The sequence below is a fragment of the Choloepus didactylus genome, chromosome 6 (genome assembly GCF_015220235.1).
Source record: "Choloepus didactylus isolate mChoDid1 chromosome 6, mChoDid1.pri, whole genome shotgun sequence".
Taxonomy (NCBI): domain Eukaryota; kingdom Metazoa; phylum Chordata; class Mammalia; order Pilosa; family Megalonychidae; genus Choloepus; species Choloepus didactylus.
In genome coordinates, this window is record NC_051312.1 from 142,059,863 (window position 1) to 142,131,951 (window position 72,089).

Consider the following 72,089-nt stretch of genomic DNA (forward strand, 5'->3'; position numbering starts at 1 on the left):
CTCAGAGAACTGGATATTCATATGGAAAAATATAAAATAGAACCCCTGTATCACACCTTATACATGAATTAACTCAAAGTTGATCAAAGACCTAAATATAAGAACCAGGGATATAAAATTCCTAAAAGAAAATATTTGGGAAAATCATCAAGATCTTGTGTTAGGCAATTGTTTCTTAGACTTTACATCCATAGAACAAACAACAAAAGAAAAAGTAGATAAAAAGGACCTCCTCAATTTTAAAAACTTCTGTGCATCAAAGGACTCTGTCACAAAAGTGAAAAGACAACCTACTCAACAGGATAAAATATTTGGAAACCAAATACCCGATAAGGTTTAACATCCAGAATATTTAAAGAAACCCTACAATTCAAAAATAAAAAGACAACCACTCAATTAAAAATGGGCAAAAGACTTAGACATTTCTCCAAAGAGAATACACAAATAGCTAAAAAGCACTTGAAAAGATGGTAAACAACATTAGCTATTAGGGAAATGCAAATCAAAACTACAAGATATCATTTCACACCCATTACAATAACTACTCTTTAAAGAAACAACTGAAATTAAAATTGTTGGCAAGAATTGCAGAAATAGGAACACTAATTCACTGCTGGTGGGAATGGAAAATGGTGAATTTGTTGTGGAAGACAGTTTGGCAGTTCCTCAGAAAGCAAAATAAAGAATTACTGTATCACCAGGAAATCTCACTACTAGGTATGTACCCAAAGAACTGAAAGCAGGGATTCAAAGAGGTATTTCCACATTGATGCTTACAGCAGCATCATTCACAGTTGCCTAAAGATTGAAGGAACCCAACTGTCCATCAACCCTTGAATGGATAACAAAATGTGGTATATACATACAATGGAATATTATTCATCACAAAAAGGAATGAAATGCTGTTACATGTGACAACATGGAAGAACCTTGAAGACATCATGCTGAAGGAAATAAGCAAGACACAAAAGGACAAACATTGTATGATCCAACTTACATAAGCTAATTATAATACGTAAGCTCATACAGTTAGAATATGGAATACAGGATACCAAGGGCTGAACTGGTGGTAGAAAAGGAGGATTTAATGCATAATTTGAACAGCATTTCTATCTAGGTTGATTGTAAAGTTTTGGAAATGGATGGTGGTGATGACAGCACATTACTGCAAATGTGATTAGGAGTACTGAATTACATATGTGGATGTGGTAAAAAGGGGACATTTTAGGTCCTATATACATCACAAATAAAAATTAAAAGGGAAAACATAGGACTGCATAATACAGTGATCCCTATTATAAATGATGGAATAGAGTTAACAGTACAAGTATAAAAATGTTCTTTCACAAATTATAATAAATGTATCCCACTAATACAAGGAGTTAATAATGGGATGGTATAGATGGGGAAAAACACACCTAATGTAAACTATGAGCTGTAGTTAATTGTAAAATTTTTTTTATTTTTTAGATTCAGTTTTATTGAGATATATTCACATACCATATAATCATCCATGGTGTACAATCAACTGTTCACAATACCATCATATAGTTGTACATTCATCACCCCAGTATATTTTTGAACATTTTTCTTACACCAGAAAAAATAACAATAAAAAAAATAAAAAAGAACACCCAAATCATTCACCCCAACCCACCCTATTTTTCATTTTGTTTTTGTCCCCATTTTTCTACTCATCTGTCCATACACTGGATAAAGGGAGTGTGAGCTGCAAGGTTTTCACAATCACACAGTCACACCATGTAAGCTACATAGTTACACAATTGTCTTCAAGAATCAAGTATACTGGGTTGCAGTTTGACGGTTTCATGTATTTCCTTCTAGCTATTCCAATACATGAAAACCTAAAGAGGGTAATATATATAGTGCATAAGAATGCCCTCCAAAGTGACCTCTCAACTCCATTTGAAATCTCTCAGCCTCTGAAACTTTATTTTGTTTAATTTCTCTTCCTCCTTTTAATCAAAAAGCTTTCTGCATCCCATGATGCCAGGTCCTGGCTATTCCCTGGGAGCCATGTCCCACATTGCCAGGGAAATTCATACCTCTGAGAATCAGGTCCCACATGGGGGGAGAGCAATGAGTTTACCAGCAGAGTGGGCTTAGATAAAGATGGCCACATCTGAGCAACAAAGAGGTTCTCTGGTGAAGACTCTTAGCCACAATTATAAGTAGGCTCAGCCTCTCCTTTGCAACAACAAGCTTCACAGGGCACACCCCAAGCCCTAGGGCTCATCTTACCAAAATGTTATTCTTCAACATTTTCAAGAAAATCAGTAACAACCCAGGTGGGGAAGTTCAACATTTCCGCATTCTTCCCCAATTCCCCAGGGGCCCTGGAAATATATCCTCATTCTCTGCCCAAATTAGTTTGGGATGTATCAGGATTTCACACTAACCTATACTAACCTAAAAGATCTCACTTCATGTTCAAAGTTCCATGTAATTATGGTGTTCAAAAAAACTGACCATACAAGTTAAAGTATTTAGTGTGTGGCAGCAAATATAGTTCCTGCATCAAATAAATATCTCTTCCCTTGTTCTCACAAGAAGTTGAAGTTTTAAAACAGTCAATATCATCCCTACCCTTTGGTTTGATTTGCCTTAGTCCTAATGAGATCTGCTTCATTCATATCTATAATTGAGGTCTGAACTCTTTTTCAATTTTTTAAACAGTTGCTCTATGAGGTAATACTGACATTCATAGCTGCCAAGCTCTAGCTTTGAATTTCAGGTGTCACACAGATACCCAAAATTCCAGAGACTGACCAGGTCATCACAAAGAGCTCAGCATCTCAGAATTTAGAGACAACCATTACAACTCAGAACAGCTGTGACTTCTGTAAGAGCTTACAATCTAGACCATTACAATAAGCATTCTCCTGATAAGCTGTGCTCTAAAATTCAATTCTCTGAGTTTACACATTATAGTTAGTCCACATTAGTGAGGCATTATAATGTTTGTCCTTTCATTTCTGGTGTACTTCACTCAAAATGCTGTCCTTAAGATCCATTCACCTATTTGTGTGTCTCACAGCTTCAGTCCTTCTTGCAGCTGCTCAATATTCTATTGTATGCATACAGCACAGTTCACCATTCTTTTCATCAGCTGATGTACCATTAGACCATCCCCATCCATTGCAAATCATGAATACTGCCTCCATAAACACCAGTGTGCAAATGTCCATTTGTGTCCCTGCTCTCAGATCTTCCATGTATATGCTCCATAATGAGGTTGCAGGACCTTATGGCACACACATACTTAGCTTCCTGTGGAACTACCACACTGTCCTCCAGATAGGCTACTCCATTCTACCTCCCCACCAAAAGTTAATAGGTACATCCCTCTTTCCATGTTTTCTCCAGCACTTGTGTCCCTCTATATTTCTCCCTGAAATTTTATAGAGATATAGTCACATACCATACAATCATCCACAGTGTACAATCAGCTGTTCACAGTATCATCATATAGTCATGCATGAATCCCCATAATCAGTACTTGAACATATTCATCACTTAAAAAAATTTTTAAAGAATAAAAAGATAAAAAATTAAAATACCATAAAGTACAATATAATAAGAAGATCAGAGAACACCACCACTACCAAGAATCCCATACCCCTCCTTTATATATCCCTCTTACAGACATTTAGCTTTGGTATATTGCCTTTGTTACATTTAATGGAAGCATATTACAATGTTACTGTTAACCATAGACTCCAGTTTGCTTTGATTATATTTTTCCCCAATACCATCCCTTTTGCAATGCCTTGCAAGGTTGACATTCATTTGTTCTCCCACATGTAACATTTTTATATTTGTAGTCACCATCATTGACTGCTCTAGGTTTCACTAAATTGTATAGTCCCCATCTTTATTGTCTGTCTTTCCTTCTGGTGTCATATTGTCCCTAGCCCTCCTCTTTCAGCTTTACTCACAGACATCTTTGTTCAGTGTACATACAATATTGTGCTACCATCACACAGTATTATGCTATACATTTCTCAATCTATACAATCAATCCTGTTGAACATTCTAAATTCCTTCTGCATCAAATGCCTGATCTCTACCTTCTTTCTATCTGCTGATAACCTGTGTTCTCAGTTTTTGACTCTTAATAATAGCAAAATTTTAATATTCTTCCATCATTTGTAACAAAGGTACCACACTAACACAAAGTGTCAACAAAAGGAGGATATATAAGAATGTTGTTATTTTTTACATAACTTTTTGTAAATCTACAACTTTATTTAGGTACATGTTTCATAGCCACAGTCAGAGAACCAACTTATTGGGAACAAACCTGGCATTTGGAAAATAAAATCTTAAATGATAAAATAATGTAGTTTTGTTGAGTAGAAATTTCAAATGTTTCCCTGGATTCAGGTGAAGCCTGACCCAGCATTTCAGATGATGTGACCAAAGCCTGATCTCTTGTGATCCTTTTCTGTCCCTGCCTCTTCAGCGCAGGGTTCATTCTAACTAGGTCACCCATTTGTGGTGACAAGATGGCTACTGACAGGACCCCTGGCCGTCATCTTCTCTCAGGAGAGGGTGAACAAGTAGAAAGCGCCATCACTAAAAGCCTCAGATTTGGTGGCCCGATTGCCAATGTCAGAAAGGAGCACTTCACTAAGACTCAAGAAGCACCAGTGTAACTGCCCTCCAAAATTGGTGGGTAACTAGGTAATTCCATCAGGCAGAACATGAGAAATGAGAAGTCACTGGGTGGGTCACTTTAGAAATAGGGAAATTTCAGCTTAGAAGAGAAGGAAAAGAGGAGTATGTCAGTAAATACACAAGCTGAGAAGACTCGTGGATTAATTCTAGGCAAATATGATGGAACCAGCTCAGCCCTGAGAGACAGAGAAACAATAGGACATGATGAAATAATTTGGGAAGAAATGAATCTTTCTAAGGGCTTACAAAGCTCTATGAACCCATCAGGGCCTGGGGAAAAATGTTCAATTTAGGAAAGTTGATTAATTTGTTATGTATATTTTTCTTTGTTTCTCCTTATTTCTCAAAAGTTTCCTTTTGAAAAATGCAGCATGAAAAAGCTGTGTTATAGTGAAAGTAATAATAATAAAAGTAGGGTGGTTGAGAGAATAAAATGTTTTAATAGTGTATTCTGGGTGTCTAGGTTTATAACGATTCAGGTGTAGGAATGAGATGGTGGTAAATCCATGAGACATGAGAAAATTTAGGAGGAAACAATGTAGCCTACCTATACAGCTATCTCATCTCATCTAGGTATTTTCTCCACAAAATATTTTGTATACATTATGATTTAAATGATTCTTATAAAATTAAAATAAGTCTATCACACATTTAATGGAAGTAAACTTGAAAAAACTCACATAAATACAACATTAAGCATCTCATGTTTTCAATTTTAAAAGTCTGTTACTCAAAAATTTCTCCAACTATGAATTCATTCACCAAGGTTGAAGTATATAGTGAGTGCATCCAGCCTACTTACCTAATTTGGGTAAATAAACTAAATAAACTATTTTAACAATTTACCTATCTGGAACTGTTGGGCCAGGTGATTGGGATCTAAAGATCTCCTTAACAAAATCACTTAAATTATGGAATAAGGTATTAATATCTGGCAATATTTTATTTATGACCTAAGTGGAGATTACACTGATTTTTTTGCGTTATGAATTAAACTACAAAAGAGTGTCTTATGAACCTGTCAAGATGTATTTTATGTTAGATGGTAAAATTTTTAAAAATTAGTATTTTCATTATATACCGGGTTACAGTGAATTATTCAAAACTCAATATTATCAACCTCATTACATGAAACAGAATTGTGAATATTTTAGTTTTTCTTAGAGAATATTTCCACATAAAGTTTCATCATAATTCTTAATGAAAATTTGTGCTCACTTCTGATACATTATTTTTTCACATTTTGTGTATTTAAACAATGAGCATAATGTAATAGAATAATATTAAGAGTTCTTAATATCGCAACCACAACATTTTTACACTCACAACTAAAATAAACAGTGAATGCAAAAGTAATATAGTTCAAAATCATTGTGAAAACCACCCCAAAATTTACAATAATTGAAATCCTATTTCAGTAATGTAAAAACAGGTTTTTTTGTTGTTTTTCACAAATTTAATGTTCAACCAATTTGAATCAAAACTCATTTTTAAATTTCAAATATTTCAAAATAAAAACATCAAAATTGCAGAAGTCTTGTGCAATATTAGAGAAGTCACGCTGCAAATACCTTAGATGCCACTGAAAGGACACAACAGCCGGAAAGGGGGAGAAGTGCCTGATATGGGGAAAAATTGGGGCTGTTGCCTGGAGCAGGGACCCTCAGGATCCCCAGCCTGGCCCCCATCACTAACACTGCAGCCCCTATGCTCCGGGGACCCTTTGACACGTGGGTGCTGCCCCCTCTGCATGTACCTGCTATAGCTGGCCTTTAGGTGCTAAACCTACTCTTGGGTTTGGTTGCTGAATGGGGCACTGAGTGTGTTGTTGTTGACTCATTGCCCTTCCTGCCTTCCCAAGACACTGTGTGCTGTTATATCAGACAGACTCTACATTTTATGGAATAAATATTTCAACAGGATAAGAAAGATGTATATAACAATATCCATGAGTTTAAGAAATTCATCAATTTACAGATAAAATACATCAAAACATTCAATAGCTGTGAGTATGTATACCTATAGTTTTTTTTAATTCATTTTTATTGAGATATATTCACATACCATGCAGTCATACAACGCATACATTCAATTTTTCACAGTGCCATTATATAGTTGTGCATTCATCACCAAAATTAATTTTTGAACATTTTCATTACCATACACACAAAACTAATAAGAATAAAAATTAAAGTGAAAAATAACAATTAAAGTAAAAAAGAACACTGGGTGCCTCCCCCCCTTTATCTACTCATCCATCCATACACTGGACAAAGGGGAGAGTGTGGTCCATATGGCTTTCCCAATCACATTGTCACCCTTCATAAGCTAAATTTTTATACAATCATCTTCAAGATTCTTGGGTTCTGGGTTGTAGTTTGATAGTTTCAGGTATTTACTGCTAGCTATTCCAATTCATTAGAACCTAAAAAGGGTTGTCTATATTGTGCCTAAGAGTGCCCACCAGAGTGACCTCTTGGCTCCTTTTGGAATCTCCCAGCCACTGAAACTTTATCATTTTCTTTCACATCCCCTTTTTGGTCAAGAAGATGTTCTCCATCCCATGATGTCAGGTCTAGATTCCTCCCCAGGAGTCATATTCCACATTGCCAGGGAGATTCACTCCCTTAAGTGTCAGATCCCACGTAGGGGGGAGGGCAGTGATTTCACCTGCCAAGTTGGCTTAGCTAGAGAGAGATGGCCACATCTGAGCAAAAAAGAGGCATTCGGGAGGAGGCTCTTAGGCACGATTATAGGCAGGCCTTGCCTCTCCTTTGCAGTCAAAAAGCTAGTTTAAAATTTATACAGTTTTATTTATGAATATTATAAAATGTGGTTTTAATTTAAAAAATTAAAGTGGTTAGATTTTGGAGGACAATAAAAGAATATAAGTTCAGCCTGTGAAATAAACATATTGACTTCCCAGAACTGAGCAAGGCTGTTGCCTATTCAAAATCCACCAGTGAATGCTCGTGAATATGATATATTCCTCAGGTCACAAGTGGGCTACATATGCGACCAAACAGAACATTTTTGGTTAAGTCAAGAATGTAAGCATTGGTGATCTATGCCTTATTTTACGTCTTTATTGAAGAGTGAAAAAATTAAAACTATGTGCTTTAGAGCAAGATAAAAATCAATTTTAGGCTATATAACCAGGCAATTTAATAAGCATAGCTAAAAGAAGGACACACATAGATAGCATGCATTCAGATTCTGCTTCAGGAGACAGAGTTTTAAAAAGAATTATGATAGTGAGAAAAATATTAAAATACATGTAATTATTTGATCCTTTGCCCTCCTAGTAATAATTTTAATTGGTTTAACTAATAGTTTTAAAAGACGTTATTATATTTTAAAGATATTTTTAAACACCAAAATAAACAATACCTATAGGATTTAACTATGATCCTTGACAGATATATCCTGTGAGGGGTATTGTTCCCTAATCACTGTAAAGTAGTGGTGGACAGTTTTTGTGTGTGTATCACACACACATACACACAAAGTAGATTTGGGGGAGGCCCATTTCCTACTGCTATTCATTATCATGAATAACTCTATTTTTGGTTTCAACAAAATATAAAATAGAATAATACTGAATAGGCTTTTTAAGTTCACATGCTACTATGAAAAATGTGGCATTCCTCAGCAGAAAGGCTTCTCCACAAGCTCCTCAACCTCACCATCACAGGAAATGATCAATATTATAAACTGGATTGTGATTAAATTTTACTTTATTGCTAGGGCTTTATTATCCCCTCTGACATCTAAACTCTCTGGGACATGTGCATATCTCGAGTTTGACAATCCCCCCCTCTCTGCTACAGTCACTTTGGCTGAGGCATTGTTCCCATGATGACACCACCTTCAGGCTCATTCTGAAACAAATCTCCAGAATTTCTCTCCCTTCCTTCACAATCTCCTTTTCTTCCCCTTCATTCTGTCACTGGGTTTTGCAACAGTAGCTGTGTGAACTCAGTCAAAACATATAATCATTTCCTCAACTAGAGAACAGGATGGGGAGACACCATTCAGGGATATTTGTAAAGAATATGATGCATATTATGGATCAGAATTAAGTTTTCTTCTAAGAAACAAAATGGATAAATAAAATATACATACTGAAAGAATGGTTACACTTAAAAGTGAGACATTAGACTGAATAATCTTCAAAAAATAATTTAGAAGGAAAGAAGAGATGCAAAAAAATAAGGAGATTAGGAGCAGCAGGAAGAGAAGAAAAAGCTGCAGCAATGGAGGCAGGGACTAAGGCAGCACCACTGTTTCTGCTCTGTTTGTTATTCTCTTCTCTTTAGGGTGTGCTTCAGAGCAAGTTTGATGTCCTTGCTCCTCAGGCTGTAGATGAGGAGGTTCAGCATGGACACCACATTAGTGTAAAACACTCAGAAAAACTTCTGTCCCAAAGACTCAGTTGATGATGCCTTGACATGAGTGAGCAGACCAGATCCATAGAAAAGGCCAACAGTAATTAAATGGGAGCCACAGATGTTGAAGGATTTGGACCAGCCCTTAGCAGATGGTGTGTGAAGGATATTGAAGAGAATCAAAGCATTAGAGATACAGATATTGAGACTAGATACTATGATAACTATGCCCACACCAATTGAAGACCCAAGCTCTTGGGCATAGGTGCTGCTGCAGGAGAGCTGGAGCAGGGGGAAAATGTCACATGCATAGTGGGTGATGATGTTGGAATCACAAAATGTCAGCCTGATCATGCACCCTGTGTGAGCCATCACACCAGCAAACCCCATCGTGTACAAAGCAGACATCAGCAGAGAACACACCTGAGGGGACATGGTGACAGTGTACAGCAGGGGCTTACAGATGGCCACATAGTGATCATAAGGCAAGCTGTCAGCACATAGCACTCAGAGCTGACAAAGAAGGAGAAGAAAAATAGCTGAGCCATGCATCCTGCAAAGGAGAGGATGTTTTTCTCTGAATTAAAGCCCATGAGTATTTTAGGGGTAAAGACAAATGAATAGCAGAAATCAATGAAGGACAGGTTGAAGATGAAAAAGTATATGGGGGTGGGAAGGTGGGAACTGAGGCAAATAAGATTAATTAGCATAAATTCCCCACCATGGTGACCACATAGTTCACCAAGAATAGAAAAAACATGAGTAACTGGAGCTCAGGTTGGTCTGGTAATCCCATTAGAATAAACTCAGTCACAAAAGAGTAATTTTCCACAGCCATTCACTTCCCAGACATGAGATGTAGGAGCAGGGGTGAAGACAACATCAGTTATGAATGCTCTGGCTTTGTCTGCAAAAGGAATTTTGGATCTGCTGGTTTACTAGGTGAAGGCTGCCTGAAGATACACAGCAAGGCATCCAGGTGCCTGACTACCAGAGGAGATTCCCCAGGCCTGAGAGCCCAGTGTGTCCTTCTTTCTTATCTCTCCCCTGCTCAGCTTGTGGGTCACTGTGCAGAAGAGAGTGCTGGGAGACCTCCTGAGGTCTCAGCATTTCCTCCCTCTGACATGGGCTTCTCCCAGGCTCACATCAAGTGCTGCCCCAAAACACCTGAGTTATGTAGATATGAATTTGTAAGGAAATTAGAAAATCAGGGATGATTCCTTTGCCTGGAGATCTCTGTGATGCTGGGCCTTGAGGACCTTTATTCCCACTGAACTGCAGTGGTCAGAGTCTCTAATGATGAAAGAAACATCAGCCATCAGCACCGTCCTCAATCTTCAACATGCTAGGAGAGTTATTCTGGGTAATAAGCTGTGATTTCTACTTGAGAATTTGCCCAGAAGGTCATCTTCACTTGCAAAGAACCTCAAAACAGTCAGCTGGCTTCAGGTCCTATAGTTCTAGGGATGTTGATCAGAAGTGCAGAGAATTATCCTCTCCCACATGATTTTCCCCCAAGTCTGATTACCCTCTTGAGGGTAGACATTACTGAGCCTGTTTTACATCCTGTATCGTGGACCAACTATTGGATTCTCTGTGACTCAATGTTCTACTCAGCTTCTATTTCACATGAAGAATTCCTAATCCCCAGTGCAAAGGATTATTGGCTCCTTTTGTTTCCCCTTAGTATCAACTGGATCATAAAAACAGCTCCTAAAGAAGAATTTCCAGAGACTTTCTGACTCACCATTTCTAGTACTTTCTTACAGGCCTCTGGGAGTTCTTTGCTTTGACACTATATATGCTTACGGATTTCAGTAAAGTGATGTAATGAAGCTGTTAAAAGTGTGCCATCAAGACAGAATTTACTGCACAGTCTCCCCTTCCTGTGAGATTTTAGACAAGTTATGAGATGACTCTATAAAAACCTACATTTATAAAAACAGGCTAAAAAGGAGCTATGTCATAGGGTTGCAGTGCAGATTAAATAAGTTAATTCACTTAACATATTTGGACCATGCCTGGCACATGAAAAAAGCCTGAAAATTCCTAGCATTTCTTACCTTTCTCCTATTCTACATTCATATATATACTGAGATCCTGAACTGGGACACTAATGGCTTTTAAACTGACAATTCTTTATTCTTGTGAGCTTTCTATATAGGTAGGATGGGTAGCATCCCTGGCTTCTACCCATTGCACAATTCTGAAAATCAAAATACCTCTACCTTAGTGCCACACATTTCATAAAGACTCCTGGGAGTCAAAATTGACAAAATTTGATAAGTTCTGGCTGATATATATAGCCTGGACCATTAACCTGCCCCTTGGAAGTTTATTCCATGTCTTTCAGATGCCTCTAATTCAAATTGCCACAAACTGAATTGAGAACTTTCTTATGATTCCCAGTGCGACTTCATCTACAACCATCATTGTGACTTAAATTGTGGCCCCTTCATCAGACAAGGTTCAGTCAGAAAAAACAAACAGCATACTATGAATTTCATACAGAAGATATTTAATACACTGTTAGTTATACAGATATTGCAAGCTGGAAAGAACAAAAACTCCATGGTAAGGATAAAAAGACAAATAACTGCAGAAAATAGCTACCACCCTAGAGACGGTGAAAGAGGCATCATAACCAGATTCCTGAATACCAGAGAAGATATTCTATAGGACATGTGCTTGCATTAATGCAGGCCTTAGAGCTGGCCCAAGATGCTTCTGGATGGTGTAGTAGTAAATACAACCCATTAATACACGCATAGGCTCACTCATATAATACCATAACTGCAAAGTAGAATCCTGGACACATACTTATGTTTTGGTAGAATTCATTTCTCTGGAAGAATTCTTGCCTATGTAATGGGATTCATGCCAAGCAGTTGGATGGACCCTGGAGGATTAATGCCAAATCAGGCCCTCAGGGTTGGTCTCAGTTGCTGGCATGTTGAACATTCAGAGGCAGCAGTAGCTGTATCACCCTAGGGAAGTGAGACGCCATGCTGCTGGACCTATAGGTGACTTCCATCTCTGCCATCATGAAAGTTGTTCATGTGCAAATCCTATCATTTCCGCAGGACTGATAATGAAGACCAGCTTTTGACAACTGGCTAAATCATTTTATCCATTTGGGTTTTAATGCGTCTTCTTTGTTGATTACTTCCTAGTGGGTGTTAACAGGTGATGCAAAAATGTTTAAGCTTCATACACAGTACAATATGTCCATCCTCATGTATATATCTGATACAACCTTGTCTTTGATATTTTATTCCTTTGCATCCAGACTACTGACCAGCCAGCCACTATATATATATATATACTGAGCCACTCTATATATACTCTATATATACTGAGATCCTGAACTGGGACACTAAAGGCTTTTAAACATGACAATTCTTTATTCTTGTGAGCTTTCTATATAGTGTAGGATGGGTAGCATCCCTGACTTCTACCCATTGCACAATCCTGGAAATCAAAATGCCTCTACCTTAGTGCTTTTAAACATGACAATTCTTTATTACTTATTAGAATTTTCTCAAGGATTGCAATAACTGAACTATGTTGTTATTGCTTATGGGATGTCTCCAAATAAATTTTAATGCTTTGAATTCTTCTACAGTCTTTATTTCTAAACACCTACTAGAAATTTCTAACCAAATATCTTTAATGATCCTTAAGTGTAAAATTTCAGTAACTGAAGTCCCCAATTTCTTCTCACCATAATAGTTAAGAATAAAGGCTCTGGAGTTATAAGGCATGTGTTTGATTCCTACCTCCATAATTACTAACTCTAACACCATGGGCAAGTTACTTAAGCTGTCTCTGCCTTAGAGAGTTTGTAAGATAGGGGTGGGAATACTAGCATCTCTTTCATTATATGATTGTGATGTGTAATTGAGCTAATGTAAGTCAAATGTTTAGAACAATGCACAGCTAATAGTAAATAGAGAATAAAAATAACCTGTCATGACATAGATTCTTCTAGATTCTATTAGATACTCGATCATAACACCCATCACACATTATTCTTTATCTTTTAATTGCTGTGTTCCTCTATAAACTATAAGCTCTGTAAAGACAAAGACCACTTCTGTCTTATTTGCTACTTTGCTACTGTTGCTAAATCCAGTAAATAGGTACACAGAAGCAATTCAATGATATTTGTGAAAATTAAGTTTTTCGTTGCTGAAAACTTTCAGAATATTTTTCATATGTCTCACATACTAAGCAACATAATCTAACTCCACAATGGACTCCATCCATTCCCACAGGCACCACCCAAATTCAGGAACATTGTAGGTTTTAGCTAACCTGTATTATTGAACTGTAGTGTCTTCTAACCATTATCTGAGAATTTCCTACATATTTACTCTAGTTCAGCATTTCATACTGCTACTAGAATAATTTTGGAAAACAGAGCTCTATCTTTCCCTAGCTGTAGAACTTTAAATTTTTTCATTACCCTCTGGTACTGGATGCTGGTAACAAAGTTTAAATCCCCAAACCTGTGATTTCATCTAGGTTAAACTTAAAGGAGAAATCGAGTCAGAATTGTATTTGATGAAAAGCTATGAAAGAAAGATTCTGATTGATTTACATATTTTGAGCATATTAAGTTTATGCAAGATCTTAATTCTTTCAAAAATATAAAAACAAGAATGTTGGAAAATGTTTTCATTTCAGAAAAAAACATGGGTATAATGAACAACAAACACCAGCAACTTGAAATAGGTTATATTTCACATTTGTTTAAATCTGCACATACTGTTCTTCTCATGAGAGATTTCCTCATAAATATTTATCAAAACAGAACGAGAAATTCACAAATTTATCTCATAAAATTATGTATTTTTAAAAATTTTGTATTCAAGAATTTCTCCCAACCCATGCTATCACTTTTAACATTTCTATTTTCTAGTTACCAAATGCTCAATTTAAAACCCTATTAATAGGAGCTTATTTTTCTCCCTTGAAAATAAATCTGGAGGTAGAGCATCAAGCGTTGGTCCAGCGACTCAGCTCTCTCATGAAGACAAGTCCATTGTCCTCTACCTGTGGGCCTTAGTCCTCAGGCTTTCACCTCACGGTCACAAAATGTCAGTTGTAGCTTCAAGAATCATATTTTCACACAACTATATCCAAAGAAGAGAGCAAGAGAATAAGAAAAAAGAGTTCCCCTCACACTTCTTCCCTTTTACAGGATGAAGTTAGTTTCCTATGAAGCCGATGCATGACTTCCTCTTGTTTCTCTAGTCAGAATAAGGGCAGCTGCCAACACTTGCTGCAAGGAAAACTGGCAAAATGAGTCTCTCCCATGTTTGGCCTCTGTCATGGAAAGAGGATCCCAACATAAGGCCACAAAGGGAGGCACCAGCATGGTCTACCACAATAAAGAAGTTTCTGAAATATGTTTGTAAGAGGAAATTTTACTTACTTTAGGTGGATAATACATTTCATATTTTTATACAGTAAAATTGATCTTCTAAGCTTTAAATTAACTAACCTGACTCAGCATAATCAACTTATCATGGAAATATATATGCATGTGAATGTGAAAAATAAATATACTCACATACATGCATATATTTACACAAACACTAGTTACATATCTGAAGAGCAAGACATCATGGTATTCTTATATAAAGAGGGTTTCCCTGTCAGTCAAAAAGCATCAGTATCACTTAATCCTTTCAAACTGCTCAAAATAAGGAATGCCTCCAAACACAAAACAATGACTTGTGCTATCACAATTAGGCTGACCCTTTTTATAGGGGTGAAGGGATTTGAAGGGGAAAGCCCAAACAGAAACAGATAGCAGGGATCATTTGGGCACTTAGGTTCTGAAGCCTAAGAGTAAAGTTTAAGAATTTTGTAATTTCAATTTTAGAGATTATTTTTTGAAGCTTCTTCTTTGCTATCTCTTACTTAGGGTCTTCTCAATATGTCATATATGATGTTGAAACTGCCAGAATCACTAAATTAGGTAAGAAAAGGGAAATCCATGATGCAGCCTGTAGATTAAGAATCTAAAGTTAAGAGAAATTAATGATATGAAGTGAATTTTTAAATCCCCCTGCTAACTTCACAACTGCTTCTGCTATGAAAAAAGAGACACTAGACTCTCTTCCCTGGCATCCTTACACCAATGCTGGCTCCCCATCTTAACATGATTCTGACTGCAGACAATAAAGCTTGAAATCAGAATTAGGATGTATTAACAGCTGGCTAGCCTGAATGTAATTCTCTATTAGAAATACAGCAAAAATGTAGTAACAGAAAGGGGCTCTGTCAGCCCTTTAGGTGACCATCCATTCAATTTCCATCCCCTGTCCAAATCCATGTTAGCCTTGTTTGAATGTATATCTTCCCTTTGCTATACTAGCTATAGTCTGAAATTTTTGAAAAGATGAAAAGCATCAAAATGCTGTTTGATGGTAATGTTGCCTGACCTTACTATTATATTGTATTGTATGATATTTTTATTTTTATCTTTTTTATTGTTCTTTTACAAGAAACCCTTTTCTCATAGTAATTGATATGTTCAATTGCTGACTGCAGTGATAAATGCACAACTATATGATGACACTGTGAACAACTGTACACTGTGGATAATTGTATGGCATGTGAATATATCTCTATAAAATTGTAGGAAAAATATACATAAGGATAAAAGTGCTGAAGAAAACATGGAGAGACACACAAGACAGTAATGCTGTTCATCTAAACTGGGGTGGGAAACTTGCTTTCTAAAGGAATTTGCTTAATTAAGTGTGTAAATGGTGTTCAGTTAATGGGAAATTAATCTATCAAATTTATGAGTGAATTCAATGTTAATCAATGAACAAGTAAATGTGATCTTGCTTTTACATAAAAATTGCTAAGTTCATTAATAAAATATCAAGATACAAAAAAGATGCATAAGACCATATCCATGACTTTTAAGAAATACACCAATTTACACATACAAAACATCAAAACATTCATTAGTTCTAAATAATCTTATATATTCTAAAGTTTTTGTGTCTAGTGTTCTTATTATATTAACTTCAAAAAACAAGGTTTGGATTTAAACAATTTTAGTTATAAATATTATAAAATGTGGTTTTAATTTAAAAAATTAAAGTGATTAGATTTTTTAGGTCAATAGAAGAATATAAGTTCAAACTTTGAAATAAACTTGTTGACTTCCTAGAACCAAGCCAGGCTGTTGCTTACACAAAATCCACCAGTGAGTGCTCCAGAATGATACAGTCCTCAGATCCACAAGTGGGCATTCTACGCATTTCACACAACACTTTCAGTTAAGGACCAAGAATTTAGACATTGGTGACCTATGCCGTATTTTATGTCTTTTTTGAAATGTGAAATTTTGAAATATGTGCTTTAGAGAAAAATTCAAACCAATTTTAAGCTATTTAACCAGGCAATTTAATGGGCATAAACCAAAGAAGGCAGGACGTACATACTAAGCATTCCGATTCTGCTGGAGGAATCAGAGTTTTTAAAAAAATTATGACAGTAAGAAAAATATTATAATACATGTAAATATCTCATGGTTTGCTCCCAGATTAACACTTTTAATCAGATTTAAGTAGTTTTTAACAGGCATTATTACATTTTAAGGTGATTTTAAACATCAAAGTTTTCAAAGTTTTCAAAACTCCTGGTAACTGGTGAATATAGAAATTACACATATAGTACTTAACTACATTCCCTGAAATACATATCTTCTGAGGGGCATTGTTCCCTAATCACAATGAAACTAGTGGTGGGCAGTTTATTTTCTGTGTATCACACAAAACAAGAAGATATTTGGATCCCTATATTACACCATTTTTAATTATCCTTAACTAATATTTCATTTCAACAGACTATAAAATAATGGTATAATCTATACTGGGGCTTTTTAAAGCCCACATACTCCAAAATCCTCAGTCTCCCAATCACAGGAAATGATCACTACTATAAATGAGATTGTGATTAAATTTTACTTTGTGGTTAACCCTGTTGGACCCCCTTTGAAATCAAACTTCTCTGGGACATGTGCCTATCTCGAGTATGACAATCCCCTCTCTGCTACAGTCACTTTGCTGAGAGCATCATTCCCATGACGACCCCACCTTAAGGGCCATTCTGAAACAACTCTCCAGAATTTCTCTCCTTCCCTTCACAATCTCCTTTTATTCCTTTAATTCCTTTAATAGGTTCTGCAACATAAGCTGTGTGACCTTGATCAAGACATATAAGCATTTCCTCAACGAGACAACAGGATGAGGAGACTTCAGGGGTGTTTATAAAGAATGTGACACACATTAGGGATCACAACTAACTTTTTTTCCAAGAAACAAAATGGATAAATAAAATATCCATATTTAAAGTATAAACAGTTACACTGAAAAGGAGAAAAGATGTTAGACTGAAAATTCAACAAAGATGTTACAAGGAAAAAAGAGGAGAAAAAGACACAGCAATGGAGGCAGGGACTAAGGCAGCACCACTGGTTCTGCTCTATTTGTTATTCTCTTCAGGGTGTTCTTCAGAGCAAGTTTGACATCCTTGTTCCTCAGGCTGTAGATGAGGGGGTTCAGCATGGGCACCACATGGGTATAAAGCACTGAGAAGAACTTCTCCTGTCCCAAAGACCCAGCAGATGATGGCTTCACATATGTGAGGAGCCCAGATCCATAGAAAAGGCCAACAGTTATTAAGTGGGAGCCACAGGTGCTGAAGGCTTTGGACCAGCCCTTAGCTGATGACATGTGAAGGATACTGAAAAGAATCAGGGCATAAGAGATACAAATAATAAGACTAGATACTATGACAACTATGTCTACAATAATGGAAGCCAAGAGCTCATTGGCATAGGTGCTGCTGCAGGAGAGCTGAAGTAGGGGGAAACCTTCACACATGTAGTGGTTGATGACATTGGAATCACAAAATGTCAGCCTGATCATGCACCCTGTGTAAGCCATAGCACTAGTAAACCCCATCACATATGAAGCAGACATCAACAGAGAACACACCTGAGGGGTCATGGTGATGGTGTACAGCAGGGGCTTACAGATGGCCATGCAGCGGTCATAGGCCATGGCTGTCAGCACATAGCACTCAGAGTTGACAAAGAAGCAGAAGAAAAATAACTGAGCCATGCATCCTGCAAAGGAGATAATGTTCCTCTCCAAATTAAAGCTCATGAGCATTTTAGGGGTAAAGACGAATGAATAGCAGAGATCAATGAAGGAGAGATTGAAGAGGAAAAAGTACATAGGGATGTGAAGGTGGGAATTCAGGAAAATAAGGTTAATTAAAATTAAATTCCCCACCACGGTGACCACAAAGTTAATCAGTAACAGAAAAAACAGAGGCAGCTGGAGCTCAGGTTGGTCTGTTAATCCCATTAGGATAAACTCAGTCACTGAAGAGACATTTTCCACAGCCATCCCCATCCTGGGCAGGAGCTGTAGGAGCAGGGGTTATGGTGACATTAGAGAAGTACACTCAGGCTTTGACTGCAGATGGAGTTCTGGATCTGCTGGTTTACAAGATGAAGGTTGCCTGAAGACACACAGCAAGGCATCCAGGAGCATGAACCCCTGAGGAGATTCCCCAGACATGAGAGTCCAGGTTGTCCTTCCCTCTTCTCTCTCCCCTGCTCAGCTTGTGGGTCCCTGTGCTGAGGAAGGTGCTGGGGGGCCACCTAAAGCCTCAGCATTTCCTCCCTCTGACTCGAGCATCTCCCAGGCTCACAGCAAGTGTGCCCCCAAAATCCTAGAGTTCTACAGCTGTGGAATTGCAACTAAATCAGTAAGTCAGGGATGATTCCTTTGCCTGGCAATCTGACTGATGCTGAGCCTTGAGGGTCCTTCATCCTTACTGTACTGGGGGTGGGTGGAAATTCTGTAATGATGGAGGCACTAGCTGTCAGCATCGTCCTCAGTCTTCAACAGGCTAGAAGAGGTATTCTTGGGAAAAAGCCATGATTTCTACTTGAGAATTTGCCCAGAAGGTCCTCTTCACTTGAAAAGAAGAAAACAAGATCCACATGAGCCTCACAATCAGCTGGCTTCAATGGGCATGAACTTCAGCTTCACATCCTATCTCCTAGAGAAATTTATTAGAAGTGGAGAGAATTATCCTCTCCCACATGATTTTCCACCAAGTTTGATGAGTCTCTTGAGGACAGAAATTACTGAGCCTTTGCTTACATCCTGTATCTTAGACTACTATTGGAGTCTCTGGGACTCAGTGTTCTACTCAGCTTCTGTTTCACATGAAGAATTCCTAATCCCCAGTGAAAAGGATCATTGGCCCCTATGGCTTCCCCATCATCTGCATCATAAGCACAGCTCTTAAAGAAGAAGTTTCAGGGGCATACTGACTCTCCATTTCTAGTACTTTCCTACAAGTCACAGGGTTGCATGAACAAAATGTTAGATTATTACTTTATCACTATATACACTAATGGATATCAACTCAATAAAATAATGTAATGAAGTTGTTAAAAAATGGGGCCTCAAGGCAGAGCTTAATGCACACTTCTCCACTTCCTGTGAGATTTTAGACAAGTTATGAAAATCCTCTGAATCCTTTATCCTCATCTATAAAATCAGGCCCAAAAATGGGGCTATTTCATAGGGCTATGGTAGGGATTAAATAGTGATTAAATGAGTAAAACAGCCTGATAACTGCTAGCACCCCTACCTCTATCCACTTCCACATTCATATACAGAAAGAGATTCCAAACTGGGACACTAAAGGCTTTTGAACATGAAAATTCTTTGTTCCAGTGAGCTGCCTATATTATATTATGTGTAACATCCCTGGCCTCTACCCATTAGATACATACGAATACCACCAATTGAACCACCACATACAATTCTGAAAATCAAATTTTCTGGACCTTAGGCACAGACAATTTTAATGTCTGCTGGGAATCAAAATTGCTAAAGTTTGAGTTGTTCTGTTCTATATGTATAGCCTGGACCTCTGTCCTGCCTCTTGGACAACTCTATTTTATTGCTTTTTATTCTTTTTTTCCTATCATTTTTAATATTCAAGGGTACATTTTTGTCCCTTTATGATACCCTTTTCTTGTGATTTTCTTCCCTTTGCATTGTCTGTTTCCTTCAAATTGTGTTTATATGATCAGGTTTGTTTATTTTTTGTTACAGGTTCTCTTAAAGTCTCTCACCAGAGTAGCCCACACATTAACATATTTAGGATTAGAGTTCAAAAAGCTGACTGACCTCTCCATATGGGTGCTTGTGAATTGTGAGACTCACAAAGATCATGATTTCTATGTGGTAATGCCATCAGGACTTATAGTCTAGTTTGGTGACCCATAGAATTGTCTTCCCACCTGCCTGAAGAATATAAGCCTGGCTCTTGGATACACTGAGCTGAGGAAGAAGGCTGAGAGTGTCAACATTTCTTATGTACAACTTCACGTAATTTCCACCAATTGAACCAATATGCACATAATCACCTAATTTATACTCTTTGGGGTTTATTTTCTCTCTATAAAATAGCTATGAACTTTCCTTAACTGCAGGCAGTGGTAGAGGAGATATGAAAGACTGTTAAGCATTCCTATCTTGTCCACCCCCCCCCCCAACTTCACCACAACTTCCAAATCTGAGCAGGTGAATGATTATATGGCATAAAGTAGGTGTTATCTTGATTTTTCTCCAATTATTTCCTAATGCCACTTGCATGAGTATGCTAAAAGGCATGCTCCTCATTTATTTACCCAGCTTACAAAATTATGTTTGTTGTGAATCTTTGTCCTTGTGAGTCAGTGCAAGTTTTAATTCCTTTTCTGTGATGTTAGTGAGTTTAGGAAGGAATAGAAGCAAGGTGTTTATGTAAAGTTTGTCATCTTTAGCCTGAGAACTCTGGCTGCACTTTTAAGGAGACACTGAAGCACACTAAGACTGTAGACTAGAGATTATAGATCTCAGGTTCACAGATTTCTATTCTATTCAGAGTAGATTGTACATGAAGCCTAAAACACTAACATCAGTCTATTTAATTCAGAATATTTACATTCCACAGATCATGGGACCCTTTAAACAGTTAACTGAAGTGGCAGGTTCCTGACTCTTTGGTGAGTTCACACTCCATTCTCTAAAGTGCATGTATCTTGCAATTGCCTGCAACATATGAGCCATGACTTGCTTGTCCTATGTAATCAGCAAAATGGTATCAATACAGTAGATCAATGTTAATTTGAAGGATACCCGGGTGACCTGGATTTCTTCTGCCTATGTAATGACAGAGAACAGGTGTGTTACTGTTGCTTTATGTAAAGCTGTAAATTCCTGTGATAAATCCCACTTGATCAGGGTGTATAATTCTTTTAATGTGCTGTTGGATTCAGTTGTTATTATATGCAGAGGATTTTTGCATCTATATTCATGAGAGAAATTGGTCTGCCATTTTCTTTTCTTGTAGTATCTTTATCTGGATTTTATATTAAAGGGATGATGGCCTCAGAGAATGAGTTAGGGATGTTCTTTCATCTTGAATTTTTTGGCAGATTTTGAGCAGAATTAATAACAATTCTTCTTGGAATCTTTGAGAGAATTCACCATCTGGTCCTGGGCTTTTGTTTGTTGGGTGGTTGTGGTGACTGATTCAATCTCTTTCATTATAATTGTTCTGTTGAGATCTATTTCTTCTAGAGTCAGTGTAGGTTGTCCGTGTGTTTCTAGGAATTTGTCCATTTCATCTAAATTGTCTAATGTGTCAGAATACAGTTGTTCATAGTATCCTCTTACATTGCTTTTTATTTCCAAAGTGTCAGTAATATCCCACCTCATATTTCTGATTTTATTTGTGTCTTCTTTCTTTACTGTGTCAGTACCTAGCTAAACATTTGTCAATTTTATTCATCTTTACCAAGATAAATATTTACTGACTTTCCATTTAATTTCTTCATTGACTCATTGATTTTTTTAAAAGTGCATGATTTAACTACTATATATTTGTTGATTTTGCAGTTCTCTGCCTGGTATTGATTTACAACCTTATTCAATTTTGGTCAGAAAGGATGTTTTGTGTAATTTCAATCTTTCTAAATTTATTGAGAATTGTTTTGTGATACAACATGTGGTACATCCTAGAGAACAAATCATCTATCCTGGATTGCAATGTTCTCTATATGTCAGTAGGTAAGGCTAGAACATTTAACATGTTATTAAAATTATCAGAGAATTTTAAATGTTCTATCTATTGCTGAGAGTGGTATACTGAAGTCTCCAACTATTATTGTAGAGGTGTCTATTTCTCCCTTCAGTTTTGCCAGTGTTTGCCTCATGTATTTTAGGGTACTATGATCAATTGTACAAATATTTATGATTATAATGTCTTCTTGATGTTTTGTCCATTTTATTAACATTTAGTGTCCTTCTTTATTTCCTGTAACAACTTTTGACTTAAAATCTACTTTGTCCAGTATTAGAATAGCTATACCAGCTCTCTGTGGTTAGTATTTGCCTGGATTATCTTTTGCCATCCTTTCACTTTCAACCTCTTTATATATTTGGGTCTAAGGTGACTCCCTTGTAAACACAGAATTGGATTCTGCTTTTATATCCATTTTGCCAATCTTTTGATTTGGGAGTTTAATTCAAAACATTCAGTGTTATTACTGTAAAGTCAGTAATTACTTCAGCCATTTTGTCCTCTAGTTTTTATGTCATGTCCTTTTTGTCTCTCTTTTCCTTTATTGCAGACTCCTTTTCTGTATATTTGATCTTTTGTGATGTTACTGACTGGAAACTGTCTCATTTCTGTTTCTGTATATATTTTAAATACTTTCCTTGTGGTTACCCTGACATTTTTATTATACCCCTATATCTGTAACCTACTAATTTGAAAAGATGCCAACTGGGGTTCAATAGCTTACAAGTTTTATGCTCCAATATCCCTCCTTTTCCCCTCCTTATGTTGTTTTTGCCCCACATTACACAGAAAACTACAAAACTTTGGGAAAAGAAACCAAAGAAGATCAAAATAAATGGAAGGACATTCCTTGTGAAGGAATTGGAAGACTTAATATTATTAAGATGTCAATTCTACCCTAAATGATTTACAGATTCAATACAATCCCAATCAAATTCCAACAGCCTACTTTGGATAAATGGAAAAGCCAATCACCAAATTTATTTGGAAAGGTAAGAGGCCTCAAATAGCCACAACTAGATTGAAAGGTAGAATGAACTTGGGGGAATCACACTTCCTGACATTAAAATTATTACAGTGCTACAGTGGTTAAAACAGCATGGTACTGTCACAAGGACAGATCAAATGATCAATGGAATAGAATTGAGAGTTCAGAAATACACTCAAATCTATGGCCAATTAATTTTTTTTTATTAAATTCAGTTTTATTGAAATACATTCACACACCATACAATCATCCATGATATACAATCCACTGTCCACAGTATGATAACATAGTTATGCGTTCATCACCACAATCTATCTCTGAACATTTTCCTTACATCAGAAAGAACCAGAAAAAGAATAAAAAATAAAAGTGAAAAAAAAACACCCAAATCATCCCCCCATCCCACCCCATTTGTCCTTTAGTTTTTATCCCCATTCCTCTACTCATCCATATACTAGATAAAGGGGGTGTGATCCACAAGGTCTTCACAATCACACTGTCACCCCTTGTATGGCCAATTAATTTTTAATAAGACTTCCAAGTCTATTCAATTTGGAAAGAACAGTCTTTTAAAAAAAATGTGCTAGGAGAACTGGATAGCAATGTGCAAAAAAAATGAAAGAGGACTTCTATCTCACACCGTATATAAGAATTAACTCCAAATGGATCAAAGACCTAAACAGAAGAACCAGGACTATAAAAGTCCTAGAAGAATACATAGGGAAGCATCTTTAGGATTTTCTGTTACACAATGTTTCCTTAGATGTATACTGAAACTACAACCAACAAAAGAAAAGATAGATAAATGGGACCTCCTCAAAATTGAAAACTTTTGAGAACCTAAAGACTTTATAATGAAAGTGAAAAGACAACCTACTCAATGGGAGACAATATTTGGAAACCACATATCTGGTAAGGTTTACTATCCAGAATATATAAAGAAATCCTACAACTCAACAATAAAAACACAAATGACCCAATTTTTAAAATGTGCAAAACACCTGAACAGTCATTTCTCCGAAGAAGATGAACAAATGGTCAAAAAGCACATGAAAAGTTGCTCAGAAATATTAGCTATTAGGGAAATGCAAATCAAAACCATAATGAGATACCATTTCACACCCACTAGAATGGCTATTACTTTAAAAAAAAACAAAACAGAAACTTACAAATGTTGGAGAGGATGTGAAGAAACATGAACATTCATTCATTGCTGGTGGCAATGTGAAATGGTGCAGCTGCTGTCTAAGTATAGAATTACCATATGACCTGCAAATCTCACCACTAGGTAAATATCCCAAAGAATTGAAAGCAAAGACTCGAACCAATATTTGCACATTGACTTCCATAGCAGCATTATTCACAACTGCCAAAAGATAGAAGCAATCCATGTACCCATCAACACATGAAATAGTAAAAATGTGGTGTGTGTGTGTGTGTGTGTGTGTGTATATATATATATATATATATATACAGTAGAAAATTATTCACCATTAAAAAGGAATGAAGTTCTGATTCGTGCAACAATGTGGATGAACTCTGAAGACATCATGTTGAGTGAAGTAATCCAGACACAAAAGGAAAAATATGTACAATATCAATGACATGAGATATTTAGAATATACAAACTCACAGAGTAAGACTCTGGAATACGGGTTACTGACGGCTGGGTTGGGGGTAGGAAATGGGGACTTAATGCTTAAGTTGTACAGAATTTCTACTTGGGTTGATTGTAAAAGTTTGGAAATGGATGATGGTGATGGTAGCAGAACACTGTGAATGTATCAACAGCACTGAATTATATATGTGAATGTGGTTAAAGGGGAAAATTTTAGGTCATATGTAAGTTACTAAAATAAAAATTAAAAGAAACAACAGAGGACTATACAACACATTGAACCATATTGTAAATGATGGCTATAGTTAATAGCATAATTATAAAAATATTCTTTCATGAATTTTAATAAATGTACTACTCTAATTAAATATAAATAAATAAATAAATAAATAAATAAACAGACAGGCATAAGGTCTAGGAAAAACAAAAACAAAAACCTGGAAATTACTACTGTTATCCATTCCACTTGAATAAAAACACTTTCCAGTTTCTCTAATTGATCAAAATAGAAAAGACTTTTCCATCTCAAAGTTTTAAATCCTCTATGGAACTACTTTAGGTAAAATAGAAAATGCAATTGAGTTTACAGATTTAAAATATAAGAATATAATAAAATAATATATATCAAAATTTACTGAGTACCTTTAAATGTTTACAAGGAAAAATCAAATCAACAAAGACTGAGAAAAAATGAAGTATTGAAACATATTAATTAAATGATATAGTAAAAAACAACTAGAAAAAACAACAAAAAAAAAAAAAACAAAAGAAAGCATAAAAGTCAGAAACACAATCAGGAATGGAGAAACAGTAGATGAATTCAATAAAGTAATATTTAATATACAAAGTGTTAAACCACTTGAGAACTTGAAGAAAAAACAGAGTACAAATGTATAATTACAAATGAGAGGAAAAAATAAACTGAGAAAAAATAAAATAGACTTCTTTGAAGAACTCTGCATATAAATTTGAAAACAGAGATGAAAAATTACTTAGGAAAATAAGAATCAATACATTCTTACAGAAATTTTTATTAGAAATAGAATCTTAAACGAATTTTCAAGGGAATTCTACAAAGTCTTCATATTCTAGTTAGTCCCAACTCTATAAATTGTTTTATTGCTTGCAAATCAAGTAAAACTTTCTAATTCCTTTTAAAAGCAAGGGTAAACTGTTGAACTGTAGTGCAGTAGCCTTGATTCTTGACGTTTGTACATCGATATAGCTTTTATCATGTGACTGTGAATGGTGGAAACCTTATGACTGACATTCCCTGGATCCATTGTATGGACAGATAAGTAATAAAATAAACATGCAAAATAAATATAAATAATAGGGAGGATGGAGGGGTATGGGATATTTTGGGTGCTCTTTTTAATTTTTATTTATTTTTCTTTTGAGAAATGAAAATGTTCTAAAATTGAATATGGTGATGAATGCACAACTACAGGGAGATACTGTAAGCCACTGATTTTAGACATTGGATGGATTATATGGTATGTGAACATAATCTCAATAAAGTTGCATTTATAAAAAAAGCAAGAGGAAAAACTCAAAAATAGTCTGGAACAACTGATGGGGAGACATCCATGACAGGACAACATCATACACCAGTCAGGAATGGGTGAAATGGCTGAGATCACAGCACAGCACTGTAAGTAAAGCTCCCCAATCTGCAGAGCTGTCACCCCTTCCCCACTGGCATGGCAGGCTGAGTTGCAAAACTTCGCTGTGGAAAAAATAAGCCCTCAATGCCAGCAGCAAGGGAATGTAGCTCAACCAAGCTCCAATTATGGTTTCAATCAACAAATCTGAACAACTGAATACAGCTATGAGCACAGATAAACCAGGAGAAAGCAGCAAAGGAACCCAGAAGTTTATCCTGGAAGAGAAGGAGGTGGGGCTGATGGAAAAAAAATATGTAAAAAATAAAACAGAGGCTTTTGGAGTCTGTTGAGCTCAGAATACTGGAAGAGGACTGTGTCCTAAGAAAAGAGTAATACAGAACTGGGTACCAACAATAGTTCTTGCCTGGTGAACTGGAGGGCTGAGGCTGGCTCTGAAAAGGGGACTTCTTGCTTTTTTCCTTTTTTTTCCTCTCACATTCTAAGTAGACTTAGCCTCAGGAATTTTCAATTGTCAGCAATGACCCAGGCAAGGGTGGAGTTAAGATAGAGAGTCAAAGGAAAATCTCATGTGTAGGAGAAACTTTGCTGATTTTAGGACACAATTTTTTTCACATGTTAATATCTCCAAAGTTGGCATGCATCTTACAACTGATAGCATCTTACAATTATAATGGTCAGCATTTTTTTACATAAAATAATGATACTGTTTCAATCGATGGTATCTTTGATAAAATCAGTGATTTGGAAAAAAGAAGAAAGGGAAACAGGTAGGGGATGTGTGCAGGTTTGCAGTTTAAATATGATATATTTTATGTTTTTTTAATTTACAATTATACATATTAGAAGTCAAGGGCCACAACTACTTAATGAGATAACAATTTTAAAAACAACAGTGCTAAATGCAATGGACAAAGGACATTAATGGAAAAACTGGTGAAATCCAAATACAATCTGAAGTTCAGTAAATAGTGCTGTACCAATTGTAATTCCTCAGTTTTGGTAATTATATTATGGTTATGCAAGATATTAACATTAGGGGAAAATGGATAAAGAGTATTCAGAAACTCTCTGTACTATCCTTATAATATTTCTGTATATCTAATATTATTTCAAAACAGAAAGTTTAATTAAAAAAAAAAGCGTAGCACTGATACCTAAACTTCATAACAAAGTACAAAAACATAACTATGGATCACTATCACTTATGAATATTAGTGAATAACTATTAGCACTATATTAAACAGAACTCAAATAATAGTAAGAAATTAATACAACATGACAGCATAGGATTCATTCAAGGAATGCAAGGTTGATGCCACATTAGGAAATCTATTAAAATACTATGTCAAAAATAGATCTAAGGAAAAATCATGACTATGTTCACAGGTGCTGAAAAGCTTTCAGCAAAATTCAAACCCATTCTTGATTAAAAAAACATTTAAGAATAGAAATTGATGTACGTAATGCACACTTTCTTGATATGTGAAATAAACATTCATACTGAACCCAGTATCTTCCTTTATGGGATGATATTTGGTATATTTCTGTTAATTCAGGAAGAAGGCAAGATTGAACATTAACTCCACTAGTATTTTTTTGTGTGTGTCAGATATATAAGCCAATGCCATAAAGAATAGCAATTAGATGCTATCAATAGGAATGGAAAATGGAGTGCCCATTTTGGAAAACATGTTAGCAGTGCCATAAAAACTCAAATATAGAATTTCCATATGACTCAGATATTTCACTCCTAGGGACAGACTCAAGAACATCAAAAACACATGTTCACTCAAAAACTGGAAAGCAAACTTTAAAATCACCATTACTAATATGAGCAAAATAGTGGAAACAATGAATTGGCCATCAACTAATGAATGAATAATCAAAATGTTGTATGACAATACAAACATATTATGTGTTCAGCCATCTAAAGAGATGAAGTGCAATAAAACACATGAATTTGAAAATATTATGGTCAGTAAAAGAAACAACATGCAAAAGGCCACAAAATGTATGATTCCATTCATATGAATGGAATATGAAATATGAAATTTAGAAAATAAGCACTGGCATTTAAGGGGACATTCTCCTGCTAAGTGGAGGGAGGAAAGCTGGGAGTGGTGACGTATAATTTGATTCATGCTTCGAATGGCACATTCCAACTGTCACATGAGGGTAGCTACCCTAATGTTTCTTTGTCCAATCATTGGAGTAATATTCTTCTTATTATTGGACAAAAAACAAGTAAGCTCAAACCGACAATGAAAACATATAAAAATATACTTCCATAAAGTTATTTTCAACAAGCCAAAATAGGAGGAGAGGAAATTGTACAAATGGTGACAAAAAAAAAGAACACTTACTCTTACAAACTGGAAATAAATAACAGAAGGAAAACTCAAATTTCCTTCATCTTGATAAGGAAGCAAGGTAAGATAGTAGCCAAGTATATTGCAAATAATCACAATGAATCTCCTTGTCCTGAAATTCCCTGCAAAGGAGATCCCATTGCTAATTAAAACTTTCTCCTATTCAGGGTTTTTCTCAGGGCAAGTTTAACATCTTTTTTCCTAAAGCTGTAGATTAAAGGATTCAACATGGGAACAATATTAGTGTAAAAGACAGAAGAAGTCTTTCCCATATTCATAGACCCTGAAGAAGATGGCTGGAGAGACACAAATGCACTTGATCCAAAGAAGAGAGAAACAGCCATATGTGGGACCCACAGGTGTGGAAGGCTTTCAAGCTAACCCTCAGTAGAATTAATGTGGAGGATGCTGGAGAAAATGAAACCATAAGAGAGAAAGATGGTGAGACTGAGCACAACAAGGTTGATGCCACACACAATGAAGACCACCAGTTCATTGACATAAGTGCTCATGCAGGAGAGCTGGAGCATAGGGATGACATGACAGAAATAATTGTTGATGGTGTTGGCATCACAGAAGGTCAATCTCAGCATGCATCCAGTGTGGGCCATAGCAACAGAAAATGCCATCAAGTATGAACAAAAAATAAGGGTGCAGCACACTTGAGGGGACATGGCCATGTTATACAAGAGTGGTTTACAGATGGCCACATAGCAATCATAGGCCATTGATATCAGCACATAGCCCTCTGAGACAGCAAAAAAGCAGAAAAAGTAGACCTGTACCATGCACCCCTGGTAGGAGATAATATTCTTTTTGATAAGAAGTTGATCAGCATTTTGCATGTAAACACAGAATAATAACAGAGGTTTATGAAGGACAAGTTAAATAGAAAAAAGTACATAGGGGTGTGAAGGTGGGAATTCAGCCCAATTAGAGTTACCAAGCCCATGTTTTCCTGCACAGTGATAATATACATTGCTAGAAAGAGGAAGAAGAGAGGGAGTTGGAGATCTGCATGGTCTGTTAATCCATCAGAATGAATTGTGTCACAAAAGAGCCATTTCCAGGAGCCATTCTGCTCTGTGGCATCTGAGTGGACAAAAGAAAAGGCTTACATGAGAGGCAACCCAGCCCTTCTCATAAAATCTCCTCCCACATGAGTGGGCTCTACAGTGGGGATGTCTGAGACTAGCCCAGCAAGAACCCAAAGAATCTGATATTTCACCTAATAAAAAGTGACACAGATTCCCTGGTATTACAGTCCTTAAGTCTAAATATGGTGCAGAACACCTACAACTCACCTCACAGATTGAAGGCTAGTGCTGCCATATAAAAATATGACTACTGGAGAAACCAAGGGAAAAGAAAGAAGAAAGATGGGGCAGGACAGAATCCTTCTTCCTCATCTCAATATCCCTTCATTCACATGAAACTGCCCCTCAGCAGTAAAACTGGAGGAAAGGCCCTGGTTACCTGGAGCTGGCCTCTCGTGAACAAGTTTTGTGAAAGATGAACATGGTTTCAAGATCAAAACTAAGGGACAAGGGTCTAGGAGTAGAAGTCCAGTAGCTGCCATGGGTTACAGAGTACAAGCCACTTATAAAGAAGTGAGAGTTGCCTCCCTGGAGAGGGAACCCACATACTGAGATATGGGAACCCCAAGGGCCTGTGACACTGAACATTCCTTGCTCACCCCTCAAAGAGATTCTTCTACCTGATTCACTTGTGTATCAGGACCATAAAATATGGTGTTAAAGCAGCATTTCTTAATCACTGGATTTCCATCTCAAAATAAGGAAGACATGTAAAAATGGAATTCAAACTCACACTCCTTAGGCCAGAAAACCTCTGAGCTTCTTGATACCTGTTTTTTACCCCCATGTTTATCAAAGAACAATTTCAAACTTTGATATTTTTGGATCCTTTGATTCTAAGAGGATGCAGAGCAACCTTAATTTCCAATATACCCTGGAAATCATTTGGAGCTACAGATATCTTCTGATTTCATCTATGAAACCCATCAACCACCAGAGAAAACTGAACATTCTTAAGCTAAAATGTAGAGAATTTAATGTTGGTTACATAATATAATGCACTTGGTTAAAAACAGGTTTGAAGTTTGCTCTGTCTCTTCTCCAGGGAACAGATTCTGTGTAATAGAGAAATAAGGGCTTATATTTACACCCTAGAGGATGGAAACTCTTTAATTCCTTAGGGATGCAGTATGTTCCTTCAGTTTTCACTTCAGGCTAGGGATCATACATCTTTCAGTGCACAGCTGATGTGGAAATCCCATATCCCTACCACCTTCATCTTTGAAGGGAAATCTGCCTGTTGTCTTGTTTTATTTCATCTTGCATTCTATATACAAAGGGGTATTTCCACATGGGTTCTGCCTACAGGCTTTTCTATTCTTGATTAGAAATTTCTCAAGGTCTCCAGTAACTCACTTTAATTGTCTCTTCTGGGATGTCCCCAAATAAATTTTAATGCTTTTAATTTTTTGCTCTCATTATTCCTAAATAGTTTCTAGAAATTTCAACCTGAATATTCATAATGGTTCTTAAATGTAACATTACAGCAAATGAAGCCATCAGTTTCTCCTCATCATAATACTTAAGAATCTGGGCTCTGCAGTTGAGGGCATCTGTTTGACTCCTACATCTGTAATTCCCAACTATGACACCTTGGGCAAGGTACTTAAACTCTCTCTGCCTCAGAGAATTTTTCAGATAGAGACATGAATAACTGCATGTCCCTCATTGGGTTGTTGTGAATGTAAACTGAGATAACATAAATCAAGTGCTTAGAATAGTGCCCAAAATGTGGTAAATAGGCAATAAATGTCAGCTATTATGATTTACATGTCCAAGCTTCCAGTATATACTGTCTTAACATTGTAGTGTGAGAAGCATCACACTATACTTATATAGAGAGGGTTTGCTTGCTATTCAGAAAACATCTGTATGCTCTCCTACAAAGCATACACTCTGTAGGGACCAAGACAATTTCTGTCTTGTTTACTACTTTGATCCTGGTGCTAAGGTCAGCTCTGAGTACACAGTAGGTACTCAATAAAGATTTGTGAAAATTAACTTGTTCTCTGGCTGAAAACCTTCACAATATTTTCCACATTCCTCACATGCTAAGCAGTGGAGTCTCTTACCACAATGATCTCCATCCATTCCCACAGGCACCACTTGAATTCAAGAACCTTTGGGGACTCAGCTGACCTGTATTACTGAACTTTAGTGGCTTCTAAACTTTATTCTAGAATTTCCCAGATACTCACTCGAAGTCAGCCATCCACCCTGCCAATAGAAGAATCTCTGAAAACACAGCTTATCTCTCCCTTGCTTCAGAACTTTCAGTGTTTCTTCCTTGATGACTGGGTGTTAGAACTTACAATAAAGTATAAGCTCCTAAAGCTAATATTCCACCTTGATTAACCTTAAGGAGAAACTGAGTCACAAAAGTATTTGATTAGAATGCATAAAATGATATGCACATTGGTTTAATGATTTTGAACACATTGGTATTGGGCAAAATCTGAACTTTTTCAGCTAGTAGTATAAAGAGGATGCTGGAAAATTTTTACATTAAAGAGGAAAAAGAATAGGTATAATGAAAAATGAACATAATCAGGTGGAAAAGATTATATTAAAATTTAAGTTTCAGTCAATATAAATCATCTTTCTCAATAATAAATTATAGTTTTTCTCATCAATGTTTATCAAAAAAGGAGCAAAAATTTCCCCAGTATATTGATGTGTTAAGATAATACATGTATTTTATATTTAGTGTCATTGCAATGCACTTCTGACCCATGTTATAATACAGAAAGCTTCTTCTTCAAGTTACAGAATGCTCAATTAAGAGCCTAATTAAAATAAGGGTTTATTTTTCTCACCTAACCATAAACATGGAGATAGAATGTCAAGGTGTAGGATTAACAACATAATGCTCTCATCAGTCTGTTGGCCTTATTCCTCAGGCTTGTCACCTCATGGTCATAAAATGATTGCCATAGCTCCAAGAATCATATCTTCACACAGCTATATCCAAAGAAAGGAGCAAGAGAATAGGAGAAAAGAATTCCCCTCACATGCCTCTCCCTGTATATGATGAAGTAAATTTTCTCCAGAAGCCAATACATGACTTACCTTTATGTTTCTGCCATCAGAATTATGTCAGGAGGCCAATATTAGCTGCAAGTAAAACTTGAAAAATCACTATCTCCCACATTTAGCCTCTATCCTGAAAAGAGGATTCTGACATAAGGGAGCCTAGGAAGCATCAGCACTGTCTGCTGCATTAAAGAGCTAGAGAAAAATGCATTTGTATAGGAAACTGTGTTTACTCACCATAGGCATATACTTGATTTTTATAAAGTGAATTAGCTCTTTTAAGCTTTAAATTAACTAACCTGCTTCAGAATAATCAACTAATCATATAAATATATATGTGTGTACATTTAAATTAAATATGCACATATAAATGTAAATATGCACCTACCACCTATATATAGTGTGGAGGGGGCATCACTCTATACTTACATAGAGAGGGTTTCCTTGCTATTCAGAAAACATCAGACTCTCTTAATTTTAAACGGCTCAAAACAAGTAATGCCTCCAAACACAAAACAATGAGTTGCGTTACCACAATTATGGTGACTTTTTGGGTGGGGTTGGAGGAATGGCTACCCAAACAGAATGAGATGTAATAGACCATTTGGGTACTGAATTTATGGCATAAGAATAAAGATTAAGCATTCTGAAATTTCAATTTTATGTGTGATTTGGAAACATCTTCTTTGCTATCTATCACTTGTTTAGAATCTTCTCAATATATAAGACAGGCAAACTGCTAGACTCACAAAATCAGAAAAGTAAAACAGAAATTCATGAGGATAAGGATATTAAGTTAGGAGAAATGAATGATATGAATTCAAGCTATAATCATCCTGATATCTCCACAACTGCATGGGAGGGTTAAAAAAAGATGCTAGACTTCCTTCACCGGTATCCTTGCATCAAGAGATTCTGACTGTAGACAGTAAAGCTTCAAATCAGAGTTAGGGTGTATTAAGAGCTGTCTAGGCTGACTGTGATTCTTTCTCAGAACTGGAAAGAAGATGAAGAAACACAAAGGGGATCTGTCAATCTGTGATTTATGTGACCAGCCCATTCAATTTCCATTCCCTGTGCAAAACCAACTTAATCTTGTTTGAATGCATATCTTTCCTTACCTCAAAACTTGCTAACTTTTGAATCTGATGAATAGATCAAAAACCTGGAAATGTGCAAGTAAAGACGAATAACATTTCTGGACATTTGGACTCAGAAATGTGTCCTACTACATCCCAGAATCTGGCTGTATATCTGAGGTGCAAAAGCTGGAGTTTACACTACTGTGGATACTGGCTGTCTTATCAAACATGCACATATTGGAGAAGTTTTCTGCCCCAAAGCACTTCCTAGATAATACATTCTCTACATGGTCTACAACATAAATCATGAAATAGCAGAGAAAGAACTCTTGATCCTCAGGCAAGCATCTTCTTATAAAGTGCAATTGCTCTAAAAATAAGAATTTCCTTCAGCATCAAGACACCGACAGACTGAAATGTAAATCAGTGTGAAATTCCCCTATAAATAAAGGAATATAATTACATGGTCTAATTAGGTCCCTATCACATCAAAATATGCATCCTCTCATTTATAAATTAATGTTTCAGAGATAATGTTTCAGAGAGACTAGAAAGCTTCCTTGATGGGGCTTTTGACTTATACAAGATTTTAACTAATTAAAAGAAAAAAAAAGCTACAGGGAATATGCTAAATCAAAGGCTCTCAAAAAATTATTTAAAGATCACCTTAAGATCCTGAAATAAAGGTGTGTGTCTCTGTGTGTGTATAAGTGTCTCTCTCTGTGTGTAGGTAGATACAATTGGGTCTGATTAAAAAATAGTGTAATTTTTAAGCTATAGAAAATATTATACATTGTAAAATGATGGGAGAAAACTTGGCACTCATTTTGCCTTGTTTTCACTTTCCCCTTCTCCTTTCACTGTGAGAAGGATTTGAATTTTTTAGAGGCTTTGTTGTGAGTTAGTGAAGGTTCAAAGAGAAGAAAATAAAAAAGGTGTCTCTCTTTCTACCCCACCTTCACTCTTGTTCTGAATGAGTACAAATGATAAAAATAGTAGCCTGAAAGCATTCCATGACCACCTCCACTATCATTTTTAAATACAAACAAGTGGGAGGAGGAACCTAAGATGGTGACTAGGTGAGACAGAGAAAAAAACACCTCTGTGGGAAACACTAGATACAAAACCAGAAAGGACCCAGAACACCACTTCCAAAGTAGCACCAGCTGGACAAGTTCTGCTAAGGCCACAGGGAATGTGCATTTGGTGAAACCAGGGGACTGCATTCTGAAACGAGTGAGTGAGTAGGCTGAAGACCTCGGCCACGCTGTGTTGGGGGGAAATGGTGGATTGGACTTTTTAAAAAAAATAAAAGCAGCCTGAGAACAGCTGCAGATAAGACGGGCATGGTCTGGACTGTCTCGGTGTCTGGGGTGGAGGATACACCTTCCCACACCCACTGCTGATTGTCTCGGGTCCAGGGAAACAAAGGGGAGACACACAACTTGCAGCTGTCTCCCCAGTGGGCAGGGCTATTACTGACCAGGCTGAACACAGTGCGGAGCTGGGCCAAGAGGCCCAGCCTCGCAGCCATCGCCCTAGCAGGCAGGGCTGCTCCTGCCCAGGGCCAAGCACGTGGCACAGAGCCCAGCCGAGAAACCCAGCCTCACAGCCGTTGCCCCAGTGGGCAGGGCTGCTCCTGCCCGGGGCCAAGCACATGGCGCAGAGCCAAGCTGGGAGGCCCAGCCTCCCAGCCATCTCCCCAGTGGGTGGGGCTGCTCCTGCCCTGCTGAACACACAGCACAGACCCGAGACAAGAAACCCAGCCTGATGGGGAGTCTTTCCCACAGCATCACTCACATGACACAATATCAGCCATGGACAGTGGCCTTGAATACACCCACAGCTGATTGTCCCAGAGCTGGGAGAGCGGAGCTGTGTGGAAAGGGAGAAGTTAACGTGTCCCATTCAACCATCTTTAAAGCAGGCTGGGAACACCCCTACACAGCCCGGCAGCCCAGGGCTTCCCTAGAGGCCGGCACTCACTTGTGACGTGGCACGGCCCGTCCCCCCCCTCAACAGAGGTCCTGGAAAAGCACAGCAGGGAGGGGGGAACCACTCAGAAATCCCAGGGAACCTACACCAATACCAAGGACTTTTGTGTCAGCGGCAGAGAACAGCCTTAAATCTCCAGAAACACCTGGGAGATTTGATTGTTAGACCTGCCCTTCCTCCCTAACCACTCAGGCACACACCCCTCATTGAGGGCAGACAGCACTGACAACACACCCAAATTAAGTGCACCAATTAGACCCCAAAAGAATCAGATCCCCACGTACCACAAAGTTGGGGAGAACTGACTTGAGGGGAATAAGTGACTCACGGATGCCATCTGCTGGTTAGTTATAGAAAGTGTATGTCACCAAGCTGCAATTCTAACAAATTAAAGATTCACATATGCCATCTGCTGGCTAGTAAGAGAAAGTGTATGTCACCAAACTGTGTCTCTGAAAAATTAGATCGATATCCTTGTTTTTTGATACAACTTGAAAGAACCCTATCAAACAAAACAAATGCCAAGAGCCCAAAAACAATAGAAAATCTTAAGGCATATGACAAAACCAGATGATATGGAGAATCCAGCTCCAAACACACAAATCAAGATTTCGGAAGAAACGTCGTACCTCGCAAAATTAATTAAAGAACTACAATCAAAGAATGAAAACATGGCAAAGGATTTAAAGGACATCAAGAGGACCATGGCCTAGGATATAAGTGCCATAAAGAAGACCCTAGAAGAGCATAAAGAAGACATTGCAAGAGTAAATAAAAAAATAGAAGATCTTATGGAAATAAAAGAAACTGTTGGCCAAATTAAAAAGACTCTGGATATTCACAATACAAGACTAGAAGAAGCTGAACAACATCTCAATGTCCTAGAAATCCACAGAATAGAAAATGAAAGAACAAAAGAAAGAATGGAGAAAAAAAAATTGAAAAAAATGCAATGGATCTCAGGGATACGATAGATAAAATAAAATGTCCAAACTTAAGACTCATTGGTGTCCCAGAAGGGGAAGAGAAGGGTAAAGGTCTAGAAAGAGTACTCAAAGAAATTGTTGGGGAAAACATCCCAAACCTTCAACACAATATAAACACATAAAGCATAAATGCCCAGTGAACTCCAAATAGAATAAATCCAAATAAACCCACCCCAAGACATATTCTGATCAGACTCTCAAATACTGAAGAGAAGGAGCAAGTTCTGAAAGCAGCAAGAGAAAAGCAATTCACCACATACAAAGGAAACAATATAAGACTAAGTAGTGACTACTCAGTGCCCACTATGGAGGCAAGAAGGCAGTGGCACGACATATTTAAAATTCTGAGAGAGAAAAATTTCCAGCCAAGAATACTTTATCCAGCAAAACTCTCCTTCAAATTTGAGGGCGAGCTTAATTTTTTCACAGACAAACAAATGCTGAGAGACTTTGCCAATAAAAGAACTGCCCTACTTCAGATTCTAAAGGAAGCCCTACCAACAGAGAGACAAAAAAAGGAGAAAGAGATATAGAGAATTTTAACAGACATATATAGTACCTTACATACCAAATCACCAAGACACTCATTTTTCTCTAGTGATCACAGATCTTTCTCCAGAAGGGACCGTAAGCTGGGACATAAAACAAGCCTCAAGGAATTAAAAAAAACAATTGAATATACTCAAAGAACATTCTCCAAACACAATGGAATACAAATAGAAGTCAATAATTTTTGAACTATAACTCCACTATTTACTTCCTACATGATAAAAAATACACAAACTCTAAGGACAAATCAGTGGTTTTGAACTCAATGTAAAATATGTAATTTTAGACAACTATATAAAGGTGGGGGAATGAAGGAGTATAGGAACATAGTTTATGTGCCCAATTGAAGTGAAGGTGGTATCAAAGAAAAACAAGATTGATATGGGTTTAAGAGGTTAATTTTAAGCCCCACAGTAAACACAAAGAAATTATCAGAGAATATAACCATAGAGATGAAAAGTAGAGTTTGGGTTAAGAGAAATGGGGGAAGGGGCAATGGAGAGTTAAGAAAGGAGTGTAGGGTTGCTGTTTGAAGTGAAGGGAAATTTCTAGTAATGGATGGTGGGAAAGAGCATAACATCATTCTAAATGTGATTAATCCCACTAATGGTAAGGCTAGGGAGGGGGAGGAATGGGAAGATTTAGGCTGTATATGTTTCCACAATGGAAAAAAGAAAAAAAAAAAGACAGTCTAACTAGAAGACAATTGAATGCTAAGGATGAACTTGGATGGGATTGGAGGGTGGAGGACAGGTGGCTCGAAGGGACACAGTTGAGACATAAGGAAAAGGAAATATAGAATGTAAGCTTTGTATCATTGTTGAATCTCTTAACTTCTTAGCTGTGCTTAATGGAATTACATAAAAGAATGTTCTTATTCATGGGAAGTACATATGTGAATTATAGTGCATGTTCAAGGATGTGTGCAGCTAACTCTCATATGTTCAGAAGACAGAGAAATATATGATGGATGATAGATAGGGAGGGAGGGAGGGAAAGAAATAGCGATGTGACAGCATGTTAAAGTTGGTGGATTGAGCTATCGGGGGAGGGGGTCAGGGTATGATGGAATTCTGTGTATGGGGCTAGTATTGTTTTTGCAACTATTCATGTAACTTTGAATTTATTTCAAAATAAATAAATAAATAAATAAATAAATACAAACAAGTGGGAATGAAAAAACCTATGGAAATGAGGGAAGGGTAGTTTACAACTCATATAATCAACATGAGAAAGAAGATCAATGTAATAAAATTGAGAATCCATAAGTAAACTGTCACATTTATTGTCCCCTGATTTGCAACAAGGATGCCAAGAGAATTCTATGGGGAAGGAATAGTCTTTTCTACAGTGGTGTAGGGATAACTGACACCATAAAGTCATTGACTCAGAATGAATAATAGGCGTAAACATGTACAATGATAGAAGAAAATATTGAAGTATTTTTTATAACCTTATGGTAGGAAATGCTTTCTTAGATATGACACCAAAATATACGCAACAACAAAAGAAAAACAGATAAATTTTACTACATCCAATTTAAGAATGGTGTGCTTCAAAAGGAGCAAAAAAAGAGTGAAAAAGCAAAGCATAAATAGGGACAATATTAGGAAATTGCCTATCTAATTAGGGTCTAGTATTCAAAAAATAGAAAGAACTCTTACAACTCAATAATAAAAAGACAAACAACCCAATTTAGAAACGGGCAAAGGATCTGAATACTTTCTCCAGAGAATATAGACAAACAGCCAATAAGCAAATGAAAAGTTTCTTGATATCATTAGTAATCACAGAAATGCAAATCAAAATCACAATAACATTTAACCTCAAACCCACTAAACAGGCCACAAGAAAAAAAAAACACATAATAATGAGTGTTTTCAGGATGTGGAAATTTGGAGCCCACATACACTGTTGGTTGAAACACCAACATCGCACTTCCATTATGACCCAGCAATTCTACTCCTAGGTATATACTAGAAAAATGAAAACAAGCATCCATGCAATATACTGCACAAGAATGTCCATTATAACTTTATTCATAAAACCAGAAATATGAAGAACACAATAGTCTATGAGCTGATGTATTAATGGAACATGGTATATCCATACAATGGATTATTGTTCAATAAAAAGGAGCAAATTACTGACATATGCTACAACATGAATGAACCTTAAAACATTACTCCAACTTAAAAAAAGAAAACACAATATACCTTGTATTGTATTATCCTATTAATATGAACTATCCACAGTAGGCAAATCTATAGAATCCAAAAGTAGATTGGTTGCTGTCTAGGGCAGGGTGGATGGAGGGATTGGGGAATGATGAAGAGGACTGTTTCCAAGGCAATGAAAATGTTCTAAAACTGAACATCTCAGAACATTCAATTCTAAATATTCAGAATGTTGCACAATTTGTGCAATCTTGTGAATAAACTAAAAACTATTTAACTGAAGATATTACATAAGTGAATTGTATGGTATGTGAATGATATCCCAATAAAGCTGTTAACAGCTATTTTAAAACAATACATATGTTATTTACAATAACACCAAAAACATGAAATATTTAGGTAGAAATCTAATAAAATCTCATAATCTTTACACTACAGACTATAAAACACTAATGAAAGAAATCAAAGACATATAGTATAACTTTCTAATTCTTTTTATGAAGCAAGTACAGCATTGATACCTCCGACTGATTAAAATAGTACAAATATAAAACTATAGCTCACTACTACTTATGAAAACTGACGCAAAACCACAAAATACTATATTTACAAAAAAATCATAGTAAGAAAATAATACAAGATGACTAAGAGAGATTTATTTGACAAATGTAAGGCTGTTTCAATATTAGGAAGTCCATTAATAGCATATATCATAATATCATAATGGATTTAAGGAAGAAATATTACCATCTCAGACTTAGTTTGCAAGGGCTGATACAACAAATATCACAAACTGGTTAATTTAACCAATAGGAACTTATTCTCTCACAGTTTTGGGAGCTGGAAGGCCAAAATCAACGTATGGCCACACCACTCTTTTTGAAAGTCTGTAGTATTCTGATCCTGGCTTGATCTCGGCCTTGTCACATGGCAATACAGATCTCCTTTGCTGGCTTCCAATTCTGGCTTCACCTTACTGACTGCATCTCAAATTTCCTCTGCTTTAAGGACTTCAGCCACATTGAGTTAATGCCCACCCTTATTAAGTTTGGCCTCACCTTAACTAATAACATCTTCCCAGGTGTCTATTTCCAAATGGTTCACACCCCCACAGACAGCAATTAGGAGGTTAACATGTCTTTTGTGGGGCACATGATTCAATCTCCAACAATCTCCATAGATTTTGAAAAGGTTTCTGACAAAATTCAAACCCATTCTTGATTTTAAAAAATCAAGAAAACAAAAACTGATGGATACATACTTAAAATGATAAAATATATAAACAATGATCCTAAAGCAAATATCTCAATTAATGGGACACCATTAGAGGCATTTCTGTTAAGAACAGGAAGAAGACAAGGATGTCCACTAACTACATTACTACTCACTCTGCAAGAAGTCTTATTTACCCAATGCAATTTTAGCAAGCAACAATTAGACATTGCTGATGGGGATGTAGAATGATGCAGCCTCTTTGAAAAACAGGTTGGCAATTCCTCAAAAAGTTAAATATAGAGTTGCAATATGACCCAGCAACTTCACTCCTAGGTATATACTCAAGAGAACTGAAAACATGTGCTCACTCAAAAACTTGTACACAACTGTTCACAGCAGCATTACTAACAATAGCAAAAAAAAAGTGGTAACAACCCAAAGGTCCATCGACTGATGAATGGATAAACAAAATGCAGTATATCCAAACAATGAAATACTATTCAGCCATAAAAATGAATGAAGTACTGATACAGGCTAGAACATGGATGAACCTTGAAAGCACTACGCTCGCTGAAAGAAGCCAGACACAAAAGACGAAATATTGTATAATTCCATTTATATGATATTGTTGAGTAGACACTAGTGGTTGTCAGGAGCTGGGGGGAGTGGAAAAGGGGAAAGACTCTAATGGGCCCTGGGTTACTTACTAGAGTGAAGAGAATTTACTGTAATTATATAGTGTTGATGATTGCACAACCTTGTGAATATAGTAAAAATCACTGAATTGTACAGCCAAATAGGGTGAATCCTGCTGCCAACGCCACTAACAATATTGACAAGAATGAGAATGTTTCTATAGCATTTGACTCTTGTGTGTTTAGGTGAGCAGGTAGTAGTGTTAACTATCCCAGGAGACTTATGGAATGCACCCTGCTTGTTCAGGTAAGGGATAGACCAGGAAACAGAAAGGGTATAAAACAATAATGAAAAAAGTCAATGCAGAGGTTCCTTTTATAAATATGCTATTAATTATTTAGTAAATTTGTGAGAAGTACAGTTGACTCAACAGCAAAGAATGAGATAAGATTAGGTATAAGGGAAATAAGACAAAACTATTAATCCACACTTAATAAAACAATCTGTACAATCAAAATGAACAAAACTTCTTCATGTAAAATATCAATAAAAAGTTGAGGTCCTTGCATTTTCTTACATTTTCACTGTTCTGAATCAGAATATGTTTCTCCTCTAGATTTTGATCAGGGCTTTCCTCAGAGCAACTTTGACATCCTTGTTCCTCAAGCTGTAGATCAGGGGATTGAGCATGGGCCCCACATTAGTATAGAAAACAGAAGAAACCTTCCCCTGTTCCATAGATCCAGGTGAAGAAGACTTCAGATACATGAAAGCTCCTGACCCAAAAAAAATAGAAATGGCCGTGATGTGAGAGCTACAGGTGCTGAAGGCTTTTGATCTTCCTTGAGTGGATCTGATGTGAAGAATGCTAGTCAGGATGAAAACATAAGAAATTAGGATGGTAAGACTGGGTACAGTGATGTTAATCCCCACCACAATGAGAACTACCACCTCGTTGACATAGGTGCTGGTGCAAGAGAGTTGGAGGAGAGGGAGAATGTCACAGAAGTAATGGTTGATGATGTTAGCCCTGCAGAAGGTCAGTCTGAGCATGCACCCTGTGTGGGCAGAAGCTCCAGCAAATCCCATCGTATATGCAGCAAGCACCAGCCCAGAACAGACCTGAGAGGACATGGTGACCTTATACAGCAATGGGTTACAGATGGCCACATAGCGATCATAGGCCATCGAGGTCAACATATAGCACTCAGAGATGACAAAGAAGAGAAAACAACAGCTGGGTCATGCACCCCACATAGGAGATGATATTCTGCTTTGACACAAAGTTCATCAGCATTTTGGGGGTGAAAACAGAAGAGTAAAAGAGATCAATAAAGGAAAGATTGAAGAGGAAATAATACATGGGGGTGTGAAGGTGGGAATTCAGCCCAATTAGAGTTATCAAGCCAAGACTGCCCACCACGGTGACAATGTAGATCATTAGAAACAGGTAAAAGAGGGGTTGCTGGAGTTCTGGACGATCTGTTAATCCAGCAAGAACAAATTCAGTCACTAAGGAGTCATTTCTGGCTAGCATTCTCATCATCAGAAATCTGTGAGGACAGAAGAAAATTACATTAATGGAGAACCCTGCCCTTACGCGCTCCCACTATAAGAACAGGACTCAGACTGTCAGAACTCAAATCCTACTTTGCTTCAAGGAATCTGAATGCACTGTGACACACACCCTCAACATTTCAGTCACTGTGTCTTTTATCCTCATGAGCTGTATTGCAAAGAACAATTTCTCCTGCTTTTACTAGAAGATGGGGTGATGGGGAGTTGAGGTATGAGTCTACCTGCCAATGAACTCAGGTAGTGGGGATGTCTCCCCCATCTCTCCCTCTCATTCATCTGACCCTTTACTCCCTAGGCCTTACTCACGTCTCCATTGCTGTACTTGACACCTCAGTTCCCCTGTGACAATGCTCTATGAGGAGAGTATTTCACTAGAACAGGACCCTACCGACATTCTGATTCCTGAAAGGGAGTCCTCATGGTCTAACTACAACATACATGATTACAAGAACATTGGTTGTCGACAACTGACACCAAGTATTGAGGTGACCTTTGATAGGAGAGCCCAAAGTTTATAAGCAACCATAAACCCCAGTATTTCTATACATTCTCCTCCTGTTCCATCTCAGTTGCACAGAGAATTAAGGAAGGAAAGTGTGCTTTCCTAGGGTTTTGCAGTGCTCGAGAGCAAGAAAGGGAAATGTAATTAGTCTGAGTGCTGGTTATATTACTGGTTAAGTTTGTGAAAATTTATCAAGTGGCATGCTTATGATAGATAAACTCACACACACACACACACATATATATATACACACACACACACATACATATATATGGCATGTCAAAAGTTTTTTTTAAGACAGAAACACATCTCCTCTCCCTCCTGTGATGTTTCTATGTTCTGAATGAGTCACTTATATTTCTACAGCTCTAAGATTGAGTATGAAGCCAACACAGAGAGGGTAAAATGCAGGCAGTAAAGTCAGAGCTCCCTATCTCTGAGTTTCTTGGCATTCGATATACTTTGTCATCTTTCAAGAACATAGAGAGTAGGAGGGAAAATGAAATCTTAATTAGCTCACCCTCTTTCCACTTAGAGACCTCAGTGCTGACTCCTTACGTGTATTTCACCTCCAGTGTCCTGGAGGAGGAACAGGCTTTGGAGATATTAAAGCTGAACAAATATGGTCACAGAATCTTCTCCCTTTAATGGTAAGAGGGTTTAACAACAGATCTCACAATGAGAATGTTCCAGAAGTAATCCTGAGGCATAGATCAAATTTCTAGCCATAAATTTGCCAAGAGGGTATGTGTAGGGAACCATACAGCCTTTGCCCCAGAGCCACCAAGCCACAGAGCATATGGCCTTTACCTCGGGCTTATAATTCTTTTAGGATTGATTAGAAATCAAAGCATAGGTGTCCCCTAGGACCTTCCCATCATGATGAGACCTGCAGAGAAAAAATTGTGTCTGTGTTTGCACCCTAATTCCTGATGGTAAATCTGAACTTCCCATCAGGGACTATATATAATCCCAAAAGAATAGAACAAAGGAGTCTCTATGCCCCACATGAAGATGCAAATATAATTAATGTGAAGAAAATTTTAATAACAGAAACAGTAAGCCTTAATGTAAACTTTGGACTATAATTAACAGTTTAATTATAATAATACTGTTTCATAAATTGCAACAAAAGTACTACACTAATGCAAAGTGTTCATAAACAGAAAAACTGCATGTAAGTGGATGTATATATCTGCATGACTTTTCTATAAACCCATAACTTCTATAACAAAAAATATATTTTTAAAAAGGCAAAGACTGTCAGAATAAATAATAAAAGGCAAAGATCCAATTATATGCTTCTCTAAATGATATGCTTTAAGTTCAAAGACAAATGAAAGTAAATTAATGGAAAATGATACACCATGCAAACATTAAGCAACAGAAGGCTGGAGTGGGGTTATATTAGTATTGTATAAAATAAACTACAAGACAAAGGGTATTATCAGATATTAAGAAGAACATTTACTAATGATAAAAATACCAGAAATGAAAACAAAATCTCTGGTTAATATCATACTTTAATGTTGAAAGGCTGAATTCTTTCATCCTATAATCTGGAAGAAAACAAAGACGTCTGCTCTTACCACTGTTATCAACAATATACTGGAAATACCAGTCAGTAAAATATGGCAAGGAAAGGAAATAAAGGAATTTAGATCAGAAACAAATAAATAAAACTTTTCCTCCTTGTAGATGTTACAATTGACTACATAGGAAACCCCAAGAAATTCACAAAAACAATTTAAAACTTCCCAGGACCAATAAGCAAGTTCAACAAAGTCACGATATGCAAAATCAATACACAAAAATCAATTATATATTAATTTTACTGCAGGAGTTTGCAGATTATAGAATTTAATTTAAAGTTTGAGTAACTTTCATTTCTTGATTGCAAAATACAGTTCAATAAAAAGCCTATATACATAAAAATGTTAATTTTATTGCAGGAGTTTGAAGATTACAGAATTTAATTTAGAATTTGAAGAAAAAATTGAATTATATTCTCTTGATTACAAAATATAGTTCTATAAAAAACATACATGTAAAAATCAATTATATTTCTACATACTAGAAAAAAAACAGGTGGAAACTGAAGTTAAAAACACCATAGATTACATTGACAAAGTTCCTAAGTATAAATCTATTTTTAAAAACCATGTATGATAGCAGCATCATGAAAATTATAACACCCAGGTGAAAGAAATTAAGATCAAAATAAATGATGATACATACTATGATGGAGGTTGGAAGATTCTATACCTTAATATAGTAAATATATCTGGTTTTTCCGAAACTGATCTATGATTTAATATAATTCCTACCAAAATCAAAGGCATATTTTCTGTAGGTATTGACAAGATTATTCTAAAATAGATATGGAAAGACAAAGGAATGATAATAGGCAAAACAAATTTGAAAAAGAACAGTAAAGTGGAATTAGTCTACCCAATTTCAACACTTCTATATAGCTACAATAATCAAGACTATTTGATATTGGCAAGCAGATAAACACAGATCATTGGAACAGAATAGAGAACCCAGACAGAGGCCCCAGATATCCCCAACTCATTTTTGACCAATGTTCTAAAGAAATTCAATGGAACAAAGATAGCCTTCTCAACAAATGGAGCTGGAGGAATAAGACATCCGTAGGCATAAAATAAAAATTTCTCCATAAATCTCATACTGTACACAAAAATTAACTCAAAAAGGATCACAGACTTAATCGTAAAATGTAAAATATTAATCTTTTAGAAAAAAACAGAAAAAACTCACAACCTAGTACTAGGTATTCTTAGACTTAATACAAAAAGAATGATTTATAAAAATAAAACTGATAAATTGGACTTTTTTAAAATTAAAAACATCTGCTCTTCAAAAGACACAATTAAGAAACAAAAGGTCAAGGCACAAATAGAAAATAAATTTCAAATTATAAATCTGATGAAGAACTTGTATGGAGTAAATATAAAGAACTCTTAAAACTTGAGATGATAAATAACCCAATTAGGAAACAGGCAAAATATTTAAATTAGACATTTCACCAAATGTCTAATATGGTTAATAAAAGACACTCAATATCATTATTAGTCAGGGATATATAAATTAAAACAAAATTAGATACCCACTAGAATGAACATAACTTAAAAACAGACAATATCAAGTATTGAGAAAGTTATGGAGAAATTCAAACCCTCAATATATTGCTGATGCGAATCTAAACCATAGACCTTCTTTGGAAAACATATTGGCAGTTCCTTAAAAAGTTAAAACTTCCCACTTAACCCAGCAATTCCAAACCTATTAATCTATCCAAGAGAAATGAAACCATATAGCCACACAAAGATACGTTTATAGCATAATTACTCATAATAGCCAAACCTGGACACATTCCAAAACGTGCAGCAATGGACGAACGGATAAACAAAATGTGAGTACCCATTTAATGGCATAATGTTAGGCAATAAAAGGGAATGAACTATTGATACAAGCTGCAACATAGAATAAACACAAAAATATGTGTAATGAAAGAAACCAGAAGCCAAAGATGGTCTATTATATGGTTCCATTTATATGGTGTTGGTACTGAAACCACAGGCCAGATAGCTGGGAGTCCTAATTAAAAATCAAGATTCAAGCCAAAACCTACTGCTTATCAGAATTTCTTCCTTTTACATTACTGAAATTATTTCCTGAGTTTGTCTAAGAGTCAAACATAGCTGTAGTCAGACTCTGCTACTGATGGAGTATGCACAGACGCAGGTGCATGGCATTCTTGCTCCTTAGAGGAGCCCTGAGACACTAGGAACAAAAATCACCTTCCTCAGAACCAAGATTATGGGGATGAAGAGTCATTGGAAGCTAAATGGAAGAGGTCCCGCAAAAAGAATATAAGCTAGGGTGACATCATCAACATGGCAATGTAAACAGCTGCTGCCAAAAACTTCTCCCAAGATATTCACCAAAAAGGGAGATAACCTTGACTTGTTCAGAACTCTGGATGGGAGAAGGACCCTACAGATGACAAATTAAAGAATAAAAGAGAGTTAAGGTAGGAGAACTCTGTTCAGGGATGGTGGGTCCTCTTGCCACCCCCTTACTCGAGCTCATGAATCACAGAAGGAATACAGAAGCAGCAGTTAGGATTCCTCTCTCCTCCCACTGCAGACACAGATTTAAAAAAACCACTGACAGTAGTGAGAAAGATCCCCATCATTTGGAGATCAGGGGGCTAGGGGAGCACATTTCAAGGCCCAGATCAGTGAGGGACAGAGTCTGAGAAAATGTGGGCAGAGACATTCCAGCCCTGAGTCTGAAAGCCCTTCCCCCACCCTTGAGGAACATAGTAGCAGGTGGCCTGATACTTGCTTTGGGGACAGCTGAAAACTGTGATAGCTGGTGGAGTCCTCTGCTGCAGAGAGATTGGGGTCACAGCCCCACACTGAATCAGACTTTACCGAGCAATGTGAGGGTGCAGGAAACCTGTAGCTTCAGCCATGCCCAGTCAGACAGGGGCACTGGGAGGTAATTCAGCACCACCCATGCAGAGTCAGCAGGTTAAGTAATTTAGCCCCACTTGGCCTGATTCACCTGGGCTCCAAGAGGTAATTCAAGCCCATCCAGCTGGACTTAGCCAGGCTACAACAGGTAATTCAGCCCCACCAAGCCAGACGCAGCTCTGCTTTTATTCATCAAATTGTGATGATAGTGGAATTGTTTTCCCATGGAGGTCATTTATTATAAATTGGAGGAATAATAGCCTTTGCAGACTCTGTTCCTTGACTGGGTTTGTTTTAGTTTTTTTTTGGGGGGGGAGATATTTTTGTTGGTTTTCTCTAGGAAGCAATTTAGATAGATTTTTTTTCTCTTTGTTAGACCTAACTTGCAGTATATATTTTAGGTTGGAAAATGGAAAATGAGATACATTATAATATTAAGCTTAGCTTACACACTTTTAGAAGTTATCTAAGAGTCCTGACACAAAATCTGTTTACTTTCTGGAAATGTTTATAAAAAGGCCTAATTTCTCAAAAACAAAACAAAACAAAACACAAAAACAAAATACATAGACTGTCAGAAAGGATTAAAAACAAGACCCAACTATATGCTGTCTACAAGACACTTGCCTAAGACACAAGGGCAAAAACAGGTTGAAACTGAAATGTTAGAAAAATATTTCATGCAAACAAAAACCAGAAAAGTGTGGAGAAAGCTATACTAATATCAGGCACATTAGACTTCAAATGTAAAACAATTAAAAGACACAGAAGGGCATAATATATTAATAAAAGGGACAATTCATCAAGAAGATGTAACAGAGCCTCCAAAACTACACTAGATACATGCTGACAACACTGAAGGGAGAAGTAGACACCTCTACAATAATAGTTGGAGACTTCAGTACACTGCTCTCATCAATGGATAGAACATCTAGACCAAGGATCAGTAAGGAAACAGGGATGTTGAAAACTAAAATAAATGAACTAGACTTAGCAGACATTTAAAGAACACTACACCACACAACAGCAAGATACACATTTTTCTCAAATGCACATGGAACACTGTCCAGGATAGAGCACATGTTGGGCCACAAATTAAGTCTCAATAAATTTGAAAATATTGATATTATACACAACACTTTCTCAGATCATAATGGAATGAAGTTGGAAATAAATTACAGGTGGAAAGTCAGAAAATTCAGAAATATATGGAGACTGAGCAAAGCAATCTTAAACAACCAGTGGGTCAAGGAAGAAAATACAAGAGAAATTAGTAAATATCTTGAGGCAAATGACAATGAAAACAACATATCAAAACTTATGGGACGCAGCAAAGGTGGTGCTGAGAGGGAATTTATTGCTCTAAATGCCTATATTATAAAAGAAAGAGCAACAATTGAGGAATTAACTGCTCACCTCAAGGAACAAGAGAAAGAACAGCAAACTAAGCCAAAAGCAAACAGAAGGAAAAAATAAAAAAGATTAGAGCAGAAATAAACAAAACTGAGAACACGAAAACAATAGAGAGAATGAACAAAACCAGAAGCTGGTTCTTTGAGACAATCAATAAAATTGATGGATCCTTAGCTAGGCTAACAAAAAAGAGGGGGGGAGGGAGGCAGATAAATAGTATCAGAAATGGGAAACAGGCCGTAACCACTGACCTTGCAGAAATAAAGGAGATAATGAGAGGTTACTGTGAGCAAACAAACTAGGAAACTTAGACGAAATGGACAATTACCTAGAAAAGCATGAATGACCAACATTGACTGAGAAGAAACAGACAACATCAACAAACTAATCAAAAACAAAGTGATTGAATCAGTTATCAAAAAGCTTACCAAAAAGAGAAGTCCAGGAACAGATGGGTTCACATGTGAATTCTACCAAGCATTCAAGAAAGAATTAGTACCATTCCTACTCAAAATCTTCAAAAAAATTTAAGAGGAAGGAAAGCTACCTAATTCATTCTATGAAGCCAACATCACCCTAATATCAAAGCCAGATAAAGACACTACAAGACAAGAAAATTATAGACCAATATCTTTAATGAATATAGATGCAAAAGTCCTCAACAAAATACTTGCAAATCAAATCCAGAAACATACTAAAAGAATTATACACCATGACCAAGTGGGATTTATTCCAGGTATGCAAGGGTGTTTCAATACAAGAAAATCAATTAATGTAATAAAGTACATCAATAAAACAAATCAGAAAAACCACATGATCATCTTGATGAATGTAGAAAGGCATTTGACAAAATTCAACATCTTTCTTGATGAAAATACCCAAAAGTTTAGGAATAGAAGGTACCTTTCTCAGTATGATAAGGGCAATATATGAAAAACCCACAGCTAACATCATACTCAATGGGGAAAGATTGAATGCTTTCCCTGTAAGATCAGGAACACAATAAAGATGCCCAATGTCACCGCTGTCATTCAACATTGTGATAGAAATTCTAGCTAGAGCAATTAGGCAAGATAAAGAAATAAAAAGTAACCAAATTGGAGAGGAAGAAGTATAATTATGACTGCAGATGACATGTTTCTCTATGTAGAAAATCCAGAAAAATCTACAGCAAAGCTACTAGAACTAATCAATTAATACAGCAAAGTGGCAGGCTACAAGACCAACAAAAAAAAAAACAATAGTGTTCCTATACACCAGTAATGAGCAACAGGAGGAGGAAATCAAGAAAATAATTCCATTTACAATAGCAACCCAAATAATCAATATTCAGGAATAAACTTATCCAAGGCCACAAAAGACCTATACACAGAAAACTACAACAAATTGCAAAAAGAAATCAAATAGGACCTAAAAAATAATGGAAGAACATACTGTGTTCATGGATTACATGATTAAATATAGTTAAGATGTCAATTCTATCTGATTTATACATTCAATGCAATACCAATTAAAATCCCAAAAACTTACTTTGCAGAAACAGGAAAACCAGTAACCAAATTTATTTGGAAGGGCAAGGTAAACTTAGTAGACAAAAATATCTTAAGAGTAATGAAGTGGGAGGTCTCACAATACCTGACTTTCAAGCATATTACAAAGCTACAGTGATCAAAACAGCATGGTACTGGCATAAAGACAGATATACTGACCAATGGAATCAAATTGAGAGCTCAGAAAAAGATCCTCTCATCCACAGTTAATTGATCTTTGATAAGGCTGTCAAGCCATCACAACTGGGACAGAGTAGTCTCTTCAATAATTGGTCTTTGGAAACTGGATATCCATATCGAAAAGAATGAAACAGGACTCCTATCTTACACCTTATACAAAAATTAACTTGAAATGGATCAAAGACCTAAACATTGGAGCTAAAACCATAAAATTTTTAGAAGAAAATATACAGAAATATCTTAAGGATCTTGAAATAGGAAGTGGTTTCCTAGACCTTACACCCAAAGCATGAGCAATGGAAGATGAAATAGATAACTGGGATCTCCTCAAAATTAAAACACTTTTGCACATCAAAGGACTTTGTCAAAAAAGTAAAATGGCAGCCTAAGCAATAGGAGACAATATTTGGAAACTACATATCAGATGAGGGTTTAATATGCAGGATATATAAAGAGATCCTACAACTCAACATCAAAAAACAAACAACCTGATTTAAAAATGGGCAAAAGACATCAACAGACACTTTTCTGAAAAGGAAACATAAATGGATCAAAAGCATATGAACAGATGCTCAATTTCACTGGCAATGAAGGAAATACAAATCAAAACCACAACGAGTATCATTTAATACCTACTAGAACAGCCATTAGCAAAAACAAAAACAAAAACAATAAAACAGAAAATTACAAGTGCTGGAGAGGATGTGGAAAAGAGGCACATTTATTCACTGTTGGCGGGAATGTAGAATGGTGCAGACACTATGGAAGACAGCGTGGTGTTTCCTTACCGTATAATTATAGAATTTCTCTTAGTATAGAACTGCCATATGATCCAGCAATTCCATTACTAGGTATATACTCAGAGGAACTGAAATCTAAGACATGAACAGACATTTGGAAACTGATGTTTTTAGTAGCATTATTCACTATTGCCAAGAGATGTAAACAGCCCAAATGTCCATCAAAGGGTGAGTGGATAAACAAATTGGTATATACATATAATAGGGTATTATGCAGCTGTAAGACATAATGAAAACACGGAGTGTATAACAACATGGATGCACCTTGAGGATGTTATGTTTAGCAAAAGTAGCCAAAACATAAGGACAAACACTGTATGGTCTCACTAATATAAACTAACATTAATGAGCAGACTTTGAGAGTTACATCAGAGAACACGGTTATCATGAGATAGAAAGAGGGTAGAGGTAGGGCATTTGATGCGCTCTACAGATACCCCTTTTTAGTTTTTAGTGTGTTGGAATGGCTAGAGGGAAATACCTGGAGCTGTCGAACTGCAACCCAATATCCTTGATTCTGGAAGATGATTATACAACTACGTAGCTTATATTATGGCACTGTGTGATTGTGAAAACCTTCTGGCTCACTCTCCCTTTATCCAGTGTATGGACAGATGAGTATAAAAATGGGGACAAAACTTAAATGAAAAATAAGGTGGGATGGGGGATGGAATGTTTTAAGTGTTCTTTTATACTTTTATTTTTATTTTGGGGTGAGGAAGGAAAATGTTCAAAAATTGATTGTGGTGATGAATGCACAACTATATGATATTACTGTGAACTACTGATTGTAGGGTATATGAATAGATCTCAATAAAATATATCAATATATCTCAATTAAACTGCATTTATAAAAAAGAATAAAGGCTCTGGAGTTAGGGGCATGTATTTGATTCCTACCTCCATAATTGCTAACTCAAACACCATGGGCAAGTTACTTAAATGCCCTCTGCCTCAGAGAGGTTGTAAGATAGACGTGGGAATACTAGCATCTCTTTCACTGTGTTATTGTGGTATGTAATTGAACTAATATAAATGAAATGTTTAAAACAATGCATTTAAGAATTCTGAAATTTCAATTTTGGGGTTGTTTTCTTGAAGCTTCCTCTTTGCTATCTCTTATTTAGGATCTTCTCAATGTATCATATGTAATGTTGAAACTGCTAGACTCACTAAATTAGGTAAGAACGGGGAAATCCATGATGCAGCCCACTGGAAAAGAATCTAAAGTTAAGAGAAATTAAAGATATGCAATGAATTTTTAAATCCCCCTGCTAACTCCACAACTGCTTGCACTATGAGAAAAGGGACACTAGACTCTCTTCTCCAGCATCCTTACACCAATGCTGGCTCTCCATCTTAACATGATTCTGACAGCAGACAATAAAGCTTCAAATCAGATTTAGGATCTATCAAGAGCTGGTGAGTCTGACTGTGTTTCTCTCTCAGAACTACAGCAAAGATGGACAAACAGAAAGGGGCTCTGTCAGTCCTTTATGTGACCATCCATTCAATTTCCACCCCCTGTCTAAATCCAAGTTAGCCTTGTTTGAATGCATACCTTTCCTTTGCTCCAACTTGCTATAGGTTGAAATTTCTGAACAGTTAAAAGTATCAAAATGCTGTTTGAAAACACAAAAAACAATTAACATTTCTGGACAATTAGACTCAGAAATATGCCCTAGTAATACATATACATCTGGCTGTACATGTATTATTTCAAGACAGGTGCAGGAAACTGGAATTTACAGTATTAGAAATATTAGCTGTTTATCAAAGAGGCACTTACTGGAAAATTTTCTGCCTCTGAGAAATCGCTAAATAAAATCTATATGGCCTAAATCATGGCAAAGCTGAGTGAGAAGTCTGGGTCTTCAGAGAAGGGCCTTCTTAAATTCCAGTGGCACTAAAATAAGAGTTTCCTTCTGCAAGAAACATCTACAATATGAAATGTAATCTGTGTAGAGTTTCCTTATAAATAAAGGAATATTATTACATGGTCTAACTAGGTCCTATCACACCAAAATATACATCTTATTTACAAATTAACATTTTGCTTATAATAGAGCTAGGCAGTTCCCTCTAATGGGGACTTTTGGCTTAGGCAGGATTTGAACTAATTAAAAGAAAAAAGTGATCCAAGGAATATGCTGTATAAATGGTCTCAAGAAAAATATTTCAAAATCAAATTAAGATTCTGTGGTATGAGCACATCCTACAATTAGATATGATTGGATATCAATAAAACGACAGGAGAAAAGATCATAGACTACATATATAGCTATCTCATCAAGGTATTTTCTCCACAAAAATTAGGTATACATTATTTAAATCATTCTGTGTAAACTTAAAATAGGCCTATCAAATATTTAATGGAAGTATACTTGAAAAAGCTCAGTAAACTACAATATTAACCATCTCACATTTTTAACATTAGAAGTCTGTTTATACAAATATTTCTCCAACTATGAACTCATTCACCAAAGTTCAACTATATAGTGAGTGAACCTAGACCACTTCCCTGATTTGGGGCAGGTTGGACTAAATAAACTATTTAACAACTTGCCTATCTGGAATAGTTAGGCTTGACTGTTAGGACCTATATACCTACTTAATAAAACTGCTAAAAATTTGTATAAAATATTAATATTCTGGCAATAATTTATTTTAAGAACTAAGTGGAGATTACCTAGACTTTTTTCATTACTTATTAAACCATATGCATATTTGTGAAATTTTTAATATGTATGTTATGTAAGATGGTAAAATTTTAGAAATCATTATAATTTTAATTATTATAATGGTATTAGAGTGAATTATTCAAAATTTGAAATTATCCACATGTAGCTTGAAACAGAATTGTGATTATTTTATTTTTTACTTAGATAATTTTTCAAATAATCATCATAATTCTTAATGAAAATTTAAGATTGATTATAAAACAAATTTTTTTAAGGTTTTGTGTATTTAAACAATGATGGCTCAAGAGTTCTTAACATTATACCCACATTTTTACACTCACCAAATATAAGTAATCTTGAATGCAAGGTAAGTAAAAATAGTTCAAAATCATTTTGAAAACCATCCAAAAGCTGACAATTGAAATCATATTTCAATAATGTACAAGCTCTTTTCTTTTGTTGACAAATTAAATGTTTAACAAATTTGGAACTACATTTCAGGTTTTAATTTCAAATATTTCAAAATAACAAACAAGCCCTAATTTTCAAATACCCTGTACAATATCAGAGCAGTCACACTGAACCCAGATTAGATGCCACTAAAAGGACACAATAGCTGGAAACAGGGAGAAGTGCCTGATATGGGGCGACTGAGCTTGGGGCTTCTGCCTGGAGCAGGGACCCTCAGGATCCCCAGCCTGGTTCCCATCACTAAGACTACAGTATCTAAGGCTGCACACTGTGCTCCTGGTGCCCCTCAGCATTCCCAAAGGCACTTGTCCACATGGGTGCTGTCGCCTCTGCAAGCACAGCCTATAGCTGGAGTTCAGGTGATGCAACAGCTCTATGGTTTGGCTGTTGAATGGGGCAGTGAGTTCATTGCTGACTCATTGTCCTTCCTGCCTTCCAAAGACACTGTGTGCTGTCATAACAGAGCCCCTCCTGTCTTGACCTCCCAGAAGCCCTTTTATGAGCTACAATCTTCGAGACCATATGGCTAGAACTCCAACTGTACCTCGCCAAAACTGATTGGCTCAGAAACAAAGTTAAGTAATATTAAGATTTTATGTAAAAGAAATATTTTACATGCCCTTGATATGTGTTAATATAGGGATGAATGTAAAAGTTTTTCCAGTTTAAAATTTTTATGGCATATCTATGATATAAAAAGAGGTTTAAAAAGATGTATTAGATAATATCCAAGGCAGTAAAAATTTTACCGATTTATAGATACAAAACTTCAAAACATTCAATAGTTCTAAATGAGCTTATATATTCTAAAGTTTTTGAATCTAGTTTTCTCATTATATTAACTTCAAAAAATGAGGTTTGGATTTAAACAATTTTAGTTATAAATATTATAAAATGTGGATTTTATTTTAAAAGTTAAATTGATTAGATTTGTAAGTCAATAGAAGAATAGAAATTCAAACTCTGAAATACATTTCTTGAATTCCCAGAACCGAGCCAGGCTGTTGCCTACTTAAAATCCACCAGGGAGGGCTCAAGAATATAATATAGTCTTCAGATCACAGGCATACTACATATGCATTTAACAGACATTTTCAGTTACAGACAAATAATTTAGACATTGATGATCTATGCCATTTTTTAACCTCTTTATTGAAACTTGAAATTTTGAAATGTGTGCTTTAAGCAAGATCCAAACCAATTTAAGCTATTTAACTAGGCAATTTAATGGGCATAGATCAAAGAAGGATAGAAGTAGATAATATGCATTCAGATTCTGTTTGAGGAATAAGAGTTTTAAAAAAAATTATGACAGTGAGATGTATTATATGTGCAAATATCTCATGCTTTGCTCCCAGATTCACAATTTTAATCAGATTTGATTAATGTTTTTAATAGGCATTATTATATTTTGAGGCAATTTTAAACCTAAAATTTTCAAAACTCATGTATTTCTGATGAACACAGAAATTGCAGAGATACTTAACTATGTCCCTTGTTGTATCTATCCTCTGAGGAACACTGTTCCCTACTCAGAATGAAACCAGTGGTAGACAGTTCCTTTCCTGCATATCCCACAAAACAAGATTTTGTGAGCCCAATTTTCTGCCTTTTTTATTTAAAATAACTCTAATATTTCATTTTAGAAAGAAAAATTATAATATAAAATATAATAGGTTTTTTAAAGTCCACATATGACTATAAAAATTGTGACGTGACTCACCAGGGAGGCTTGTCCATAAGTTCTTCAGTCTCATCATCAAAGGAAATAATCACCATTACAAAACAATATTGTGATTAAATCTTACTTTGTAGCTAACCCTGTTGGACCCCCTTTGAAATTAAACCTCTCTGGGACATGTGCCTATCTCGAGTTTGACAATCCCCTCTGCTACAGCCACTTTGGCTAACGGCATCATTCCCATGACGACCCCAACTTCGGGCTCCTTCTGAAACAAATCTCCAGAATCTCTCTCCCTCTTTCACAATCTCCTTTTCTTTCCTTTCATTCCTTCACTGGGTTCAGCAACATTAGCTGTGCAAACTTGATCAGGGCAAAGAGCCGTTTCCTTAACTAGAGAACAGGAGGAGAAGATTATCTTCAGGAATGCTTCTAAAGAATATGATGCACATTATAGACCAAATTAATTTTCTCTGAAAAATAAAATGTACATGTTAAAAGAATAAATGATTACACTGAAAAGTGAAAAAAGATGTTTGAGTATTCTTCAAATGAGAATTAGAAGGAAAGGAGAAGAGATGCAAAAGAATAAGAAGAAGGTGATGAGTGGCAGGAAGAGGAGAAAAAGACACAGCAATGGAGGCAGGGACTAAGGCAGCACCACTGGTTCTCTTCTGTTTGTTATTCTCTTCAGGGTGTTTGTCAGAGCAAGTCTGACATCCTTGTTCCTCAGGCTGTAGATGAGGGGGTTCAGCATGGGCACCATATTGATATAAAACACTGAGAAAAACTTTTGCTGACCCAAAGATCCAGCAGATGATGCCTTGCCATGAGTAAGCAGCCCAGATCCATAGAAAAGGCCAACAGTTATTAAGTGGGAGCCACAGGTGCTGAAGGCTTTGGACCAGGCCTTAGCTGATGACATGTGAAGGATACTGAAAAGAATCAGAGAATAAGAGATACAGATAATGAGACTAGATTCTATGACAACTGTGCCCACAATAATGATAACCAGGAGCTCATTGGCATAGGTGCTGCTGCAGGAGAGCTGGAGAAGGGGAAAGATGTCACACATGTAGTGGTTGATGATATTGGAATCACAAAACATCAGCCTGATCATGCACCCTGTGTGAGCCATTGCACCAGCAAACCCCATCACATATGAAGCAGACATCAGCAGAGAACACAGCTGAGGGGAAATGGTGACAGTATACAGCAGGGGCTTACAAATGGTCACATAGCAAAAGGCCATGGCTGTCAGCAAATAGCACTCAGAGATGACAAAGAAGCATAAGAAAAATAGCTGAGCCATGCATCCTGCAAAGGAGATGATGTTCCTCTCTGAATTAAAGCTCATGAGCATTTTGGGGGTAAAGACAAATGAATAGCAGAGTTCAGTGAAGGAGAGACTGAAGAGGAAAAAGTACATGGGGATATGAAGGTGGGAATTCAGGCAAATAAGCTGAATTAAAATTAAATTCTGTTCATCAAGAACAGAAAAAGAACAGAAAAAACAGGGGCAGCTGGAGCTCAGGTTGGTCTGTTAATCCCATAAGGATAAACTCAGTCACAAAAGAGTCATTTTCCACAGACATTCACTTCCCCGGAATGAGCTGTAGGAGCAGGGGTGGAGGTGACATTAGCGAGGTACCCTCAGGCTTTGTCTGCAGAGGGAGACTTGGATCTGCTGTGTCACAAGATGAAGGCTGTCTGAAGACACACAACAAGGCATCCAGGAGGCTGAACTCCTGAGCAGATTCTCCAGGCCTCAGAGTTCAGATTGTCCTTCCCTCTTTTTCCCTCTCTCCCCTGCTCCCTCTTCTCTCTCCCCTGGGTTCCTGTGCAGAGGAGAGTGCTGGGAGACCTCCTAAAGCCTTAGCATTTCTTCCCTCTGATTCGGGCTTCTCCCAGGCTTACACCGAGTGCTACCCCCAAATCCTTGAGTTATATACTTGTGGGTTCAGAAGGGAATTAGTAAGTCAGGGATGATTCCTTTGCCTGGAGACCTCACTGATGCTGGGCCTTGAGGGTCCTTTGTCCTGATTGTACTGAGGGGGGGAAATTCTGTAATGATGAGGGAGGCACCAGCTCTCAGCATCGTCTTCCGTCTTTGACAGGCTAGAAGAGGTATTCTTGGGAATAAGCCATGATTTCTACTTGAGAATTTGCCCAGAATGTCCTCTTCATTGCAAAGAGGAAAACAAAATCCTTTTATGAGGCTCACAAACAATTAGCTGGCTTCAAAGGGAATGAACTTCAGCTTCAGATTCTATACCTCCAGGGAAACTAACCAGAACTGCAGAGAATTATCCTCTCCTACATGATTTCCACATATGTGGATGAGCCTCTTGAAGACAGAAATTACTGAGCCTTTGTTTACATCCTGTATCTTAGACTACTGTTGGTGCCTCTGGGACTCAGTGTTCGACTCAGCTTCTATTTCACATGAAGAATTCCTAATCCCCAGTGAAAAGGATCATTGGCACCTCTGGCTTCCTCTACAATCTGCATCATAAGCATAGCTCTTAAAGAAGACATTTCAGAGCATACTGACTCTCCATTTCTAGTACTTTCCTACAAGTCTCAGGGTTGCATGAACAAAATATTAGATCATTACTTTATCACTATATACACTAATGGATTTCAACTCAATAAAGTGATGTAATGAAGTTGGTTGTCTGACCATCAAGGCAGAGTTTAATGCACACAACTCCACTTCCTGTGAGATTTTAGATAAGTTATGAAACTCCTCTGAAACATTTATCCTAATCTATAAAATCAGGCCAAAAAAGGGCTATTTCATAGGGTTGTGGTAGGGATTAAATGAGCCAATTCACATAAAGTATTTGGACCATGCCTGGCACATGAAAAGAGCCTGAAAACTCCCAGCACCCCTTAACTTTATCCTATTCCACATTTGTATATATATACAGAGAAACAGAACTGGGACACTAAAGGCTTTTGAACATGAAAATTCTTTGTTCTGGTGAGCTGTCTATATTATATGATGCATAACATCCCTGGCCTCTATCCATTAGGTAGATACCAGTACAATCAACTCTACCACCAAGCTCAATTCTGAAAATGAAAATTTCTGGACCTTAGGGCCAGACATTTTTAATGACTCCTGGGAGTCAAAATTGCTAAAGTTTGAGATGTTCTGGTCTATATGTATAGCCTGGATCTCTGTCATGCCTCTTTGACAATTCTATTTTATGTCCTACAAATGCCTCAAACTCATATGTCTCAAGCTGATTTGAGCATTTTCTTATGATTCTCAGCCTGGCTCCATCTATGATCACCATTGTCTAAGTTATTTTCAACACCACTCAGGCTGCTAATCCAGAAATTAAGATATCATCTTATGTTCCTCCTCCTCACTCACCATCTTCATCAAGTCTCCACGTTTGGAGAATCTGAGAACTATTTCTTTAAATACACCTTTAAACTTTCATCTGTCAGATGGTGGAAGCCAGAATTTCTTCTTTTTGAGCATGACTTCTCATTCTATTTTTCCATTCATTACTCTCCTCTCAGGAAGACAATCTCTACTTTGTCTTCCAAGACTTTTATTTTTATTCTTTTTTCCTCTATTTTTAATATTCAAGAGTACAGTTTTTTCCCTTTATGGAATCCTTTTCTTAAAGTTTTCTTCTCTTTGCATTGTCTGTTTTCTTCAAAATGCATTTATATGATCAGGTTTGTTTACTTTTGTTAGAGGTTCTCATTACGGGTCTCAGCAGAGTTGCCCACACATTAACATTTAGGATTAGAGTTCAAAAAGCTGACTGGCCTCTCCATATGGTGCTTGTAAATTGTGAGACTCATTAATATCATGCTATCTAAGTGGTAATATCATCAGGATTTATCATGGGCTGGTTTGGTGACTCATAGAATTGTCTTTCCACCTGCCTGAAGGATATAGGCCTGGCTCTTGGATACACTGAGCTAAGATGAATAGAGGAAGGAGGCAGAGAGTGTCAACCTTTATTATGTACAACTTCACTTAACTTCCTGTTTAAAAGAGGTAAACCCTCCTTCAATATGCAAATAATCACCTAATTTATAGTCTTTGGGTTTTACTTTCTCCATATAATAAAACTGTAAAATTTCCATGCATGCAGGCAGTGGTGAGGAGATCTGAAAGACTTTTTTTTTTTTTTTTTGGCTTTTATAAAGGGGGTTTATTTGGTTACACAGTTACAGTCTTAAGGTCATAAAGTGTCCAAGGTAACACATCAGCAATTGGGTACCTTCACTGTAGGATGGCCAATGGTGTCCAGAAAACCTTGGTCTGCTTCAAAGTTCTAGTTTCAAAATGGCTTTCTCCCAGGACATTCATCTCTAGGCTGCAGTTCCTCAAAATGTCACTGTTAGTTGTACTTGGGGTATTTGTCCTCTCTTAGCTTCTCTGGAGCAAGAGTCTGCTTTCAACGGTCGTCTTCAAAATGTCTCTCATCTGCAGCTCCTGTGCTTTCTTCAAAGTGTCCCTCTTGGCTGTAGCTCCTCTTCAAAATGTCACTCACAGCTGCACTGAGTTCCCTCTGCCCGTCAGCTCATTTATATGGCTCCAGTGACTCATATAATGGGTGAAGCAACACCTCCATGGAAATTATCCAATCAGAGTCATCACCCACAGCTGGGTGGGGCTCATTCCAAAGAAACACTCAAAGAATTACAATCTAATCAACACACTGATAGCGTCTGCCCACACAAGATTACATCAAAGATAATGGCGTTTGGGGGGACATAATACATTCAAACTGGCACATTCTCCAATACAGCTTCATCAGCAAGAAAGGTGATATTTTCATTTCCATCTGTCTGAATCCTGTGTCTCAATTTGCTCAAAACTCAGGCATTATGAAATTCACTGGGCCTCTTAAAACTCCAACAAAACCCATTGAATTTGTGTTCCTCAGGATACATTTTGGAAACCATTGTTGTAGGGAAGTGGGGACAGGGGGAAGAGGAGCATCAGAGAGTTGAGAGCAAAGGAACAACAAGATCAATCGGGAGCAGATAGAAGGCAGGGAGAACTGGATGAGTCCAGGAAAGAGTTGCTGAGGACCTAACCCAGGGCAGTAGGGTTAGGGCAGAGAGGAAGTCCCTGTCTGGGAGGACAGGGAGGCAAGAGGTGGTGACTGATGGCTCTGTGCAGAGGAGCTGAGGAAGGTGTCTTGGTGGCTAACTGGGTGACTGTGTGGGTGGGGCTGAGTGGATAGGAATAAAGGGGAAAGATCAGCTGTGACTTTGATCCAAACTGCATGTCCTAAACTCTTAAGGGTAGGGGATAGGAGGAAAGAATACCATTTTCTGTAAGGAGGAAAAGGGAAACGATGAGACTATGGCACATTTTTTTTTAATTATTCATTTTATTGAGATATATTCACATACCACGCAGTCATACTAAACAAATCGTACATTTGATTGTTCACAGTACCATTACATAGTTGTACATTCATTACCAAAATCAATCCCCGACACCCTCACTACCACACACACAAAAATAACCAGAATAATAATTAAAGTGAAAAGGAGCAACTAAAGTAAAAAAGAACACTGGGTGCCCCTGTCTGTTTGTTTGTTTGTTTGTTTCCTTCCCCCACCTTTCCACTCACCCATCCACAAACTAGACAAACGGGAGTGTGAGCCCTATGGCCCCCCCTGAAAGACTTTCAAGCATTCCTCTTTCTTTGTCCCCTTTTTCACCACTACTTCCAAAGGTTCTTTACCACAAAAATATGAGCAGATGAGTAATTCTATGGCATACACAAGTGGTTATCTTGATTTTTCTCCAATTATTTCCTAATGCCACTTTCATGAGTATGCTAAAAGACATGTTGCTCATTTAATTACTAAGCTTACAAAAGTATGCTTGTGAATATTTGTCCATGTGAGTTAGTGCAAGTTTTAATTCCTTTTCTGTGGTGTTAGTGAGTTTAGGAAGGAATAGAACCAAGGCGTGTATGTGAAGTGTGCATACCAAGGTGTGTATGTGAATTGTGCCATATTTAACCTGAGAACTCAGGCTGCAGTTGTAAGGAGACACTGAAGCTCACCAAGACTACAGACTGGAGATTACAGATCCCAGGTGTGCAGAGTTCTATTTTTTTCAGAGTATATTGCACATGAAGTCTAAAACACTGCAGAGTCTATTTAATTCAGAATATTTACATCCCAGATGTCATTGGACCCTTTAAAAAGTTAACTGAAGTGGCAGGTTCCTGAATCTTTGGTGAGTTCACATTCCATTCTCTAAAGTGCATGTGTTTTGTAATTGCCTGCAACATATGACCACGACTTGCTTGTCCTATATAATCAGCAAGATGATAGAAACCACCTGTCTGATAAGATTTAATATACAAAAAATATAAAGAAATCCTATAACTCAATAATAAAAAGAAAAACACTCAATTTTAAAAATGTGCAAAAGACTTGAATAGACATTTCTCCAAAAAGGATAAACAAATGGCCAAAAACCACATGAAAATGTCCTCAGAAACATTAGCTATTAGGGAAATGCAAATAAAACCATAATGAGATACCATATCAAAGCCACTGAGATGGCTATTTTTTTTAAAAAAAAAAGGAAATTTCAAGTGTTGGAGAAGTTGTGAAATGGTGAAGCTGCTGTGGAAGACAGTTTTGCAGTTCCAAAGAAAACTAAGTATAGAATTACCATATGAAACTGAAATCTCACTTTTAGATGCATATCCCAAAGAACTGAAAGCAAAGACTCAAACTGATATTTGCACAGGGACTTTCATAGTGGCATTATTTACAATTGCCAAAAGGTGGAAGCAATCCATGCGTCCATCAATAGATGAAATGCTTTAAAAAAAGTGGTATATACATACAATAGATTATTATTCTTCATCAAAAAGGAATGAAGTTCTGATTCATGTAACAATGTAGATGAACTTTGAAGACATCATGTTGAGTGAAATAACCCAGAAACAAAAGGTAAAATATTGTATGATATCACTGACATGAAATAATTATAATATACAAACTCACAGAGTCAGACACTGGAATATAGGGTACCAGGGCTGGGTTGGAGGTAGGAAATGGGAAGTTAATGCTTAAATTGTACAGAATTTCTATTTGGGTTGATTGTAAAGGTTTGGAAATGGATTTTGGTGATGGTAGCACAACATCATGCATATAATCAACAGCACTTAATAATATACACGAATGTCAATTCAACGGGGAAATTTTAGGTCATATACCTTACTAGAATAAAAATTAAAAGAAACAAACACAGGACTCTACAACACATCAAACCATATTGTAAATGATGGCTACAGTTAATAGTACAATAATAAAAATAGTCTTTCATGAATTTTAACAAATATATCACAATAAATCAATAAATCAATAAATAATCAGGCAGGCCTATGGCAAAAGAAAAAAGAAAAAAAAAAAGAAAAGAAAAAGAAAAAGAAACACCCATGGAAATTACTACTGTTACCCATTCCACTTGAATAAAAACAATTTCCAATTCCTCTAACTGATTTAAATAAAAAGACCTTTCCATCCAAAATTTTTAAATCCTCTATGAAATGACCTTAGGTAAAAGAGAAAACACAACTAAGATTACACATTAAAAATTAAAAGAATTGTAATAAAATGATATATATCAAATTTATTGGGTACATTTCAATGTTTTCAAGGAAAAGTCAAATCACTAACACTTAGAAAAACTGAAAGATTGAAATGTATGAATTGAATGTCCTGGTCAAAAAAAAAATGGAAAAGAACAAACAGAAACAATCAAAAGAAAGCATAAATAAAGAACTAATAAAGATAAAATCAGGAAAATAATCAGGGAATGGAGAAACAGTAGACATATTCAATAAAGTAATTTTTAATATACAAGATGTTAAACTACCAGCTAACCTGAAGAAAAAAGAGAGTACAAATATATAACAATAAATGAGAGGAAAAAAAATAAACCAAGCAAAAACAAAATAGTCTTCTTTGAAGAACTCTATGCAAATAAATTTGAAAACAGGGATGACAGATTACTTAGGAAAATAAGAATGAGTAATTTCTTAGGGAAATTTTTATTAGAAATAGAAACAGACCAATTTTCAAGGTTATTCTACAAAGCCTTAATTTTGCAGTTAGTCCCAACTCTATAAATTGCTTCACTGTTTGAAAGTGAAGTAAAACTTTCTAATTACTTTTAAAAGCAAGGGTAAACTGTTGAATATGCAATACAGTAGACTTGATTCTTGATGTGTGTACATCTATACAGCTTTGATAGTGTGACCGTGTAATTGTGGAAACCTTATGACTGACACTTCCTGGATCCAGTGTATGGGCAGAAGAGTTAAAAATAAACACACAATATAAATATAAATAATAGGGGGGATAAGGGATATGGGATATTTTGGGTGTTCTTTTTTTATTTTATTTATTTGTTTATTTCAGAGTAATGAAATGTCCTAAAATTGATTGTGGTGATGAATGCACAATTATGTGATAGTGTGAGCCACTGATTGTATACTTTGGTCATACAAAGTATATGGTGTATGAACATACTCTCAATAAAATTGCATTAAAAAAAAGCAAGGGTACCACTGATACCTAAAACTCATAGAAAAGTACAAAAAACACATAACTATAGATCCCTATCACTGATGAATGTCAGTGCATAACTATTAGCACTATATTAAACAGAACTCACATAAGAGTAAAAAAATAATACAATATGACCATGTAGGATTCAATCAAGAATGCAAGATTGATTCAATATTAGGAAATCTATTAATATGTCATAAAAATAGATATAAGGATAAATCATGACTATCTTCACAGTGCTGTAAAGGCTTTCAGCAAAATTCAAACCCATTCTTGATTTAAAAAAAGCACATTTAAGAATAGAAATTTATGTAACTGATGGATACTTTCTTAATATGAGAAATAAATAAACCTTCATCCTGAACCCAGTATCTTCCTCTGTGGGGTGAATTTGATATATTTCTGTTAATATCAGGAAGAAGGCAAGACTGAACACTAACTCCATTAGCATTCATTGTGCTAGAAGTATTAGCCAACACAATTAGACAACAGCAATTAGACACTGCCAATGGGAATGTGAAATGGAGCTGCCATTTTGGAAATGGCTTGGCAGTTCAGTAAAATGCCAGATATAGAATTGCCATATGACCCAGAAATTTCACTCCTAGGTATATATTCAAGAACATTAAAAACATATGTTCACGCAAAAACTGTAATGCAAATTTACAAAATAGTGGAAACAATGAATTGGCCATCAAATGATGAATGAATAATCAAAATGTTGGATTACCATGAATGAATATTATGTATTCAGCCATCTAAAGGAATGAAGTACTGATACATGCTGTAAAACACAGGAACTTGAAAACATTACACTAAGTGAAAGAAAGAAGGTGCAAAAGGCCACAGAACGTATGATTCGATTCATGTGAAATGTCCAGAAGAGGCATCAGAGCTTTCCAGGAGGTGGGGGAGGGGAGAGGAGGGAATGACTGCGAAAGAGTCCAGGGTACCTTGGTGGAGGGACAAGAATATTCCATAATTAGAGAGCAGTGATGTTTGCATAATCTTGAGAGTAAACTAACAGGCACTGATTTGTACTCTTTGAAAGTGAAACCCTTATGGTATGTGAACTATATATCAATAAAAAATACTATCTATAGTTTGCTATATTTCATGTATGAAAAAAGTGAAATTAGATATTGGTGTGCATGTGTGTGTCTGTGTCTGTGTGTGTATATACATATATGTATATATGTGTATTTGTGTGTGTGTGTACATAATTAGCCATAGAATCACAGAAAATATACACCAGAAGCCAATGGATATGTTTAACATGGAGAGTAGGTGAAAATGAGGGGAAAAAAATTGGAATTGAAACTATTATACCTCTGAGTATTCCTCTCTGTATTGTTCTAACTTTCACAACCATTTTAACATGTCATATATTCAAAGAGTACAAAAAATTAAAATCAACCAATATGTTGGAAAACCCAAAATTCAATACCAACAGTAACAATAAACTTAATTGTATTACAAATGTATAACCACAGTAAAGGAAACAAGGGAATAAACTAAGGAAATAATCAGGGAAAACCTTAAATTGACAGATAAGTTTAGCCTATTAACAAAAAGAATACTACAACAATATTAAATTTCTTTTAACAGATATTGCAACTGGCTTACCAACTGGAGCTCTGCTGACAACAGAGCTGAGCTCTGCTCCAGGCTTGGGGTCTCATCATGAGAAAGAATTCAAGGATGAAAGCAAGTAGTAGCAGAAAAAGCTGAAGTTTATTGGAAAGGTACAGTACACGCTAGAGAGGTTAGTGCAGGTGTGCTCAAGGGAGAGATGCACCCAGTTGACTTGGGTGTGGATTTTATATGCTGGTCTGTTGCTATGTTCTGAGCTGAAGCAGGGCAAGAAAATTCCCCACATCCCCCCTTCTTTACCCTACTTGCTTCCTTCAGTTGTTCTGACAATGCCAAGGAGCAGGGTCAGTTTAACCAGGGAATGGGGCAAGGTATTTTTTCCAGGATGTTCTTGCCTCGAAGAGAAGTGGCCTTTCTGCTTTGTTGCAAGTTCTGATATTTTCTCGGACCTCTGGCTCTGCAGTTGGGCCCTCAGTGTCTCACTGCCTCAGTTGACCTACGTAGCCTGCCTCAGTTGAGTCAAGTTATGTGCACAGCCTGTAATGCAGGCATTTCTTCAGCCTGTTCCCAAGAGAAGTAATGATGCTGAGAAGAATGAGACTGTTTCTATACTATTCAGACTCACGAGTTAACATGAGCAGACTGTAGCTGAATGTTATCCCAGGTGATAGGCAACTTGCCATAATTGTGCAGTAGGAAGAAACATCAGGACATCTGCGATATCTATAACCAATCCCAAATAGCACAGGCACTTGTTTAATTATTTAGAGACACTTTTTTTTTGGGGGGGGGGGGGCGTGTGACAAATTTCCAAAAGTGACAAGTAGCAGAGAAAAATCAAAAAGACACCTCCAGCCTAGGTGAAATATGTTCTGGAAAACAGAACTTAAGTGAAAATCAAGGAGGTTGATATCACTGCCAGGGAATGGTGCATGAATGATCATTTAAAGCCAAAAGGGAAGGAATTAGCAATTATAAACATCAGGAAACAAAAAAGCAAACCAGCAAGGATAAAACATACAATTCCTACCTATTGAGTGGACATTTGAAAAATGGTCAGAGTAATTAAATAAAACATTTAAAACATTTAAATTGTCAATTGCTATACTATTTCTTGGTTTGCCAGGGCTGATATGACAGGAAGTATGCAATAGCTTGGCTTATACAACAATAATAATTGTCTCATAGTTTTGCATGCTAGATGTCCAAAACCAACTTCTCCACAAGCCTTGTTTTCTCCTAGACTCTGTAGCTTTCTGATTTTATCTTGTTGACAATCTTAGGGTTCCTTAACTTGTACGTGTGTCTCTGTGACACAGTGATTGGGCTTACTATCTGGCTTTTTCTGCCTTCTATCTTGTACTGACTTCTGGCCTCATTTACTGACTGCAGCAAACTTCCTCTGCTCACAAGGACACCAGTCACGTGAACTGAGGCCACCCTGATACACTTTGGCCTCATCTAAATGTATCTTCAAAGATTCTACTCACAAACGAGACTATTCTTTAACTAATGACAACATCTTTAAAGGGCCTATTTGCAGATGGGTTCACACTCATAGGAATATGGATAAAGACTTGAATATATCTTAAAGAGGACAAGATTCAATCCTCAACAGACCAGGTTAAGGGTATAAGGGTATTTGTAGTAGTCTTTTGCCTGTATTCTAAAGAAAAAAAAAATCCAACATCCTATTCTAGGAAAAAAGACATGGATAAAATTATTTAAAAATCTTTCTTTTAAATTATAATTACTCCACTACCAGTTTTTGAGGTTTTATAGCTTGAAATCTATATGCAATAATATATGGAGGCCAAAAAAATGGGGCAATGATTTGCTCATGCCCAGGTACTACAGCCCTATGACTCTAACAACTATTTAACAACAAATAACAAAGCCTTCCTCCTACCCAGGGAAATTCTGTGATTTCCCTTGTGATTTCCTATAAGAGAGAGGGTAGAAGTGGGGATTTCATGTTCCCACCAATTTATGTTCTAAATTCTAACTGATTTTATTTACCACTCACTATTTTATCTCCTGAAGTTCCTGTCTTTTGTATCTGACTTCCCAAAAATGTGATCAGAAATCTTCCTCCTTTATTTTCCAAAGAACTACTAACATATAGTCATTGTGAACAATACATTTTTTCACAGCTTTATGGACATTGGAGGACAAAGGCAGCAAACTATGACACCAGACACATAATCAGGGTGAAATGCAGTCTCTAAACCTTCAGCAACCCATCCCACCATAGGACCTCTCATTTTTGACCAAGTGTCTATTGGGTCCTGGCCTAATGACATATCACTGGTCTCCTTTTTCTGCCATCCAGACATTTTCCTAATCAAAAGCAATAGCAAACATTCCAAATTAATTTTATTATTCAGAAAAATTTGGCTTTCTATTTCAGACAATCATTTCTAAACTAAAATAAACATACAAACCTCCCCTTTCCAACAAAAGGAAGCATCAAAAATAGCAAAACCCCTGAGAGAGAAAAAGATGTTCTCCTGGTACTAAGTACTGACAACAAGAAACACATTAAAAAAAATTCCTTCCTTAAAGTTATTCTCAACAAGCCAAAAAAGGGAGGAGAAGAAATTGTACAACTAGTAAGGAAAATAAGAACACATACTCTTACAAAGTGGAAATAAATTACTGAATGAAAACTCAAATTTTCTTCATCATGATAACAAAGAACCAGGATAAGAGAACAGCCAACAAGTATATTGCAAAAAATCACACTTAACCTCCTTCTCCTGAAACTCAATGCAAAGGAGATACCATGGCTAATTAAAACTTTCTCCTACTCAGGGTCTTTCTCAGGGCAAGTTTAACATCTTTGTTCCTCAAGCTGTAAATAAAGGGGTTTGTTATGGGAACCACAAGGGTATAAAAGACAGAAGAGGTTTTTACCACATTCATAGACCATTCAGAAGATGGTTGGAGATACACGAATGCACCTGATCCAAAGAAGAGAGAAACAGCCATTATGTGGGAACTGCAGGTGCTGAAGGCTTTGGACCTGCCCTCAGTGGAACTGATGTGGAGGATGCTGGAGAGAATGAAACCATAGGAGATGAAGATGGTGAGACTGGGCACAAAGATGGTGATGCCGCCCACAATGAACAACACCAGCTCCCTGACATACGTGCCTGTGCAGGAAACCTGAAGCAAAGAGAGAATGCCACAGACATAATGGTTGACGGTGTTGGTATCACAGAAGGTCAGTCTTGGCATGCATCCAGTATGGGCCATAGCAGTAGAAAACACCATCAAGAACCAAAAATAAGGGTGGAGAACACTTTAGGGGACATGGCCATGTTATACAAGAATGGATTACAGATGGCTGCATAATGATCATAGGCCATTTAAGTCAGCACATAGCACTCAGAGATACCAAAAAAGTAGAAGTAGAGCTGGGTCATGCACATCTGGTAGGAGATAACATTCTTATTTGATATGAAGTTGATCAGCATTTTTGGTGAAAAAACAGAAGAATAACAGAGGTCTATGAAGGACAAATTAAAGAGAAAAAAGTACATGGGGGTGTGAAGGTGGGAATTCAGCCCAATTAGAATTACCAAGCCCAAGTTTCCCTGCACACTGATAACATAATTGCTAGGAACAGTAAGAACAGAAGGAATTGGAGACCAGGGTGGTCTGTTAAACCCAACAGAATGAATTGAGTCACAAAAGAGACATTTCCAGGAGCCATTCTGCTCTGTGGCATCTGTGTGGAAAAAAAAAAAAGGCTTGCATTAGAGGGCAACACAGTTCTACCCATAAAATCTCCTCCCACATGAGGGGGCTGTACAGTGGGAATGTCTGAGACTAGCCCATCCTGGACCCAAAGAATCTGACTTTTCACCTAATAAAAAGTGCCATAGATTCCCCGGTATTATAGTCCTTAAATCTAAATATGGTACAGAACACCTACATCTCATCTCACAGATTGAAGGCCAGGCCGGGGCTAACCAGATAAAAATATGACTACAGGAAAAACAAAGGGAAATGACAGAAGAAAGACAGATGAGGACAGAATTCTTCTTCCTCATCTCAATATCTTTTTATTCACATGAACCCTCTCTTCAGCAGTAAAACTGGAGGAAAGGCCCTGACAACCTGGAGCTGCCTCTCATGAAGATTAGACACTGTGTGAAACATGAACATTGTTTCAAGATCAAAACTGATGGTACAGAGTCCAGAAGTCCAGAAGACGCCCAAGTTACAGAGTAAAAGCATTTCTGACTCCCTGAGGAGGGAACCTAAACAATGAGATACAGGAATCTTGAGGGCCTCTGTCTCTGAACATTCCTTCCTCTCCCCTAAAACAGATTCTTCCACCTGATTCACTTGTGTGTCAGGACTCCACAATACGGGAGGCAAAGCAGCATTTCTTGATTCCTGGATTTTCATCTTAAAATAAGGAGAATGTATATGAATGAAATTCAGAAACTCACCCTCTTTAGGCCAGAAAACCTCTGAGCTACTTGATCCCTGTTTTTTACCCTCTGTGTTCCTTGAAGAACAATTTCAAACCTTGAGACTTTTGGTTCCTTTGATTCTAAGAGATGCAGGGCAGCCTTTTTCCCCAATATATCCTGGAAACCATCTGGAGCTACAGATAACTTCTGGTTTCATCTATGAAACCCCTCAATCACCAGAGAAAATTGAACATTCTTTATCAAAAATGTATAGAATTTAATGTTGGTTTCATAAAATGCACTTGGTTATAAACAGGTTTGAAGCTTCCTCAGTTTCTTCTCCAGGGAACAGATTCTGCCTGTAATTCAGAAATAAGGAACTGTATTTATACCCTAGAGGATGGTATCTCTTTAGCTCCTTAGAGATCCAGTATTTTCCTCCAGTTTTCATTTCAGGCTAGGGATT

General features: G+C 36.7%; 1 protein-coding gene and 2 pseudogenes across 1 annotated transcript; all 3 read right to left on the reverse strand.

Annotated features, from left to right (window-relative positions):
• Positions 1-17,578: 17,578 nt before the first annotated feature.
• LOC119537739 (olfactory receptor 143-like) lies at positions 17,579-18,559 on the reverse strand. The gene has a single exon (XM_037840278.1). It carries the CDS (start codon positions 18,539-18,541, stop codon positions 17,579-17,581), a length of 963 nt encoding a protein of 320 aa, XP_037696206.1. The 5' UTR covers positions 18,542-18,559.
• Positions 18,560-42,265: 23,706 nt separating this feature from the next.
• On the reverse strand, positions 42,266-43,223 carry LOC119536160 (annotated as a pseudogene).
• A 14,440-nt stretch (positions 43,224-57,663) lies between these two features.
• LOC119538051 lies at positions 57,664-58,633 on the reverse strand (annotated as a pseudogene).
• Positions 58,634-72,089: the final 13,456 nt, after the last annotated feature.

Coding starts and splice junctions, on each gene's coding strand:
- LOC119537739 (XM_037840278.1), bottom strand. CDS start 18,541: ATGGGGATGGCTGTGGAAAATGTCTCTTCAGTGACTGAGTTTATCCTA.